The sequence below is a fragment of the Phyllostomus discolor genome, chromosome 15 (genome assembly GCF_004126475.2).
Source record: "Phyllostomus discolor isolate MPI-MPIP mPhyDis1 chromosome 15, mPhyDis1.pri.v3, whole genome shotgun sequence".
NCBI lineage: Eukaryota > Metazoa > Chordata > Mammalia > Chiroptera > Phyllostomidae > Phyllostomus > Phyllostomus discolor.
Window position 1 is genome coordinate 2,073,240 of NC_040917.2, and position 62,979 is coordinate 2,136,218.

Consider the following 62,979-nt stretch of genomic DNA (forward strand, 5'->3'; position numbering starts at 1 on the left):
ATTAAAAATAAAATGATACTAAAAGATGGATAAAGACACATGTGTGGATCCTCCACACAGACTGACGAGCCTGCTGTGATCCCCCTGGGTAAGCTGTTTGTGTAGTCCACTGCATCTAGCTCCACTGTCGCCCGAACTTGACCACTTGTCCAGTCCGTGGCCTCCACAGAGATTCTCTGTTGCAAGCCAATTTCAGATGCTGTCCTCACATGGCCCTGGGCAAGCTGTCAGGGTGGGGTTTCTAGTAGGCCAGTGGATGGGGCCTCTCCAGCCCAAAGCTTAGGTCTGCCTCAGTCTCGCCTTTTGAGTGCCCCACCCTGAGCACCTCTCTCTTTCTCCTCAGAACTGTGGTCAGTGGTGTTATACGGTATGGACAGAGGTGGTTCAAACAGTCTTGGGGGTGGTTCTCTAGTGCAGCAGCACTTTCTCTCTATCCAGTGGCTGCAGGAGGCTGAACTTGCTGGAGACCCAGGCTCTACTTCTCCAGAATACAGCTACAGAGCTCAGAAAGTGATCAACTGACTCCAGGACAGAAGCCTGTCTGGGATACGTGGTCTGAAAATCCTAGCTCTCTGTTGCCTGCTAAAGGGGATCAAAAAAAAATTCAGGCCCACTTGGCACTACATTCTCCCCAGATGCCCCAGGGCTCCAAAGGTCAAGCACTGCCTCCCTGCCATCTAACAGGCATTGCTTGTCTAAATAACAGCCCAAGACTTTACCAATTCACCTTGAAAGACCACAAGACTGGGATGGACCTAGCAGTCCAACATCTGGGGACAGGGCACCTCTCAGGAGGAGGTGCGCAGCACATGTCCTCTTCCTCAAACCATACAGTCTAGACTACCTGAGGTTCTCTGCCACAATCCTTCCAGAAAATAGAGGAACCCTCAAAGCCATTACTGGGTGTGCCAAGCTGATGCCTTCTCTGATCTAGAACTGCCTCATGGCCATTCTAGCAGTCACAGATCCTGGTTTGGTAACAATGGGTTTGATCCCTCCCTGCGATGCTGTGCTCTGAGTCTCCTAGGTGGACCAAATCCCCACAGGTTCCAAAGCCAGATGTCAAGTGGACACCTTTCTTTATCTCTGTTGCTGTGGGTTTGGGACCCCTGCATGTCTGAGACCCCTGACTCTCAGGCAAGCAAGTTCCTTTCCACAGTATCTCTTGGGGTATTCAGCCAGTGCATCTGCATGGGAGGGGTATCACCCTCTCCTTTTTCCCTCCCATCTTCTTCCATTCTCCTACTTTTAAATTTCAGAGCAGATGCACTTCAACTGGTTGTTCATGCTGATTGCTCTGCAGTTCAGCTGCAAGTTCTGCCTGGGCTGGGGGGAAGTGGACAGAGCTTCACACTACTCTGCAACCATCTTGGAATCTCTTCTAGCTTTTTTATCAGATAACACCTTTATAACATGAAATCCAATCTTTTAACAAAGTTGTGCTTTTCCTCCCTTCCAGCTTCCCTAATATTGGGACAGTGAGGATAGGATTGTGATGGTGTGAGAGGGTCAGTGCACAAATCATCTCTGCTCACTGTGTGAGCAAGTGTGTGTTTCCAGCAGTGTTGGCCCTGCATGTCAGCCCCACTTTAATTTCCCAGGGACATGGGCCTTGCATGATGCTCAGTAATCCAAGGAGAGACAGTGACCTCCTGTTAACAGGGCAGTGTCCAGGCAGCTGGTGGGACATACTCAGGGCACAGATGACAGCATTGTTGACACTTCCCTTTTCTCTTGTCCCTGAGAGTCCTCGGTCCACATGGTCCCACTACAACATGAAATAATGAGCAGAAACTGGGCATTTAAAGATCATTACAGTGTTGTGTTTGTACCTCTAATGTGGCCATCATGAACTCCATTATTTGTAGGAATTAGTTTTTTCTTTGTACTTTTTGCATTAAATATGACGATTCCTTATCTTGCTGCCTTGTGCTGAAACCACAGTTGTGCTTTGATTGCATTTATGGTTTATATGGGGCCTCTCATGGTGAGTTTTGTGGAAAACATGACTGAGTGGCAGTATGATTACACTACTGAACATTCTGGTGCCTTCGGGGTCAGAGGGGAGACTGAGGGAGGCCCAAAAATGGGCTGAGAATGATCCTCAACCATGGACACACCTCACTGCCCTCTCAGAGAACAGCCCAATGGAAAACACCTATATCCTGGGCTCACCTCATGTTTCAGAATCTTGGAAAGAGTAAGATGGTCCTACATTTGCTTGTGCAATGAATTTATATGAAGAGGAAATTGCATAGCTCTGCAATTTCATTGCAAAGAGTTAATCAAAGGTAACATCATGTTTCACAAATGCATCTTTTGATATTACACAAAATTGGAGTGATGATAGACATAAGGCACAATGCTTCACCCTGCAGTTTGCACCCCCCAGATGTGCGCGCGCGCACACACACACACACACACACACACACACACACAGACTCATGCCCAGTTCATTCACATGTGCACTTTAGCTCCTGCTGTGTCCAAGGAATGCAGGAGGATCATATGACACAGTGCAAAGGAAATCCACACACATAATAAACACTTCTCCAAAAGAAAACCTTCATGCAATTATTGAAATGAAATGGAATCCCACTATAAGTTCATGACATGTGGGAACAGTAATCATTTTACTTCTTCTTTTCTGATTTGAGTACATTTTATTCAATTTTCTGCCAAAGTGCCCCTCCTAGGAATTCTGTGCTGTGCTGAATGCCAGTGGTGACAGTGGGCATGTTTGACTTGCTCCTGATCTTAGAGAAAAAATTTCCATTATTTTCACCATGGACAATCATGTTACCTATTGGCTTTTATACATGGCCTTTATTATATGGAGCAGTTTCCTTCTGTCTTTAGTGTGTTTGTTTTTCTACCCAGTGATGCATGTTACATTTTGTCAAATTCTCCTGCATTTATTAACCACATGATGTGGAAAGGGCAGTATCACCAACAAATGGTAATGGGTTCATTGTATAATGACATGCAAGGAATAAAACAAAACCCTATCATATACCATATATAAAAAATTAACTCAGAATGGATTAAAGACCTGAATATACAACTAAAATTATAAAACCCCTAAAGAAAAACACAGAAGAATAGTTGAAGGCTTTGGATTTATCAACAATTTACTAAATGCGATAAACAAAAAAAATAGGGACAACTTGACATCCCTTAAACTCAACATCATATGTGCATGGAAATAATATCATCAACCAGAGAAAAGGCAACCTGTGTAATGGGGGAAATGTTTTCAAGTTGTATATCTAATCATGCACTCACATCCAGAATATAAAATGCAACTCTACAACTTAACATAAAAATCCATATGAAATAGCCAAAAAATGAGCATAAACAAGAGATTAGAAGGGATGGCTTGGACATACTGTCAACAGAACCATGTACAGTATGCATGGGAATGTGAACTGGTGCAGTTAAAGGAAAGTGATATGGAATTTCCTTAAAAGATAAAAACAGGCGTGCTTTATGACACATAAATCCCACTTCTGGGTGTGCATCAAATGAAACAAAATCACTATATCAACAAGTTATCTGTAGGTGCATATTTGTTTTAATAGCACATACAAAAGCCATGGGTAAAGAAAGTATGTATGATGGACTATCATTCATTACAAACAGAAGAAAATCCTGCCATTAGTGACAACACAAATAGACCTTGTGTGAATCATGGTCCACAGAGAAGTGAGACACAGAAAGACAAATACTGGGTGATGTCTCTTGCATGAAGATTCTAAGAGAAATCATCACAAAGATCATATTAGTGTAATGAGAGGTGGGGTTTGGACAGTGGGAGAGTGGGGTGGTGATGATCTGAAGATGCAAACGTCCAGTCACAGGATAAGTGAGTCCTGGGGATGGAATGGGCAGCAGGATGACTAGATTTTACACTGCTGTGAGGTATGTGTGAATTTTGCTAAATAGAATAGATCCTAAAAGTTTTCAGCAAAAAGAAACCCCCATTTTCTTTCTTTTTCTTCAGTTTTCTTCTCTTCCCTTCCTTTGTATTATCCTGTATCCATATAAAATAATAGTTATTAGCTCTATTTTTGTGGTAATCATTTCAAAATTTATGTAAATCCAGTTATGTTGTACACCTTAAAAATATACAGAGCGGACTGATCCTGTTTCCACACAACCAAAAGGAAAGTGGGGTGAAAAATGAAAGAGACATTTCTCAAAGCTGACATACAAATGGGCAACGCACATCTGAAAAGATGGCGAACATTGGTGATACTTAGAGAAATGCAAGTGGAAACCACAATGGGATGTCACCTCCCATCCATTAGGTAGTTTATAATGAAAAGAAACCAAACAACATAACAGGTGTTGGCAAGAATATGGAAAACAGGAATTCTTCTGTACCCACTAGGAAAAGCAGTATGGAGACTGTTCAAAAATTGCAAATAGAGGTGTCATATGGTGCAACAGTTGGACTCCTGGGTGAACATCTAGAGTAATGTCACAGAGATGGTGAGACAGCCATGATAATAGCAGCAGATTCAGAACAGACAATAGGTGGAAGCAACCTAAATGCTCCTTAAAGGATGAAGGGGTTATCAGAATGTAGTTCATACACACACTGGAATATTATGCAGCATTGAGAATGGGAAACCGTCTCAGATGCTTCAGCATGGATGGACCTTGAGGACTTTATGATGAGAAAGATGAGATAGTCACAAGAAGATACTCCTGGATGATTCCACTTATACAAGTTCTCTATCTAGAGCAGGCAGGTGTGCTGAAATGGAAAACAGGATGGTGAGTGCCAGACATGGGGGGCTGTAGGTGGATTTACGTGTAAAAAATGTCAGATTTGCAATATGAAAGCATTCTTTACCCTGTTCTTTGTCAATGAGAATATACTTAACATTACAGAAGTGTATACTTCACATAATAATATGGTTCTTTTTGTATTTTCTATCATGTCTAAGAAATTTAAAATATATAAAACTAGATTTCAAAATTGTCATGTTGTCTACATTACATCTAGTTTGTAAGACCTGGTCACACTCTGTAACAAGTTAATCCCATCCCGGACACCACCAGCATGCTGCATTTACACTACACTGTGGTGAGGTTTCTGTTTCTGTCGTCATTTACTTTTGCCCCTTTGCTAAGAGAAGCAGAGACTGAAGAAGAGGAGGGACATGTGGGGCCACCAGGGAGAGCACAGGGTTCTCCCACATTTTACCCCCCAGTAAACTCTCCTGGACATTTCCTCACAAAATGTCTCCCCATTCATGAGACCAGTAATTAATTGTGCACTTTACTGACTTTATAAAGATTATTAGGAAACACAGTTACAGATCAAAATGCAAGTTCACCATGCTGGACTGTGGTTATGGAAATAAAGAAGCTATACTATTCTATTGTGACATAGGAGTTGGTGGTGATGTTTGCTCTACTATCACCTCGTGTCTAAAGGTGAGTTGGGATGACTTTTCTGAATAAGCTCCTGGAATCATTGGGGAAAAATTACAAAGTTACTCATAATTACACTTTTCATTTATAGATCTACTCATGTATTCCCAGTACTGCATCACTTCCCAACATGTAATTTTGTTTATAATAATTGCTGCTGTAGGAGGTAAACATAAAATAAATGCTAGTCAAGGCCATCCATTAAGTATAAATTGTAGTAATTGCAGCAGGTGAACCATCAGACCTAGGCATTATGTGAAATGGGCATTAGTGAGTGGAGAAAAAAAACACCTGACACATTTTAGAGGAAAGGGTGTGCAACAACACGAACTGTTTTGTATCACAGCTTGTGCGTGAATATATGTCACTTTCAAAAATGAGTATATGACTGTGTGTTATTGTTTGTAACTGTGTGTGGCTGACTGGGTTGTGATTGTGTGTGTCACTGTGTGTGACAGTGTGTGACTGTGTGTTTACAGGTCAAGTACTAAGGGAACAGGAAGGATGCTGGTCACTCTGCTAGCAGATATGTTCACTCTGTGCACATTTGGTTATGTGCTGAAATGTTCAATATGAAAGTTATTTGCAAGTGAAACAAAGTCATATGTTTCTATTAAATCTTTTGATTAATCATGTGCCCTGTCTGACCATCATGATCATAGATAGGACTTGTTGAATATCAGGGCCAGGGACTCAAGGCCCCCTGGACTGTTCCTAGGACCCAACACAATACCAATGCAAATTCCACTCTCAGTCAAGCTTGAAACCTTGGATCCATGAGGAAATCTTCAAAGAGTTCAGTGAGGCACATCCTAGTCGACAGAGTCACATGTCCCCACTGTGTTGTTAGCACTGCTTCCTGCAGGGAGAGGGGCTCCTCCTAGGGATAAATGGGGGGATCCTGTGTCTGGACCATTGAACTGACAGCCCTTTCAGGGATCCAGATGGATCCCAAGATGATAGGTCAGGCCCACTATTTCTGAGCCTGATCAGGCCTGACAGCTGATGGAGGATCCATGAGAACTGCAGCCAGAACAGGGAGGGACACATGGGGAGTCAGACACCTTGTGCAGTCATGTCCACCTGAGAGATAGGTGCAGCACTTCACACACACACACACACACACACACACACACACACACACACACACACATCACCAGTAGGAGGCCTGCAGAGCTCAGACTCAGGGGTGAAGAGGTAAAATAACACCAAAAAACAGCATGCACACTAGAATGTGTCATGACATATTACTCAGCAGATGAGCAGTTAGTTGAAATTTAGGAAATGTTATAAAGAAACATTAAGCATTTACTTTTCTGTAAAAGTCGCATCAGTACTAAAAGTATAAAAACACTTAGAAACACACATAATATTATGCATACATGAAGGTGCACAGCACACACACTTAAGAACACATAGAATTGCATGTGCAGGTAAAGCACACAGTAACACTTACTGACACACAGATGCACACATTAACTGACGCACGGACACACAGAATAACAAACAGATGCACGTGTAAATACCAGGACAGGAGGGAAGGTCTATGTGAAGAGGAATCGCAGGCTAATTCAAGAATCCTTTTCCCAGCCTCTCTCGTCATCTGCTCACCACATGGGCCCCAGGCATCCATGTGCCCTGAGAAGCCCCTGGAGCCCAGCCCCATGGCTGCTCACTGAAGATGGACTGTGGTGTCTGGGCTGGCACTGTCTCGCTCTGTTTGAATGGTACACTAACCTATGGAAATGTCCTCGGTGGTCATGGAGATCAGCTCAGGGAGAGCAGGATCCAGTATGTGTGCCTGGATTCTGCTGTGAGTAAAATTGGGGTGTGCAGCACCCCTTGTCCCATGAACCCCATTCTGGCAGCTGTGCTCTGGGCTTCGGTAGCCCTGAGCCTGACTTGTGCAGCTGAGTCCTGACTGGACACCCGGGGAAAAGAGGACACTTGAGTAAGTAACAGTTCACCTTTCAGGCTTTTTACATGCATTATCTCAGACCCTCAGAAGTTAGTATGTCTCAGTGAGAAGGTCCCCGATCACGTTGTGTCTAAGAGACACTCTTGTCCTTGGGGTCACACGCAGATGACTTAGAGCAAAAGTTAGGCTTTCTAGAGGCATGCACTCACCCAGGGTCTGGTTCTCACTGACGTGTGGGGAGGTCCTTCTGTGAGCTGCGGGAGACTCAGAGATTAAATCACACATGAGCACACGTACTATACAACATGAAGTCACACCACATGTGCCAACATGTTAACATGTGTGTGCACACATGGACACCCCCCACACAACTTCAAGCAGCTGAGGAAGGAAGCCTGTCCCCTGATTCCTGAGGTGCTGCTGAGACCCAGGTCCTCTTGAAACCATGATGGTTGAACCTGAGTGCTTAGGAACACCCAGGTTCCAGCTGCTGGGACCAAAGGGTGTTCTCTTATATGATAGGACTCTGCAGAGTGATTAAATTAGTGATGTCTGAGTTAGAGGTGTTGACATGGGGCAATTATTCTGAATTCTCCAGTTGGGACACAAATGGAATCGTGTGTCCTTTCGGGAAGGAAGCTAAAAAAAAAAAAAAAAAAAACATCAGAGTAATGATACAGTTATTGTTGAAACAGAGTTTGGGGTGTGTTTCCACATCCACTCAGTAAATGAGGGGAAGAGGATAACATGTGGCAGGGAGGACAGAGACCTGAGGGGCAAAGGTTCTGGGGGAAGATTGTGACCCCTGTATGGGTGTGGTGTGCCTGTGAGAATGAAGGAGACATGTGATGAAATTGTGTGCATGTTGGGGGAAAGAGAGACTGAGCTCAGCATACTGGGGCCTGTACAAAGATAGGAATGGCTATGTGGGAAACGGTTTCATCCACAGGGAAGACAAGAGCACTCTGGGTAGTTGATTATCAAGGAAGGAAAATGACACACAGGAGCATGGTGAAGGAAAGGTCCCAGGCACACGGTGGAATCTCATGTGCAGACAGACAGCATCACTTTCTCCTTTGCTGCCTGCAGTGAGAATGCTGAAAGTAGGAGCCACAAAGAAGGAAGATGTGTCCCTGGATGCAGCTGAGAGTTTTGAGAGGAAATCCCTGCTCTCAAGAAAAAGCCCTTTTTTTCCCACCCAGACATAGACCTGCCCCACAGCCCAGCCATCCTGTCTCCCCAAAGAGGTTGTTTGTGCTCATGCTGACTTCCCCTCACTGTGTCTCTCACACAGTAATACACAGATGTGCACTCAGTATTCAGGCTGCTCAGCTCCACGTAGGTTGTGTCTGTGGAATTGTCTGCCATCATGGTGACTCTGCCCTGGAACTTCTGTTCCTAGTTTTTGTCACTATCTCCAGGGTAAATTTTGTCCTATCCACTCAAGTCCTTTTGGGGGAGCCTGTCAAAACCAGTTCATATAGTAGTCTGTGAAGGTGCACCCAGAGCCTTGCAGGAGACCTTCACTGAGCCCTCAGGTTTCCTCACCTCACCCCCAGACTGCGCCAGCTGCACCTCAGAGAACACACCTGTGGAGAAGAGACAAGAGTGGGTGGAAATCCCCATTGACTGCCCCTGGTCCATCCTCAACCCAGATACTGGGGAGCCTCTTATCTGTAGCCAATGCCACCAGCAAGAGGGCTCTCTATGTCCAGCCCATGGTGAGGGGCTGTGCAATCAGGACTTATGTAAGGGAGGGTGTGGCTGTTTGTGATGCTGTGAGGGCACAGGCAGATGGACATTTAACACAATAAATAAACAAACAGAAAAGAAACAGACACACAGACCCTGAGAACAGACTAGGGGTTTCTAGGGGAGGGAGGAAATTTGGGAGACTGGGTGAAAAAGGCAAAGGGTTTAAGAAATAAAAGTGATCAGTACAGATTATTCACAGGGATGTAAAGTACTTCACAGCCAAATATATCGTGGATATGGTGTGTGGTGCCAGGTGGGTATGAGATCTGTAGGACCATCACATCACAAATTGTACAAATGTCTGACCGCTTTGTCGTAGACTAGAAGTGTTACAGAACAGACCTGTGGGTAGAGTGATATACTATTATAAATGAACCCCTCCTCTGCTCCTGGGATGCCCCCACACCCTGTAGTAGGTTTTCCTTTCTGGCCACCAGGGAATGAAGTCTCTAAATGCCAGAAATTGGTGGGAAGGAAAGGGATTATTTATTCAAAAATTATACAGACTTAGAGTAATGACTGAATGTCTTCATTAAAATACTAACATCATTTAGAATACACACAGTTGCACACAGTCCTTCCTTCTCCCTATTCCCAGTCTGGGGTACCATGTCACAGGAAAAGAAGTAGAAGTCCCTGGCTCAGGTAGCCCCTCCATTCCCAGCACCATCAGCTGTGTTGCCGCTGTGATCCCCAGTCAATCCAAAAGCATGTAGCATCTTCTCATGGCCCACCAACAAGAGTCCTCTCACCCCTTCTCTTCCAAGCAAGGTCTTTCCTTTTTCCTAAGCCATGTGACAAATGGATGCATGCCAAAGCCTCATGGTCCCCACTATGGATGGCTGCCATGCCTAGGTTTAAATCCCAGCACCAATATCCCTCTACAGCCCCATTTCTGACTCCTCTAACAATCAGTTGCATCTTCCAGCACCCCCATATCTGTCCAGTTTTTCTGGGCTGCCATAGTAAGTCTGGCTAGGCATGACCCCATGGCATGGAGCCATTCAGTTCCAAGCTCTCACCCAGGTACTATAACCAGAGAGAGTTGCCTCATGGGTTGAAGTGCCTCCCAACTCCCTGGCTCTAAGCATGACCACAGGTATTTAATATATCCATGAAACCAGTTAAAATTTATAGATATAGTAAATGACCATACCAGCAGTTAATTGCCAAACTGTTGTTATGAAGAACAACTCTCAATGGCCCTGTTCCATATGTCCCATGCCCCAGTTCAGATTTGTGAGGGCGAGGACATGTACATTTGTTCAATTTTCCTGGATACCCTGAGTTCTGGAACCCTTTACCAATCCATCTTTAGGGGGCCTCTGGCTTTACCCTGTTACAGAAGCTCATATAGAATGATATAGAATGTCAACAGGAATTGAAAGAGGAACAAGGAAATTATCTGAAATTTCAGGGAGGCTAAGAAAACAGTTTAGATCACAGTGTGACAGGCATAAAACGTAGCTGAATTCACAATGCTGCTAACACGTGTCATCTTTATTGGGGAAATGCAGAAAGCCCTCTCAGTTTACTAGAAACCCCCACTGAGAACCACAGCCTAGTATTTGCTGGTGGATCATCCCTCAGTAAACACACTGTGAACTGCTAACCAGGACTTAGTGTAATAATCTGACTTGATGAAGGGCCTTCCCTGTTCCTCCTAGACGTTTCAACTCTGTGCATGATAAACACCCCATGTCCCCTTTGGGTGTGTGTTAGGTCAGAGCCACTCAAGAAACCAGACAGATGCAGCAAGCTAAGGAACAGGGTTTGTTAGCAAGAATAAGAGGAAAAGGGGAGCCACCTTAGGGAAGTTCAGACTTGCAGGGGAAAGTGGAGAAAGTGGGGTCGACCAAGGAAGGTCACAGCTCATGGGGAAAAGTGGGGCCAGGCAAGGGAGGTTGGGGAGCCAACCAAGGGAGGTTAAGACTCACTCGGCTGTTGTTAAGGCAGGGTTTTTAAGCTCAAAAATCCATGAAGGGTAACTGGTTAAGATGTCAGAGTCCGGTTGGCTAGAGGTGGTTGCTGGGTGCCATTTCTGCTGACCATTGTTCTTGATACATCTTGTCAGATTCAAGTTAGAGCTGCACCCTGTTATGCTGGATAGGCTCACCACAGACCCTAATCTTTGCCGGGCATCTGTTTGTCCTGGGTAGAGACAGCAGGCAGTTTCCCAGGCAGACATTTCCCCAGGCTAGTTTCCCACCATATAAAAAACTGTACCGTTTTCACACCATACAAGTTTTCATTCCTCCAAAGCCTACTTACATCTGGCTGTGTGTGTGTGTGTGTGTGTGTGTGTGTGTGTGTGCATGCATGGTCAGTTCAGACAACCACACCAAGCTGCCATGAGTTCCTCTAACTCTGTGTGGTGCCACCTACACTTAGTGCTGTGAGCATGATTCCAAGTCAATGACCATGGTCACTTAATGTCTCTGTTCTCTGAAACTGGGTTCATACACCTCTGGTTCCTGCTGTTGAACAGGTGGCATCCTCCTGCTGGCTGGCATAGACACTGAGCTGTGTGGGAATGGACTGACTGTCAGGTCCAGCAGAGCCTCTGGTTAGACTCAGACAACGTGGCTCAGAAGGTCTGATGATTCTTTCGAACTGGGCATGAGAGTGCCTGAAGGAGACTCTGCCTTGTCCACATAAGAATAGTTTCTTCCTTTAAAACAGAGTTTTCTCACTCAGAGATTTCAGAGATGAGAACATAATTAGGAATCCAGAGAATCCCCTAAAGGAAGAGGAAACCAGACAGAAAAACAGCACAAATATCCAAATGAACCTGCTGTTTGAATGATCCTTGTGTTCAGGGATGCTGAGTGGCCCCCGTGGTCACAGCCTTGGCCATTTACAAGAGGCCCTATCTGGTAACAGTGAGTATCCAGACCTCTATACTTTCCACTGGCCAGCCCTAGTCCCCTGACCCTAATCCAGAGGAGAGTGGGGCATGCTCAGTGATGTTGTCACACCCCTTTGCTCAAATGAGCACATGAATGAGTGTTTATATCTAGCATTACCTACTCTCCTGAGCTAAATACACCTGTGGACTCAGTCAACAATTTAATGAAGAAGGTTGTGTATCATTGTGCATCATCTGTGATGTGATCCTGGATCATCTGGGGTGAATCAGGTTCACCTGCAACTGTCACAGACACCTGGCATTAAAGTCTGTTGGGCCCAGGATCACTATCCTGAACTCACACAGTCCCTGTTCTGCCCCCTCTGTTGCCAGCAGCACTTCCTCTCTTCCCCACAGCTGCAGAAGCTAAACTCTCTGGAGACCTCAGGTCTGCTTCTTTGTAATGCAGCTACACAGCCCAGAACATGCCCACCTAACTCAAGGATGGAAGTCCACCTGGGAGACACAATTCAAAAACCCAAATCTGTGTGTATTGCTGGCACATTCACAACACCTAATGAAACCAAAAGAGATCACAGAAGAATCAGGGCCACTTGGCACTCCAATATCCCCAACCTCTCTCAGGCTCCAAAGGAAAAAATGTTCCCCTCACTCCAGTGAGGTCTATCCAGGACAGTGGGATCAAATATCCAACCCATGCCATACTGGTTTGCCTTGAAAGTATAGGACTAGGACAAGGCAATCCTAGGAATTCCGTAGGCGGGGGTGGAGTGTTGTCAATGAACCCGAGGTGGGCAACACTTGTATTCTTTCTCAAGCAACACACTCAAGATTCCCTGTGGTTCTCTGCCCACAGTCTTTCAATAGAGTAAAGAGCCCCAGAAAGTCACTGCTGGTTGAATCTGGCATACCACTCCTCCAGCCTTGAGCTGCTTTGAGGTCTCTCCAGGAGTCACAGATCCTGGTGTTGTAACAATGGGGGTTCTCCATCCCTGGGACACTGCATTCTGAGTTTCCCAGGTGAACAGAATAAACACAAATTCCCATCACCAGGTGCTACATGGACTCCCATTTCCATCTCTGTTGCTGTGGATTGGGGACCCCTACATGGGCTGAAAGTCCACAATGCCAGGCAGAGGGAGCCCTGTGCCTCAGTGGTCCTAGGTCTTCTCAGTTCCTGTAGTTGTGCGAGGGAGTTCACCATTCCTTGTCTCCTCTCACCTCCTCTACTCCTGTTTTTGTATTTTCAGACCAGCTACATTTCAACTGTTTTTACAAGCTTCTTGCTCTGGTCAGAGCATGTGGATGGAGAGTCAAGTTTTCTTATCAGCTAATGTTTCTCTAACATGTAATTTCATCTTTCAACAAAGGTGGACTCGGTGTTTATTTGTATTCTGTGTCTTGGAGGAAGAGAGGCCCATGGAACAATGAATCCTGTGGGTCATGCTTCTGTCCTATGTAACTGACCTTGCCACATTGGATGTTTAGGAGATAGAATTCATCATCTGCCTGTCTGCACCACCAACAGAGGTGGGGTCTTCTAAGGAGAGAAATGAAAGCAAGATCAGGCTTGGAGCTTGTGGGAGACGAGAGGAACCCTCAGAGCCTGGCAGGAAACACCATCCCCTCGTGTTTTCCTGTCCTGCAGATGTGGGGCCCTGATGACACCAATCCAGGTTCTTGTTAAAGAGCCCCTGGGATGTGTCTCTGTGTCATCCATGCACAGTAGCCTGTGGCTATGTCTGCAGAGCCCATGCTGGTCATTATGAGAACCACGTAATTTTTTCAGCTGTCCTTGGAGACTGTGACCCTGCACTTCAGAGATGGGTTACAGTACTTATCATCATCCCATCTAGCATCTCTGAGCAACCCCAGTGTGTTCCCAGAGGGCTGACACATCCACCTGACATCTGTACCAGTAGTTCTCAGTGAGAAGCCAGAGAAGGAGCAGGTCAGCGTGAGGATCTGGGAGATTCTAATCAGCCCAGGCCCAGGCTTATGCATGGTGACCTGAGACAGAAACTCTGCAGAGAAAGGACAAGAGGAAGTGAAGCCACTTGAAGATGAAGGTAGGAATATTTTCATCCCTGAGAGTGTCCCTTACAGGAACACAAAGGAAAGGATGGTCCGAAGCATGAGAGTGGGCCACAGTGTGTCCATGGGGTGCACAAGTGTCAAAACCCTGGTCCTGTGCCAAGATTTTCAACCCAGCAAGGGTGGTGTTAGGTGAGATTTGCATTCACTCCCATGGTCTTGATCCCTATGGGTACTCAGGACTCTGAAGTGGGGGCGGGGGGGTGGCAAGTCTGTGCTGGAAGATCAGCGAGGCCTGAACTGTGGGTCCCATATTTACTCTTCCTGGGGACAGCACCAATCAGAACCAGGACCCACAGGGCACAAAGCCCTCAGAAGTGCCCTAGCTGTGGATGAGGCAAAGTGGTGAGACCCCATCCAGCAGAGAGCATCATGTTCTGTGTGCTCATGCATGGCTTCTTTCTGTGTGGTTCCTGTCCTAGAGGGGTGGGCTTGGATGACTGTAGAGACACAGAGTTGTGGTCCTGGGTAAGAGCAGCAGCCCATTTCTCTTCTGTCTTAACATTTCTGATACTGAGACAGTGAAGGCTGGGCTGTAAAGGTGAGCAAAGTCAATGGACACGTCATCTGTGCTCACTGTATGAACAAGTGTGAGTTCACAACAGTGTCAGCCCTGAATGTGAATCCCACTGGAACATGCCAGGAACACAGGGTCTTTTCTTGCTTATCAGTCATCCCAGGAGACAAAACAGCCTCCTGTGACCCAGGACAGACTCTGGGTAGCTGCAGGGGACACACAGATGACAGCACTGTGATGGTCCCCTTTCCTGTACTCCCTGTCACTTCCTGATCCACATGGATCCCGATACTATGTGATATAATGTGCAGAAACCTGGCATTTTGAGATTAGTACAGTGCCATGTATGCACCTCCAAGTGGCCATCCCGCACTCCATGATTTGTGATAGTTAGTCCTTCTGTACTTTTTGCATTAAATATGATGATTCCCTTTCTGGCAATCAGAAAGGGAATCATCATATTCCCTTTGATGGTTTTGGTGTTGTGAAACCAAAGTTGTGCTATGTTTGCAATTCTGGTTCACATGGCGTTTCTTGTGGTGAGTTTGAGTGGGAAATGGGATGGACTGGCAGTATGATCACACTACTGCACATCCCATTGCTCTCAGGGTCAGAGGGGAGACTGCAGGTGACCTGCAAATGGGCTGAGAATGGCCCTTCAACCATGTGTGCACCTCGCTGCCTTTTCTCAGAGAAGCCCCAGTGACAAAACCGCTATGTCCTGGGCTCAACTCATGTTTCTGAATCTTGGAAAGGATAAGATGAACCTACATTTGTCTACAAACTCAATTTATATAAGGAAGGAAGTTTGCTTTGCAACACCCACATATCAACACATATATATCCATGGACTCATGCACACTTCATTCAGATGTGCATTTTAGTTCAATTTTCCAAGGAATTCAGTAGAGTTGTGTGCAAAAGTGCAAACAAAATCTACACCCATCGGGTACCACTCTGTGTGGTTTTGGGGATTGTAGCACCATGAGAGCAAGCTCTGAAAGAGGTTAGTAAGTTTCCCTGGAAAACCAGGTCATAAGGCAGGTGGCAGGCATGACTCAATTCTAACACTGAGGGTACATTGGGAATCAGGCCTAAAATGTACATTTTTTTTTCTTTGAAGCTGGTTCTGCTCAGTGATAAACCCTCTTAGTATACCCTAGATATTTGAGTTCAAGGCATAAGGGGTGAAGCTCCCTACCTCATGATATATGTCTTTACACCATCTGGCATCTGCATGTCACACAGACCCCAACCTGAAAAGAATTCTGTTATTTTAATTGTTATCTATGGATGGTGTTAGTTTTTATGTCTACAGCCTGTTGGACATCAATTGATAAGCTATGCATGTGTGCTTTGTCCCCCTGCACTTCCCAATCCTAATAAAAGCTGTGTAGGAGAAGGGCTTGGGACATTCTCCACTAGAGGGAATAACCACCCCCTTTCCCTTTGGAGCAACAAGATTGAGGCTGGGATGACTCTTTATTTCCATCTACAGAGACCTCCTGGGGACCTAGCTTGCCAAGGTTCCCCTCATCCACACAGCATTAAATCTTTCTGCAAAAGAAAAGCTTCATCTAACTATTGAAATTAAATGAAATTCCAATGTAAGTTCATGCGATGTCTGGTCATTTTAACCCGCCACTAAGATTTAAATGAATTGCATTTAATTTTCTGCCAAAGTGCTCCTGCTAGGATGTCCTGTATCATATCAAATGCAAGCAGTGAGAATGAATATCATGGTCTTACTCCTGATCTTAGAGAAAAAGCTTCCATTTTTCACCACTGAAAATTATGTTATCTGTGGGATTTTATACATGGTGTTTATATATATATATATATATATATATATATATATATATATATATATATGGGAGTTTCCTTCTCTGTGTGTGTGTGTGTGTGTGTGTGTGCGTGCGTGTTGAGTGTGTTGAGTGTTTTCCTTGTCAGGAAAGTGTGTTAGATTTTGTTAATTTTTGATCCACTTATTGAACACTTGATGTGGAAAGGGAAGTATCACCAAAAATGGTGCCGGGTTCACTGGATATACACGTGCAGAGAATGAAACAAACCCCTGTTCCATGTTCCATACAAAAAATAAATAAGTCAAAAATGGATTAAACATCTGACTATAAGACTTAAAAGTACAGAATCCTGTGAACAACATATTGAAGAAATGATTGAACTACATTCATCAATAATTTATTCAATATGAGATAAAAACACAGTAAATAAGAAGAAACAGAGGCAAATTTGGTTCTACTAAACTGAACCTCACCTGTATGTGAAAAGAGTATCATCAACAAAGTGAAAGACAAGCTACGTGTGGGGAAATATTTGCAAGTTATATATCTGATCATGCATTAACATCAAGAGTATAAAAATAACTACAGCTCAACATCAAATATCCAAATTAATGAAGAAAAATGTTTGAACATAAACAAGGGATTAGATGGATGGTAAGAACATGCAGCTGGTGGAAACCTCTTCACTATTAGTGGAAATGTAAGTCGGTGCAAGCACGAAGGAAGAAAAATATGGATGTTCCTCAAGAAATTAAAAACAGAACAGCCTCATGACCCAGAAATTCCAGCCCCAAGTAGGTATCCAAAGGGAACAATGTAACTATAAAAGATGCATCTGTTGTTCCATGCTGATTTTCACATTATATACAGTAGCCAAGACATGGATAAAGGAAGTATACATAATGGAATATTATTTGCCACAAAAATAAGAAAATCTACCCCAGCATGTGTGAATCAGTGGATTGAGTGGCAGCCTGTGAACTCGAGGGTTTCCAGTTTGATTCCAGGTCAGGGCACATGCCTGGGTTGCTGGCCAGGTCCCCAGTAATGGACACACAAGAGGCAACCACACATTGGTGTTTCTATCCATCTCTTTCTCCCTTCATTACCCTTTTTCTAAAAATAAATAAACAGACAAACAAACAAATAAATAAATAAATAAAGTCTTAAAAAAAAAAAAACCCTGGCTGGAGTAGCTCAGTGGATTAAGCGTGGGCTGGGAACCAAAGTGTCCCAGGTTCGATTCCCAGCCAGGGTACATTCCTGGGTTGCAGGCCATAACCCCCAGCAACCGCATATTGATCTCTCCCTCTCTCTGTCTCTCTCTCCCCCCTCCCTCCCTTCCCTCTCTAAAAATAAATAAACAAAATCTTAAAATAAATAAATAAATAAAATCATTTAAAAATGATAACCCTAAATTACTGACAATAGTAAATGAACCTTGAGGGCATGATGGTAGTCAAAGTAAATGAGATGTGGAAGGAAAAACACTGTGTGATTTCACTTGCATGTGGATTTAAAAAACATTAAGAAGATCATATTTGTGGTGAGCAAAAATGGGTTGGGCATGGCGAGGTGTGGGTGTTGATGATCTGATGGTATAAACTTCCAGCTGCAGGATAAGGAAGTCCTTGGGATTTAGTTGATGGCATGATGAGTAGGTTTAAAACTGCTCTATGGTATGTGTGGAAGTTGCTAATGAGAGTAGATCCTAACAGTTCTCAGTACAAGGAAACCCACATTTACCTTCGTCTTCCTCTATATTCTTGTATTCTATTCTCTTCCTTTTTACTTATTTGTCTCTACATGAAATGATGGGAATTAATCATCAGATATGTAAGTGCAGTCATTACATTGTCCACCTTATCTTTATGCAGTGTGGAGTGAACATATTTGACCACACCATCTCTCACAGACGTCGAGGCACGCAGCTGTTGAGATTCTGAGAGGGATGTGCTTTTCTGGGCTTTGTGTCTCCAAGTCTCAAGCATGTTTTTGCATCTGTACACATTCTCTTCTTTTTAGGGGGGATGACATTTTGTGGAGTGGATGGAAAAGATGTTGCTTATTGAGTATTCTATTTCATCTTTCATTTTCACAATAATTCAGTTGCTGTAAACAGGTGTTTTTGATGTTTTTTTCTGATCAGAAAGGGCACAAGAAGGGAAGACATCAAACTTCCATGAATGAGGTTAACACATGATCACAGGGAATGGTCAGGAAGCACCTGTGGCCAGAGGCTGTGCTGTTAGGACAAATGATAATGATTTCCATAGTGTACTTGTGGTCCCCTGTCACGGTCTCAGGTCTATCTTGGAAGGAGCAGGACGAGGTGAATTGGGAGGTGGAGACACAGCCTGTGTGAGGAGTGCTGGGCTGATGTAGTTCCTGGGTCTGACCAGGAACAGGTCCACCTCCAGGTCACACCTGCCTCAGCCTGGACTTCCTGGAATGGGGACACACACCCTGCCTCTGTACTGTGACTCTGAGGAAATAAAAGATCCTGAGAGAATGAAGTTCAGGGGAATTCAAGGAGCAAGGACAATGTGAGGGTCACAGAGGAGTCTCAAGGTCAGTTTCAGTCTAAGGACAGCTGGACTGAGACACAGAAGGAGCCCATGTACTATGGGAGCTGGAATCAGAACAAAGCTCTTGTGGACACTACAGTTCCAAGGCCATCAGACAGGAGGGTCACATTGGTCCCCTGAAAGTCCTTGACAATTGGGCAGGTCCCCCATATTAGGGAGGGCAATCTACCCACTCAGCCCACTAGTTTCAAACGCAATCATGGAAACCCCCAGATAATGTTGAACCAAATAAGGCAACACTCACTTGTTGGGGACTTCCCTGCCTGGCGTCAGAAAGCTATAACCCCCCGTGACTTAGGCTGAGTGAAAGACCTCCAGACCAGGAGTCACTAAGGAGACAAAACTTATTTCCCTAGTATGAACGCTGCCTGTTCTAATGCCTGACTCCCTTTGCATGATTGGCAGTCAATAATGAGTAACAATTCTCTAAGAAAGAGAATGAATCTAAGACAGATGTGATCACATGGGAATGACTTAAGGGGAGAGACTCGGGGCTGTGGAAATGAAGGGGTGATGGACATCAACCCCTCCCCCCTTGGCTTTGTCAAAGCCCGAGTTCTTGTTTTTAGAAGTGAGTGATCTAAGTCTCCTGGCTGCCTTTGTCTCTGTTGACTCAGGCCTGTGGGAATAGCATGGGTGGTGCAAGCCCAGACCAGAAATGGCGGACCACCGGGGTAATCAGGCCTGGGACATAGAATATGCAAGATCCTGTGAGATCCTGTTTGCTGGAGGATGTTATTAGATTAGAATTTGAAAGCACAGACAGGAAACCAAAACTGCTCTTTGTGTTCTGTTACTCCTTTCAAATGTTAAAGCTCCAGTCTGTGCCTAGAATCACAGTAGGGGTTCTGTCTGCACCTTTGTAAGTCACCTACTTCTTTTGATCATTTCTGCCAGACTGTGAATCCACAAACTAAGTCTGTATTCTCAATAAAAATCTGCTTGGAAATAAAGATAGGACACTCCCCACTAGAGAGAGTGGCCATTACATCCCTATTTCCCCACAGGACCTGGTTGTCTCTGTGTATGTTTTTCTTGTGTTTTGATGAGCATCTGGAACAGAGATGGATACTGCTGGCTGGTATCTTCCACACTCACTCCCAGTAAAACCTCTAAAATGACTGTTAAATGACCCAGGTATCCCACAATCTCAATAGATTCAGACAACCTTCGCCACACATCATCCTCACTAGTGTCTTGATCATCTTCCACTAGGAGATTCATCTGCTGAATGAGGACTCGGGGGAAATGGTGTGTGAAGATCATGGGGAGACCTTATTGTGTCAGTTAATGACAAGGGCCACAGCAAAACCCCAGAATAGTCCCTGGGATCACACTTTACATCTCACGGAGCAAATGTGAACTGCACTCCTATGAGAATGGATCCAGGGCAGGACGTCTAACTCAGGACTCTGGGACCCTCCAGAAGCTGCATGCATGGAAGGAGGTGGCTCCCTTGGTGATGTAAAAAAAAAAAAAATCGCAGACAGTGGAAAATGACACTCAAGATGTCTTATCCAGACCCCTGTCTAATCCCTGGTCTGTTCTTACCTGGTTGCTCATAGTCCCGGATGCTGCACACCTCAGTGCCTGACAACCTCCCTTTAACCTTATCATTGCTGTTGTTTGAGGACTCAGGAGTCTGACCTCAGGTTTTGAGGCTGGATGTCTGGGAGCTTTCAAGCCTCAAATTCCCCACCAACATCTGCCCTCATATAGACAAGGATACTTAGAAGAGTCTGAGTGATCACACCTTTGTTCCTGGTAGGAGAGTCAATCCACTCAAGTCCCTACCCAACATGAGATTCCCTCACCCTCTGACCACAAAAGCACTGAGGCAAGCTCTTTGTCTGCCTCCTTGAAGCCACTTCACCCCTGCTGGAGAAACCTGCCTGGCCTTCCTGAGAGCTCAGTCAAGTCAGAACAGAACTTCATTGGATCCTTCAGTGTGTGGGCATCATCAGACTCTACATCTGAAGCTAATTTGGGAGGAACCACCCTCGGTTTACACAGGAACTACAGCCAGCCATGCTGTGTGCATGGTGCTGGGACAATGAGCACCCCCATCACCAGGCCTTTCTTCTCTGTCAGTACTGACCACTGCTCTGCTAGCTGGTGGCAGGTGAGCCCTGGGAGCTGACATTTTCTGCTGAGTTGTCTGGTCTGTTGGTGTCCTGATCCTGATTCTGGAGAAGATGCAAAAGCAGATGTCATATGAAGGGGAAAGCCAGACTATAGAGTAACCCAGGGCTTAGCCTCTGCCTTCACCTCCTCCTGTCTTGCATGCTTTGATATCTGGGTCCTGAGCTCCCCCTTGTGTCCTGAGTGCCCCCTACAGTACAGCCCTCCTGTCTCCCACAAGGAGGTTTGTGTCTGAGATCACACTGACTTCCCCTCACTGTGTCTCTTGCACAGTAATACATAGCTGTGTCCTTGGTTGTCACGGAGTTCAACTGAAGGGAGAACTGGTCCCTGGACATGTCAGAAGTGATGGAGATGTAGCCCTGGAAAGCTGGATTATAGCTTGTGCTCCCTGTCCAATACCCCATCCATCCCAGCCCCATCCCTCGTGATTGGAGTATCCAGTGCCAGTAATCACTGCTGGTGACTGAGCCACCAGACACGGTGCAGGTGAGAGAGAGGGTGTGTGAGGGATTAACCAGTCCTGGGCCTGACTCCTGCAGCTATGATTGGCATAGGACACCTGGGGACAAAGAGCATCAGTCCCTGCAGTCATGTATAGTCACCACAATCCCAGAGACTCATATTTGATATCAGAGACACTCACCCTGGGGGGCTTAGGCCAGGCACAGGAGGAGACCCAGGAGTCTCATCTTCTCTAAAGCACAACTCTGCCTACACCCCAGCCCCATGTGAGGAGAGACCTGTGAGTCCCCACAGCACAAGGGAGGTTTTACCCTGGAGCTGGGGAGAGGTTTGCATGTAGGGAACTCTGTTCTCATAAGTAGGGAGGCACTGAATCAGGTTCCCTCTGGACATCTCATCTGCTGACCACATGCCCTGTGTGACCTGGGACAAGACGACATTTGGGTTGTGAGTTTCACTGCAAACAGGTGAAAGGCCGGCCTCACCCTCCTGTGTGCAAAAGCAGATTTGGATCTCATCTATCTTCATAGATCTCATCTATTTTCTTGTAGGTATTATAAGGGCTTAGCTTTTCATCCAAGGTCTTAAACAGAAAACATGAAAACATCCACAATTGGGAAGAGTTTATAATCATAATTTGATGTTTAGGAATATGTTGTCTTCTAGTTAGTTATAGATAAGATCCCAACATAAAGGACAGTTTCTTCAGATACCCCATTTTCTGTAACTCAAACACCTGTGACTACTTTTATATGAGTAACTATAGAAGCTTGGTGGGCCCCCTTGTTCCTTGCTGTGTGAGTCTTGTATTTTTGTCCAAGGATTTCTGTGCTAAGTCTTCCATAAGGCACTGAGGCCCACAGCAGAGACCCCTCACAAATGACATCAGGCAGAAGCACACTTTTTGTGCAGCAGAGGAAGAACAAAGTTGCAGTACACCTCTCCATGATGCAGTATCGTCCAATTTCTGAACACATGATGTAAGAAAATCAAGGCTAATCCACATTTTCAGATTCTGGCACTAAGGGTCCATCATGTTCAGAGGCAGCAGAGTGGGGAGGACCCCGTCTATAGTTTTGCTCAGAGGGAAGGTTGCTGTGTCTTTCACAGGAACCCTCTCCATCTCCAGCCATGATGGGAGGGATAGTCCCTGTGGCCTGAGGGTCATGAGCTCCTTCTCCACATGGAAGTTTCTGTGTATTCAGGACACAATATTCTCAGGCATAGCATTTGAAAATATGCTGTGCACTTGAGTTGTGGTGGTCTTTTCAATCCCTTAACAGTACCAATATAGACAAAATTACATCAATTTTAGCTACATTTAAAAATATATGTATTTATTTTTAGACAGAGTAAAAGGGAGGAAGAGGCAAAGAGAAACATTAATGTGTGGTAGCCTCTTGTATGACCCCTACTGGGTACCTGGCCCATAACCCAGGAATGTGCCCTGACTGGGAATCAAACTGGCAACACTTTGGTTTGCAGGCTACCACTCAATCCACTGAGCCACACTAGCCAGAGCATTATTAGTTCTCATTTTCACTGACTGATCACCTTACTCCTATGTTATAGGAAACTGAATCACCTGGCAATTACAAAAGTAGCCCAGCCCTATCAGAAAATCAACAGGCATAAGTCGGCACACAGGAAGCCAAACCCATCTCCTCCTGTATCTGGGATTCCTGTGCCACCCTCATGGACTTCTTCACACTGATCAAGGTGTCAGGGGTAGAAATCAGACACCACTGGTCATTACTTAGACTCCTTTACAAAGGTGATTTTCTCCAGGGCTGGTCATGGAGGAGCTATAGCGATGTTCCGATGTGGGTTCCACAAACTCCAAATCCAGCATCCCAGCAGGCACTGAGATCTCACTTACATCCAGGGACAGACAAAAACATCCGTTTCAGTTTTTGCTGTCTGGGGAATGTTACAGGTGGCTCCTATGGAGAACACTGAGAAAGTTCCCATTTTCTTAGGACCATGGATCAGTGGTGGATTAACAAGCATGTGTCAGTTATGTGTGCCACCACCTTATATAAGTCACTGCATAATTGCGCTCTAAGTCAATCTTATTATCATAATGTATTTTTGATTAGAATGTGCATCAAGCAAGCATCCTTTTTAAGCACATGTTCACAGTAGTCTTACAGATTGAATAAATCTTTATCATTTCAGTAAATGTTCATCATGACCTTTTCCACATGAAGGGGAAGATCAAGATAGAGAAAAGTCACTTGCAAAATCAATCACTGAGAACCCACATGCTATGCCTTGTTGTCAGCTTTGACTGCTGATGCTGTCTCAGTGAGCTCTCATGGCATGCAGTTCTGCTCTATCCATCCTCAGTGATCTTTCCTGAGTCTTCATAAGGCTCCAGTGAATTAAATGGGCCTCACAGGTCCAGGGCACAGGGAATGTTAGGTGATAGCTTTGCAAATTAACGTGACATGAATTAATGTGATCTTCCTGTTTGTTCATTGAGTGCATCTTGAAATTTACCTTTATAGGGAATTGATGCTTATAATACAGTCAGTGAGATATTCAAAAGCCTAGGAGATGTGGTTTGGGTTGGCAGAGTCAGGAGATGTGCTGCTGTAATCCATCTTCACTTGAAGGCTGAAGACCAGGGTGCCCAGGGCAGAAGACCTGTGGCTCAGCTACAGAATCCAGCACACAGGAGGCAAGGGGTTAAGTTTCCCTCTTCAGTTTGTGTCAGTCAGTATCTTAATGGAATGGATGGTGCCCATCCTCCCTGGGGGGGGGGGGGGCTGCTTCTCTGAGCCACCATTTCAAAGGTAAGTTTACCTGTAAACACAGCTGGACAAACCCATGAATAACTATCATTCAAAAGTTTGGGCACCTTGTGATCTAGTCAAACTTACACAAAACCAACAGTCACAACAGAGCTATTCAGGGGAAGAGTCCCAAGTTAGAGATAATATACATCTGCCCATTGCATGCCAATAGAGGCAAACCAACCACTTTAGACTCATTGTGGTGAATGCTTTCTTAGGGACCTACATGTTGAATGTCAGTTGAAGAGGAAGCTCCCTGTCAGAGATAAAACAAAACCTTAATTGACCTCCATGGGTCCTGTGCCTGCAGAACATGTGGGCCCTGAGTCCCACCTCCTTGCCCAATGTTTACAGCCCCACCTGCAGGAAGGGTTTTATCTGAGCACACACTGACTTCCCTTCTCTGCACCTCTTGTGCAGTAATGTGTGGTGGAGTCCGGGGCTCTCAGGCTGTTCATTTGCAGATGGGCAGTGCTTGAGATGGTGAATTGGCCTTTCACAGATGCAGCATATTCTGTTCTGTGACTGTTAGCTTTGTTTCTCATGACCCCTACCCACTCCAGCTCCTTTCCTGGAGCCTGTTGTGTCCAGTTTATATAGGAGTCACTGAAAAGTGAATCCAGAACCTTTGCAGGAGAGTTTCACAGAACCTCTAGGCCGCATCATGTCTGTACCAGACTCCACCAACTGCATCTCACATCGGACACCTACAGACAAGAGATTTTCATTAGCAGAGCATGCACACGAGCGCACACACATGTGCGTGTACACACACACACACACACACACACACACACACACAGAATGTCCCAGGTTCTCTGTTACCATGCAAAAGCATCAGGGCAAGACCCAGCTCAGCTCAAACTTCATGGTGCATCCTCTGGGTTAATGGCTTCAGGGAGTGCTAACTGCAGAGACCTGTGAGTTGGAACAGATCTCCTTGAGGTTCAGGGACAGCCACAAGTCTAGGTTTATCTGCATATGGTGATGCCCATTTGCATGTGATGCTCTCCTTAGTGACAGAGAAGCCAAGTCCCCGAGTGACAGTCCCCAATTGACTAGAGGGAAAAGTACCCTCATTCTAACGGTGGAGGGTTTTATAAAGGACTGATTAGTCTGTGTGTTATAGAGTTATTATTGTTGTTGCTAAATTCTTCCATCTGTCATTTTAACATAATTTAATTCACAGCAATATTCCATGTGCACAGTGTTTCATGCCATTCAGCTTAGAATAAATCCTTTGTATGACATTGTCCATGTGTTGACATACAGAGCGAGGTTCAGCTCCATTGTCAGCCTCCCTGACTGAGGGCAGTGGGCACTGCAAGGGCTGGTCTCTTGTTCTTTCAAGACAGAATTCCTGACCTTTGTGCATCTGAGCACCGAGATTCCATCATTGTGGAGATAGTGGGAAGAAGGAAGAAACACATGTACAGCCTTTTTTACCTGCCCTGGACACCCTCTGGGCTCAGCCTCTTCATTCTTCTCCCCACATGGCTTAACAACTGTCACATCAAGTGACTCATATGTACACAGCCCATTAATAGTTATTCAGGTAGGTGTTACTATAATCTAAATACCATGCTGTCATTATTACATACAAACTCTGGGAAGTTTGAAAAATGGCATGCTTAGTTAAAATTAAAAAAAAAAAAAACTACATAAATCTGCAGTCCCACTTGGTTAATACTACACCCAAGTGGCATTCATGCCTACACCTTCAAGTGCATAGCAGTCACGTCCCTGTGACCTGGTGACTGGAAGAAACATGCAGTTATGGATTTTACCTCCAGTGAAATGTGGACCTCCATCCAAGCTGATGTTTTAAATACTGAAAGGGCTCATAGATTACACCCACTTCTAATGTTGACTTCTCACTACATCTGTTTAACAGTCTCCCATGATGTTCAACCAGGGAAAATTGCCTATACAAAACACCAGAGAAAAACTACCTTTGAACATCACTGATGATGTACTTTTAACAACATGTGTGGCATCAAATATCCAGGAAGGCAGACCTTCTGGTCATGTTACTCTACAACCCAACTATATTCTTGATGCTGTAACAGTCTACTGTGACCTGGATCATTGGCCAATAAATCTATTTATCAATAATCTGGAGGTAAGAAATGCAATAACAACTTCCGGAAGAGTGATGCCAGTTACAGAACAAATTCCTATATGACTATTTGCTCACTGTAATCTCAGAGTGTGGATGGGGCAAGGGAGCTTCCTCTGTCTTCTCTTACAAAGGACATGTTCACATTCGTGAGAGCTCCACCCTAGGACCATCACTTGACCCAAGGCCCCATGTCCTAACACCACCACGTGAGCTTCAGGTTTTAATAACCTCAGAGTTTTGCAGTGACACCAACACAAGCTCATAGCAACAACAAACAAATCAAATCATGATTCCACCCAACTAGAAGGCTAATTCAGGAGTAATTCCCAGTATAAGGATCCCCATAAATGTGTGGACACTTCTCATCTTTGGAAGCAGAAAGTGGACCCAAGCCATTCAGACCAAGCTGATATCCCTGTAGAGTGGACAGGTTCCACCCTACACTCTGAACAGAGATGTTCATATAACTTATTATTCCCCCTTATTGCATACATATAACTTATTCTTGTTTTCTATGGACTAAATTTGTTTTTCTATCCATAATTATAAGTGACTGTGTGTCCTCACTCATGTTTCCTAGGTGCTCAGTGAAATAAGGAGCCAGGCTCCAGTGTTTGATGTCTGATGCTGACATGTTAAGATTCACCCCTCTCTCTCCTCCTGTGCATATGTGGCAAATATTACATGTAAGTGGGCATTCTCCCTAGTTTGATGCAGGTGGGACAGGGAAACCATACAATACCATTTCATGAGCAGGATCCAGTTCAGAGAAGAACAATAAAATCTGGACCAGACTCTTATTTGAAATGACACAGCCACTCCTGACCTGCTGATAAGTCTGCCTTGCTCTCAACATGCCCCTTGATGAAGGGACAGACACTCCCACAGTCCCTCTGTGTTTGTGATATCGTCACCCTGGGCATCCACACCAAGGTTTGGCAGGAGTGCCACTACATCCACATGATGTCAACTTCTACTGATGGCACAGAGGTGGAATTAAGGCAATGACCATCACCCTTGTGTTTTTCTTTTTTCTTCTGAAACTGGGTTCCTACAAGCCTGCTGCCCACTGTCCAGCATTCATGTATCCTGTTGTTTGGCTTGGACTCTCAGCTGTGTGGGGATGGAGTCTTTGTTGGACCCAGAAGAGCCTCTGGTTGGATTCAGCTGATTTGGGTGAGTTGGTTTGGTGATTCATTAATATAGGGGTAAGCCGATGTTCGTGACATTCTGACTTACTATCGTGTGAGAATGTTTTCCTCTGGTGACAAGCCTCTGTAAGTCAGTTACTGAAGAGGGCATCAAAGAACCATGAAAGGAGGGAGGCTCCCAGAGGGAAATTGCTGTGTGGAGAGTTAACTCCACACCTGCCAGGAATCCAGCCCTTAAAATGCTTCTGCAGCTGCTCCCAAGCTGATTCTTGGGCTCAGTGTGACCCAAACACCCCCTGGTGTCCTGAGTGTCCCCCACAGTCCAGCTCTATAGTGTCCCACAGGAGGTCTGTGCCTGGGGTTACACTGACTTTCTATCACTGTGTCACTCACACAGCAATATATGGCCATGTCCTCAGCTCTCATGTTGTTCATTTGCAGATAGAATGTGTTCTTGTGTTTTCTCTGGGAAATGGTGAATTGGCCCTTCACAGAGTTGGTGTAGTATGTGCTACCACCATTACCAATTGCTGAGTCCCACTCCAGCCACTTCCAAGGAGCCTGGAGGAGCCAGTGCATTCATTCTGTAGTTACTGAAGGTGAATCCAGAAGCCATGGAGGAGAGTCTCAGAGACCCCACAAGCTGCACCAAGCCTCCCCCAGACTCCACCACCTGCACATCACACTGGGCACCTGTAAACACAAAGACATCAGGTCAGGAAACTGTCACCCTCCACTGTTCCTTTCAGTCATATGAATTCACATACCCAGTGTCTCCTTCTCCATAAATCACCTCTTAAAATAGCAACAAGGAAAACACAAACACCATGGTGAGTGGCCTGTGTTCAGTGCTGAGCATGGACTGGGAACACTTCTGAATCTGGAGTTGCGCTCCTGTCCCAGAGCTGCTGGGTCAAGGCTGGGCTGCTTTTCATAAGCAGAGAGGCCCTATTTGCAAGTCCTCCTCCTCCATATTGAGCTTTGGGTTTGTGCAGTGACATAAGGGACAAAGCCCTAGTATGTGACATGTCTAAGTGTGCATGTCTGTTAAGAATTACTGTGCACATTTGAGCCTCTGCCATTTTCAATGACCCAGATGTTCCACGAGATGGGTACATGACCTTGGAGAGTAAATGTTCATAAAAGATCAGTATTTAAAATGAGAGATGCCTTTGAAAATCACCAGTATTGAACACACCAGGAGAATCCAATGCTCATGACCAAAGGGATCATTAGAACTGCAGGAGGTTCCTGTTCAGGTGACAAGTAGTTCCATTGGACCCTATTCCTTTTACAAAGCAATCAGAGTATGAACTGAGAACAGAGGGAGACCCTAGATCATGTGGACCCAGTGTTGGGGGAGGTCTGTGTGGAACATGGGAGACAGAAGCATGAAATATACAGAGATGTACACAGTGCTTCTGGGACACATTGACTTCATGGAGTTTGGTGCTGTATGTTCAGCATCTTCACTGCTCATATTTGTTTTTACTTCCTAGACTCTGGTAAAACCAGGAGCTAACATTGGGGACACAGAAGAATCTCAGTCATGACTAGATGTGCTTAGGTGTAGACATAGGTGGAAATTGGGTAGTAAGTATTTTTAAATATATTTTATTGATTATGCTATCACAGTTGCCCCATTTCCCCCTTCACTCCCCTCTACCGAGTAAACACTCTCCCACCCATATCCCCCCTTTAGTCATGTCCATGTGTCATACTTATAATTTCTTTAGCTTCTACATTTCCAATACTATTCTTACCCTCCCCCTATCTATTTTCAACCTACATTCTATGCTACTTATTCTCTGTACCTTTTCCCTCTCTCTCCTCCTCCCACTCCCCTGTTGCTAACCCTCCACGTGATCTCCATTTCTGTGGTTCTGTTCCTGTTCTAGTTGTTTTCTTAGTTTCTTTTGGTTTTTCTTTAGGTGTGGTTGTTAATAATTGTGAGTTTGCTGTCCTTTTACTATACATGATTTTTTTTCTTTACCTTCTTCTCTTAGATAAGTCCCTTTAACATTTCATAAAATAAGGGCTTGGTGATGATGAACTCCTTTAACTTGGCCTTATCTGAGAAGCACTTTGTCTGCCCTTCCATTCTAAATGAGAGCTTTGCTGGATAGAGCAATCTGAGATGTAGGTCCTTGTCTTTCATGACTTGGAATATTTCTTTCCAGCCCCTTCTTGCCTGTAAGGTCTCTTTTGAGAAATCAGCTGACAGTCTGATAGGAACTCCTTTGTAGGTTACTGTCCCCTTATCTCTTGCTGCTTCTAGGATTCTCTCCTTCATTTTTACCTTGGGTAATGTAATTACGATGTGCCTTGGTGTGTTTCTTCTTGGGTCCAACCTCTTTGGGGCTGTCTGAGCTTCCTGAATTTCTTGGAAGTCTATTTCCTTTGCCAGATTGGGGAAGTTCTCCTTTATTATTTGTTCAAATACATGCTCAATCAGTTGCTTTTCCTCTTCCCTTTCTGGCACCCCTATAATTCGGATGTTGGAATGTTTAAAGATGTCCTGGAGGTTCCTAAGCTTCTCCTTGTTTTTTTTTATTTATTATTATTATTATTATTATTTATTCTTATTTATTTATGATTTCCTGCTTGGTTGTTTGTTTGTTTTTTCTTCTTCTTTCTGGTCCACTCTATTGTTTTGAGTCCCAGTTTCCCTCTCTTCACTATTGGTTCTCCGTGCATCTTCCTTCATCTCTTTTATGATAACCTGCATTTTTTCCATGTTATTTGTGCCCCAAATCAACTGATTCCATGAGCTTCCTGATCACCAGTGTTTTGAACTGTGCATCTGATAGATTGGGTGTTTCTTGGTCACTCAAAAGAATGAGTCCTGGGGGACTGATCTGTTCTTCTGTTGGAGACATCTCTCTCTCTCTCTCTCTCTCTCCCTCTCTCTGTCTCTCTCCTTTTTTTTTTTTTTCCCAGTCCGGTTGATCTTGTTACCATGAGGGGCGGTGCCTTAGGTGTTCACCTGGGCTGGGCACCCCAGTCGCTAGACTGTGACCTTGTATGTGGGGGAGGGGGCAGGGGTGGGGGCGGGAGGGAAAAATGGTGGTAGCTCTGATCTCCTGGGATCTCAGTCCCTTCTCTGGGATCCTGGGTTGCGCGCTCTGCCCTGGTCCACAATGCCACCCCACTGGGTCCACCAGCCGCTGCTTGTGTACTCAGGGTCCACCGCTGTGTCCCGGAAGGCTTACGCGCTCCCAGTTGCCTTATGTGCCCAGTTCTCCCCATCTCTGCGCCCTGCAACCTGCGCCCTCTCCTCGTCTCAGCCCCTCCTACCGGTCTGGATGAACAGGTCTACTTCAACTTTTTGGCTGTCTGACTTCCATTCAGATAAATTCTCTGTCAGTTCTGGGTGTTATTCTGGCTCTAAGTTGTTGTCATTCTAATCTTGGTTGTGCATGGAGGTACGGTGCATCCACCTATGCCTCCATCTTGCCGAAAGTCGGGAGTAAGTATTTTTAAATTATAACAATTTCATTATGAGAAACCTCCATACCAATCACTAACATGGGATAACAGAAAATAAATGAAATCATCATTGATATGAATAACATCATTTTGTTTGCTCATTGATTGCTAAGTAAACAAATCCTTTAAATTGCATCTCCATCCTGGGATTGGTGGATCTAATTTTATATAAATCTGGTCAGGTGTTATAGTTCTGTGCTATTTTCACCATCAGCATCTGTGGTTCTGTTGACATGTGGTGTAGTTGTAGTCAGCAATTTAAGAAACAGAACTGTCCCTGGCTCATCGGAAGTAAATTTCAGAAGCTTCAACTCCTCCACTTTCATCCATTTTCATATCCGCACATGACCCTTGAGAATGCGCTCACTTTTTCCACATGAGGCAGGTGTCATCTCTGCATGAAGTCACATGCTCAGTGCATTAGTGTGGAGAAGAGGAAAGGGATCCTCCCAGGTACATGGATGGTGATATGATGCAAGTCTGGAGCTAGTTCTTGCAGGGTTCTTGTTTCTGATGTTGTGATTTGTCCTCCTCATCTAGCAAGTTCCAGCTGTGTTATATCACTTTTCTCAGAAATAGTCTTACACAGTCATTGTGTCGGTAATATAAAAAAAAATAATAATTCATTTGAAAAGTAACCCATCATTTTTACTCAGCCATAAAACATGATATCCTCAGTGATAAGAGATTTGAATTTTACTATCTGGGACTTGGACAGATCTAGAGAGAATCATGGTGAATAAAAGATCCTAGATGAAGTAACACCAATGCCATGTGATCTCATTTATATGTGGAATTCAATGAAAAAGATAAAAAAGCAGAATAGAAACAGACTCATAGCCCCAGATTTGGGTGCCTGGATTAAAGGGGGAAAGATAAAAAGAAGTACACCTTGACAATTACAGTTTAAACATAAGGAGGTAAATCACAGCATTCTTAATAAAGTCAATAATACTGTGATAACTGTGTGTGGTGCAGTGTGGATACTGGAAATACTGTCCCATCACATCACAAACTGTTAAGTTTCTGACCACTCTGCTGTAGGCTAGAAGCTCATGTAATATACTGTGGAATGACAATTGGAATTGCAAAAAAAAAAAAAAATAGATTTAACACAAATTCCTCAACAGGGTACAACAAGCAAGAGACATGGCTGAATCGCAGGGCTGTACTCACAGGTTTCACATTTACTGTGAAAATTCTGAACATCTTTAGGTTTATTAGAGATGCCCATTGAGAACCTTGGCCTAGTATTGTTTGTTGGTGGCCCCTACCTCAGTAACACCCTGGGGAATGCTAACCAGGATGTAGTATTTTAATCTGACTTGTGCAAGGGTCTTTTGTGATCCTCCCAGAGATTCCAACTTTGTGGATAATTAACATTGCATGACCCCTTGTGATGTGTGTTTTCCATCAGCCTTGACATCCACACAAAGCTGTTGTGTATCCCTCTGCCTCTGTGTGGAGTCACCTACCCTTCATTCTGTGATCATGATTCCAAGTGCTGGATGATCCTCTCAGGGTACAGATGGACCCTCATTTAACCTAAACCACTTCTTATCATTTTCATATTAATGAGGAAGAGTTTTTCATAGTGGAAGACATTACCAACATGGTAGAAGACAGAGGACAAAGGGACCATGTTCATTGGGAGACAAAGGATGAAAGTCCTAAACTATATTGTAGGACATGTGTCACCAACCAGGTCCCTAAGCTCTATTCAGATACAGTTCCTCCCACTGAGGAACAAGCCCCCATAGGACATGCTTCTTATTATGAAGCTGCCTTTGAGTGTCACACAAACCACTTTTGGGCTTTAATGCCTGAAGGTCTCATTCCTGGATCAGAGTGGCTGAAAATTGCTGCACCTAGTGAGTTAAGAAAACCATCCTTGTATCCAGTTCCTCAGATTCAGATATAGAGCACTCACAGAAATATGCTCACTGACTGTGGTTCTCATGTATTATTGAGTTTGGTAAATGTTCTGATAGAATAGGATGTTTACAGCCACCTCATGTTCAATCTTATTTTAGATGTTTTCATGAAAAGAGGAAGTCACAGGCCCTCAAAGGAAATTCTTCCCAGCTCCCTCTGCACCTACCTCTGGCAAGCATCCTTGAGCTTGTACGTGCCATGCACTTCAAGCATGTGCCTGCTTCCTCAGCATGTGCCCTACAGGGGAGGGTCTTCTCTGCACTGACAGGATGTGGACTTCTCAGCATCTCTAGTCCAAAATTAGAGGCTGTGCCCTGACTTCACAACTCTCCCTAAGTGACTTATTGTTCACTTTGAGAGACCTCAGGATACAGAGAATTTGCCTTGCTAAACTCTAGTGACTCAGCAGGGAGCCCCTAGTCCAGACTCTGTTAAGCAACTGCGGGGGGTCCCATCCCTGGAGCTGCAAGATTCACTGACTTATCCAACACCCATGAACCCTGAAGCCCTCAGGAGCTTTGAGGCCTCAGATGTCCTCAGGTTCTTCTGCCTTCAGGTTCCATGTGATTAATCCAGCATGCGGTCTTAATGACTTTGCACTTCTAGTACTCAATAAGTCATGCACATACAGTGATGATGTTCATGGTAATGATCTACAGGTCTCCCTTGTCCCCTGTTCTTAGCACATGGGTTGGTCCCCCACACTGACCCTAACCTAGCTAGTCTGATTTGACAACAGAACAAAAGCAAACATGTCAGACATACAGAACACCAAGGGTCTATTTTTTTTTTTTTACTCATTATCCAAGAGCCTGAAACATGAAGACTCTGTGGTGAGAGGGGTCCTGGCTTGTCTTGAGGAGGGTCAGAAGCAGAGGACAGTTTTCTAGTCACTGTGAACACTGACTTGATATGTGGGAATATCACACTCTTTAGAGCCCACAAGTCTCCCTTCTCAGAGCTCACAGCCAGGAGTCCTGAGAGCAGAATCAGGAGGCCAGGTGTCTCCACAGGAGCAGAATCAGCTGCTAAGGCAGGGACAAAGAACCAAGAATATTGGGCCTGGATACTTGGAGTCCTTTTTTCTATAGTGATAGGATTTTTTACACTATGTGCCTCGTGTCTTGAGTGCCCCTAATGTCTTGAGCACCCCCTGCACTTCAACATTTTTGTCTTTCTAGAGAAATGCTTGTGTGTGGAATAACACTAATTTTATTTCTCTGAGTCTCTCACACAGTAATGCTAGGAGGTTGTTGGGAACTACCCTGCCTAGTTTCAGAAGCTGTAACCCCCTGCCAAGGCTAAGGCTGGATGAGTGACCTTGGGACCATAAGCCACTGAGGAGACAAAAGCTTATCTCCCTGGCAGGAACATTACTTCTGCTTCTTCAACTTCATCCATAACTGGCCCTCAATGCTTGGTCGATTAGCCAATGACGGGTAAGATTCCCCAAAGGGAGAATGATCTAAGACATGCACGTTCATGTGGGAGGCTCCCAAGGACAGACTTTGAGGGCTACAGCAAAAGGGGGTGATGGACCCTCGCCACTCAGCTTTGGCAAAGCCCGTCCTCATTGTCTGATAGAAATCTCCTAATCTCTTGGCTGCCTTACTTCCCTTGCTCCACCTAAGCCTGAAACAATGACAGAGGGTGGTGCATCCCTGTGCTGGAAAGGGCCTAAGAAAGAATATGTAAAATCCTGTGAAACCTGATTTGTTTAGAATGCTCTCAATTAACTGATAAGGTTCCAAGCAAGAAGCAAGTTTGTTCCTTAAAGTTTTACAGCTCTTTAGCTATGTGACCCTGACTCAAAATAGATCCTCAGGCTTCTTTGTTTTCTATTGTTTGATCCTTACTTCCTGGCAATGATTAATGAGCTTTACCTGAATTCTTGTGTAAACAGACCCAATAAAAACCCATTGAGGAAAAGGCGCTTGGCCCTTCTCCTTTGAGAGATCAGCCACCTTTCCTCCCCAAACAGATCATGTGTTGGTAGACTTGTTCTCATCCATGGCAGCTGGGGGGCTCTGTGGGTGGAGCACACCCCCTCCCCCGAAAGTATCTGTCTGCAGATGGACATCCACATCCATCCATATTGGAAAGAGGTGTGAAGACATGGAATAGACCAGTCCTATATTCACTTTGGTGGAAATTTTTTGCAATGGATATTTGGGGACAAGGATTCACACCTCAAGACAAGATCCTGCAGCCCAGGGTCCCAGTGTGACAAAGATAAGCCCCCATAACTTCTGGCTGCAAAGTTGAGTGGGGATGAGTTTAGTGGAATAAACTAGGATCCCAGGCAGTTTTTCTTAAAGAAAACACACACGGATGCACTCATAACCTGATCGACAGCACCAGGGTACCAGCTTGAAAGGTACCAGTGGCATACAAGCAAAAAATGAAGTGTCTGAGATCAAGGCAGTGATGGAGGACAGCTTTCTCCCAGACAGAAAGTCAAACAAAGTCTATTGTCGCTCTTCTTATCCCTCCCTGCATGGATCCACTGAGCTGGCATGCGAGTGCCATATCAGAGACTCCATGAACCATGGTACAGCTGTTGGCCCTGCCCTGGAGTTCCCTGAAGGCAACATATCCTCCAATGTATAGGTTCACCCAAGGGGTTAGCAGTGATATGTTCATGTAATGGCTGGTGTTGGCTCATGCTTCACAGCTTTCTAAAACCCTATCATTTGCTCAGTGCCAAGAGGTCTGGTAGTAGCAGCTGCCAGTGTAGGTTCAGAGTTTGGATTTTCCCAGGACACTCAAAGTCCAGCACAATAGCAGCCATCTGCAAACTGTTTTATAGCTAATTCAGGGTGCCCCCAGGTAGAACACAGGGGGGTCCTGATCTTGGCCTGCACTACCTAAAAAACACTAGAGACTGTGCACCCAGTGGAGAGCCTCAGACTATCTAGGGGCTCAAATACCTTTTTCCTGCACACATGATTCTCCTAAGAGGGAAAAAGTAGTTGCTCACTGGTCACAGACAGTCCTTGCAGCATACTGGTGTATGTACATATCTCCCATTGACCTACCAACAACAATCAAGGCTCAACTATAAGAGAAGGATATTCTCATTCCCTCAATGTGTGCATCTCCAGTACCCATCATGGTTGATAGGGGAGGATGTGCACCTGGCCCCTACAAAATACCTACTAACATGAGGCCACACTATCGATACAGAGAGTCAAAGCATCTCTACCTATTACATAGAAACAAACACGGAGAGGCTGCCAAAATTAGAAAAAAAAGTGCAAATCAAATCTCTATAAAAATAATAAACCAAATGGAGATAAAGCAATCTATCAGACACAGAGTTCAAAACACTGGTTATAAGAATGTTCGAGGAATGTGGTGAGGACCTCAACAGCATGGAAAAAAAAAAGGATCCATTCAGAAATGAAAGATATACTAGTGTAATTTTTTTAAACAACAATTTACAGGAAAACAATAATAGAGAGCATGACCCAGAATCCAATCAATGATTTAGAATGTAAGGAAACAAAAGAGAAAAAGTGGAAGCAGAAACAGAAGCAGGAGGAGAAGAAGGAGGAGGAAGGCACTGCCAATGAGAATTACACAAAGGAAAAATAATCCAATAAAATGATGATAGTGTGAGCAGCCTATGGGGCAACCACAAACATTCCAACATTTGCATTGCAGGGATTCCACAGGTGAAGATAAAGAGCAAGGAACTGGAAAACTATTTGAAAAACAAAATGAAAGAAAACTTTTCTAATATGGTGAAGGAAATAGACATGTAAGTCCAGGAAACACAGACAGTCACAAACAAGATGGATGCAAAGAGGCCCACTCCAAGACACATCATATTTAAAATGCTAAAGGTTAATGATAAAGAGAATATAAAAAACAGAAAGAAGAAAAGCAGTAATTTACCTTTAGGGGGATTCCCATGAAATGGTCACCTTCTCAAAAGAAACTTGAATGATCAGAATGGATTAGAAAGTAATATTCAAAGTCATGAAAAGCAGGGGACACAATTGCTCTACCCAGTTAAACTATCATTTAGCATCAAAGGACAGATAAAGTGCTTCTCAATCATGTACCATGCTCATGGATTGAAATAACTAACACCATCAAAATGTCCAAAACAAGAAGCAATTTATAGATTCAACACAATCCTTATTCAAGTACCAATGATGTTGCACATATACAGAAAAACATTTCAAAAAATTTATATAGGACCATAAATGACCACGATAGCTGCAGTGATTTTCAGAAAGAACAAAGTAGGAGGAATCACAATACCTGATATCAAACTGTATTACAAGGCCACTGTAATCGCAACAGCCTGGCACTTTCACAAGAACAGACACACAGATCAGCGGAACAGAACAGAGAACCAGATATAAACCCAAGGCTCAATGGTCAATTCATATTTGACAAAGAAAGCAGAAGCATAAAATGGGGTAAAAATAGCTTCTTCAACAAATGGTTTTGGGAGATCTGGACTGCTATATGCAAAAAAAAAAAAAAAAGATGAAACTCGATAACCAATTTACACCATAGACAAAAATAAATTCAAGGTGGATAAAAGACTTAAATATAAGTTGTGAAACAATAAATGTGCTAGAGGAAACACTGGCAGGAAAATCTCAGATATTCCACACAGCAATATTTCCACAGATATGTCCCCTAAAACAAGGGACATAAAGGAAATAATAAACAAATGGGACCTCATCAGATTAAAAAGTGTCTGCATGGCTAAAGAAAACAGCATTAAAATGAGGAGAGAACACACCATATGGGCAAACATATTTTCCAATGTTTCCTCAGACAAGGGTCTGATTTCCAAAACATATAAAGAACTCACAGGACTCCACTCCAGGAAGGCAAAAAAAGAAAAAAAAATCCAATAAAAAATGGGCAAAATACTTGAACAGTTCTCTAAGAGGCCATACAGAGGGCTCAGGTACATATGAAAAGATGCTCAGTATCACTTGCCATAAGAAAGATGCAAAGAAAAACCACAATGAGATATCACTTCACACTGGTGAGAATGGTCATCTTAAAGAAAATAACAAACACGTGTTGGAGAGGATGTAGAGAAAAGTGGACACTAGTGCACTGTTGGTGGGAATGCAGACTGGTGCACCCACTGTGAAAACAGTATGGGGTTTCTTCAGAAAACTAAAAATGACATTGCCTTTTGAACCACTGATTCCAGCACTGGGATCATATCCTAAGGACCCTGAAACAGCAATCCAAAAGAACCAATGCACCCCAGTGTTCAATTTACAAAAAGACAGGTGCTGGAAGGAAACTAAGTTTCCATCAGTAAATGAATGGATCAAAAAACTATGGGATATTCACATGAAGCAATATTACACAGCAGAAAGAAAGAAGGAGCTCCTACCTTTTGTGATAGCATGGATGGAACTGGAGAGCATTGTGCTAAGTGAAATAAGCAAGGCAGTGAAGGACAGCTATCATATGATCTCACCTGTAAGTGGAACCTAATCAACAAAACAAATAACCAAGCAAAGTATAAGGCGAGACATTGAAATTAAGAACACACTGACGGTAATAAGACAGGAGGTGGGAGGAGGTAATGGGGGATGGGGAAAGGGTTTTCAGGAACAACTATAAAGGAAACATTAAGTAAATCAAGGGCGGTGGAAGCAGGGGAAGGAGGTGGGATGCCTGGGTTGGGGGCAAGTAGTGGGCAGTAAATGCAGACAACTGCACTTGAACAACAATAAAATAGAAATGGAAGAAAAAAAAGAATTGAATGTTACTAATTGAATTGAGTGTTACTAATTGAAAATAATTGAATGTTACTAATGTTCAGTATGCTGCCACAAGAAAACACTTAAAAAACCCCTTCTCCCCAACATTAAAGAAGTTCATCCTCACCAAGCCATTATTATATGAAATGTTAAAGGACTTATTTAAGAAAAAAGTTTTCCAGATAGCAGGGTGTGTGGAAGAAGGTTGAAAAGGTTAGGGGTTTAACTACAATTAAGTAGTTACAGACTACCCACGTGTGTGTAAGTAAGGTTCAGGAAATGGATTACCCAAATAACTTATAAACATCAACCATGCATATGAGTGATGGTTCATGGACACTTGAGGGAGTGGGAGTACTGTGTACAGGGGGCAAAGGGGGGAATTGGGAAAAAAGACTGTAATATCATACTAAACGCAATATAATTTACAAAAAGCAGTGGTCTTCATGGCAACCAAAGCCTCCAGAAGAGGCCCTGAGCAATTCACTGAGACCTGCACAATGATGGTGTAACAAGAGCAAGAGAGAGCTCCTGTACCAGCTGAGCTAATTAATTATGAAGACAACGTAATAGCACTTAACACAGCAGAGGAAGACCCCTGTAGCTACTGTCCTTTCTGGCAGGTCGAGTGTACCAGAAACTATGGGAATGACAAAGAGCCAGACCAGAGTCCTAATGGGCACACATTCAAATGCCATTCCGGTGGGACTCAGGTGTCAGGATTGCCAAGCAGTGAATTTAAAACGACTCTGATTACTTGATAGAAGCTATTAGGAAAAGGTAAGCAGGCATCAGGATCTTAAAGGTAACTTCAGAGGAGTGATGGAAACTAGAAGAAATGATGGAATTGAGAAAATGACAACACTACCTCAGAAATGAACACAACAGTTAACAGGCTCACAAGCAAACCCCTGGGTGTCAGGAACTCAGGATAAATGTCCCCGTAAAAAATCACCTCACCCTGGTGGGATGTCTTTTGCAAAATGACACAGAACAAAATAAATAAATTAAGAGCTGGTGATAGTGTGGAGAAACCCACTCTCTGGATGAGAAGGAAATAAGAACGAAATTATAATTTCCATTTTATATTCATGATTTGTTTCCATCGTGTGGTGCATTCCTCATGTATTATATTATATTGACATTTTATTTTACAATTAAAATAAACTTTTTAATTTTCCATATTTAAAGCAAATAGACATACAGTAACAACACTGCTTTCTTTTTTTAATTTTTTAAAGATTTTATTTATTTCTTTTTAGAGAGGGAAGGGAGGGAGAAAGAGAGAGAGAGAGAAACATCAATGTGCAGTTGCTGGGGGTCATGGCCTGCAACCCAGGTGTGTACCCTGACTGGGAATCGAACCTGCAACACTCGGGTTCATAGCCAGCATTCAATCCACTGACCTATGCCAGCCAGGGCATGCTTTCTATTGTCAGTGACACCGTTAGTAAGAACTTGAGTTATGCTTTTCCTGTGATTAATTAATTGTAATCAGATTCCTTTATTTTCAAGTAAAGACATGGAGTGCTAGAGCACCTAATAAAGGATCAAATCAGTACGTACTACAGAATGCCTCATTCTGGCCCAAAAACGTATTGTTATATCCTTACAGAGACCCTAAAGATACTAACTCAGGTGGTGTTGACAAGGATTGCCTCCTTGTCAAACCTCAGTCAGGCTCCCCTAAGCCCTCTTCTCAACCACACTTTGACCTTGGGCTACAGTGTCCATTTTTGTTAAACCTGCATTGCCCACTTTTAGGAAGAATCCTGTCTAGAGGGAATTGTCCTCCCATGTTAGCTGATGAACTTGGCCTTTCATTAGCAGGAATCCTGTCAAAATGTTTCAGCAAGAATCACTTTACCTTGAAGTCTCCTTTTAGTAATTTCCTTGCTCTTACCCCCGCAACCTTCCCCTTGCTGGCAAACACCCATTTTCATTGTCGTGTTCAAAACTGAGCCGAGTTCTATGTTAAGGTCTCTTTTCCTAGATTGCAATGGTTCATGATTAAAATCTGTCATATAGTAAATAGTATGTTTGTTTTTCCATTTTTTCAAAATCCTTCAGGATGAAGCCATGCAGCTTCTAGGTGTTCATTAAATAATAAAAAACAGGGCTTGGGAGAGGTATTTGCACTTCCTTGTTCCTTGCAGAGTTATTCACTTCAGTCAATAAATTTAAAAAATAAAACAGCTCAGTGTCCATCCTTGTATAAATGGATAAATATATGCTGTTTAATCATGGCTGAGGGTTACTCAGCCTTCAAACGGGAAACCGTTCAATAAGCCACAGTGTGGTTGAAACTAGGTGGCATCGTGCTCTATGAAATAAAGTTGTAATAGAAAGGCAAGTATTGTATGAGTCCACTGATTCTATGAATTTAATTCCCAGAAGCATCTGAAGGCACTCAATACCTAGGTGTTCTGAAAAGTAATTGCAGGAAATGGAGTATCACTGGATTGTCTATTGACCTGGAGTCCCATGCCAGGGGGAGAACCAAAGATGGAGCCTCCTAGAGGAGACAGTTGCTGTCAGGACAATGTCAGAACTGATGATGGATGCTGTGCACTCACAGGAGCCTGGAGTTGTTTGGTTCTGTGTGTGGAGCTGTCTGTCCCTCAGGGCCCTCATGAGAGTGAGGGAACCATCAGTCTGCACAGAGTACAGCTTCCTACTTGGGAACAGAGATGAAGGGACAGAAAGCCCAGCCAGCCACTTTCATCAATTGATTACAGAGTCAAAAATGTATTCAAAGAACTTTCCCTCCCTGGGGTGTTGGATCAAGCTTTATATAAAACTGGTCAGTCAGAATGGTTCAGCTTTATTTTCACCACAAGCATCTATGACTCTGGACAAATGATATAGTTGTAACCAGGAATGCAAGAGACTGGTTCATCAGAGGTAAACTTCAGAATTCACCTTTCCACTGTGTTTCATCCATTTTCATGGCTGCCCTTGACCTGAGAGAATGCTGTCACCACATCCACATGAGATGGGTGTCACTTGGGCATGAAGTCACATGTTGTGGGGATCAGTGGGCAGAACTGGAAGGAGATACTCTCAAGTACAGGGATGGTGAGCTTCTAGCCACTATTCTGCAGACTAGAAGCTCATATAGAGCCTGGCTGGTGTAACTCAGTGGATTGAATGTGGGCTGTGAACCAAAGTGTCATAGGTTCGATTCCCAGTTGGGGCACATGCCTGGGTTGCAGACCACAGCCCCCAGCAACCGTGCATTGATGTTTCTCTCTCTCTCTTTCTTCCTCCCTTCCCTCTCTAAAAATAAATAAATAAAATATTTTTTAAACAAGCTCATATAGAGTGAAATATAGAATATCAACAGGAATTCAAAGGCAGGAAAGGAAAATCATCCCAAATTCCAGGGGGGGCTAAGGCAAGTGTGTGGTGCTGACTGCAACAGACAGGAGTCATGGCTGAGTTCCAGGACTGTGCTCACACGTTTCATCTTTACTTGGGAAATTCAGAATGTCTTGTAGGTGTCTTAGTGACTACCATTGATAACCTCGACCTAGTATCATTCATCTCTGATTCCTACCTCAGTAACCAACTGTATACTGCTATCAGTACTTACTATAACAATCTGACTTGCTGAAGGGTCTTTCCTGTCTTTCCAAGAGTGTTTAACTCTGTGCATGATACACATTCATTTTCCCCTTGGCATGTGTATGGTCAGCCTGGACATCCACACAAAGCTGTTGTGGGTCCCTCTACCATTTGTGTTGTTATAGGCACTTGGTGCTGTGACCATTATTCCTAGCCAATAACCATCACCACCAGGGTTCATTGCTCTCGGGGGGGGGGGGTAGTTCATCTGTCTCTGGTGCTCGATGTCCCATATTCACATGTCCTGCTCCTGGCCATCTTGGATACTGATCTGTGTGGGGTTTGTGTGCACGATAGAGCTGAGCAGATCCTTCGGGTAGATTCAGCTGATGAAGGTCAGAGATATTGATGATTCATTGGTGTTGGAACAAGAGTGTCTGCAAGAAGCTCTCCTTTTTGTCCATGTGAGAATGATGTCTTCCTTTAATACAGAATTTTCTAACTCAGAGAGGTCAGAAGTGAGTGCAGAATCAGGAATTGAGAAAATATGCCTGAGAGAAACTGTTACAAGAAGAAGAATATGCTCAGGAAACCAGCCCCAAACTCAAATTGCCCCTGTCCCTGGGAAGGTCCTTGTGTTCAGTGTCCCTAAACAGCCCCTTAGGGTCTCAGCCTCCTGCAGGGAACTTTGTCTCTGGGCACATGCTGATTTCTCCTTATGGTGTCTCTGGCAGAGCAAGAGCAGTGTCTTCAGCTCTCAGGCTGTTCAGGGTTAAATAAACTTGGCTCTTGGAGGCATCCCTGGTACATTTACCTGTCATTTCATTGTTGGTTATATACTATACTTCCATTGCTCCATGTAACACCAACTCACCCAGCCAGTTTCCTGGAGTCTGGTGGGTCCAGTGCATAAAAGTTCATTAAAAAGAGTCCAGTGACATCACAGGTAAAGGAGAGGGTCTGCAAGTGCTTCACTCATGCAGCTACACCTTGGATAAGACCCCTGGGGACAAGGTGCATCTTTCCCTGTCAGTCACACATAGTCAACACCATCCCATATACCCATGTCTGACATCTGAGACATTGACCCTAAGGGGCTGTCACTGGGCACAGGCGTAGACACGATAGCCCCATCTTTTCTAGAGCACAGCTGTGCTATCTCCAGACCCCTTGGACCCATGTAAGGAGAGAGCTATGAGTCCCTATAGCCCAGGGGAGGTTGTGCCCTGGAGCTAGAAGAGAAATTAAACTGTGGTCAGGCCTTTCTCCTATAAGTGGAGAGAGACAGCAGACAGTCACCCTGGTCACTCTGGGGCTTCTGTTGGGCTGTCTCTGCTCTTGAATTTACTCACCATGCTTGTCAAGGTTATGGGATAACCTGGTTTATTAGACACAATGGAATGAGATAAAAGGACTGCCTGACCTTTGTGAGCAAATAATAAATCATTGACTAGATGAGTAGGAAACATTTAGATTATCAAGCATCTTACAAATTAAAAAAGAAACTCCCCTTGTTCAGACAGTTTCTAAAGCCCAAAACTCTAGAATACATTTAATTCTCAGAAATGCACTTGTTTTCATACAGATACTATCTATTTTTGTAGAAACAGTAAAGGGAAGTCATAGTAAATACCCAATGTCTTCATTTCTGAACTTTTATAAGATGCTGATGAGTTTGCTTGCTGTAGAGTTATTCCTGTTGCTAATTTATAACATTGGTCCATTTAGCACAGTTTAATTCACAGAGATGTTCCACATGCACAGTGCTTCATGCTCTTCAGCTCAGAATAAATGTCCTCTACAACCTTGTCCCTGTGTCAACTCACAGAGTGAGGTTGATCCCCATCATCAGTCTCCCAGGGCTCAGGAGGGTTGGACCTGCAAGGGTTATTCTTTGTGCTTTCAAGTCAGTATCCCTGCCCAGTGCTCATCTGTGCACTGAGAGTACATCACCAATGAGAGAGTGTTGCAAAAGTTATGAACACATGTGGAGAATTTTAATTCCCTAGACAACCTCTGTGCTCAATCTCTTCCCCTCATCCTTCAATGGCTTGTCCACTGTGACATCAAATGACTGAGGTGAATGCAGCGCAGTGGTAACTATTCAGTAAGGGGTTACTCTGATCCAAATGCCACACTGTCATTATATATAATCTTTCAGAAGTTTGAAAGCATGACAAGCTTAGTTAAAATGATCAAACCTAAGTGGAGTCTCAAACCTCTGGTCAATGCTGCTCCTGAATGCTGTTCCTGCCCATGCCTTCAAGCACACATCAGCCAGTTCCTTGTGATGTGGTGACAGGTAGGACCATGCATTTGTGGATCCTACCTCCAGTGAATCCTGGACCTGGCTCTATGCTGTGTGCTAAATACTGAAATGGTTCATGGATTATATCTACTTCTAATACTGCCTCCCTGATAAATGTGTTTAGGAGCCTCCTGTGACCTTCACCCAGGAAATTTGTCTGTGGAAGAGAAATACTGGAGAAAAACTGCCCTAGAATATCCTGGAAGGAAACCCATTCAGTGCCTTTTACAACAAATATGGCAGCAAATCTCCAGGGAGTCAGCTCTTGTTGTCATGCTGCACTACAATCCTAATCCACCCTGGATGTGGTAACAGATTACTGTGGGCTGGGTCACTGCCAACAACAGACACATATTTCTCACAGATCTGTTATTGGGAATCAAACAACAGATGCTGGCAGAATTGATGTCTGGGAAGAAGCTGCTTACTAGTTAGTTGGCCATTTGTTCGCTGTGATCTCAGAGAGTGGACGGGGCAAAGGAGCTTCCTGACTCCTCTGTTATAAAGGCCCTAATGCTGTTCATGAGAGCCCCGCTGTAAGACCATCATTGTCCCAAGGCCTCACATCCTAATGCTGACCATATGCCTCTGGTTTTAACACATGAGTTTTTTTTAATATATTTTATTGATTATGCTATTACCGTTGTCCCATTCCCCCCCTTCTCTCCCCTCCACCCTGTGCCCCCCTCCCACCCACATTTCCCCCTTTAGTTCATGCCCATGTGTCATATTTATGAGTTCTTTAGTTTCTACATTTCCCGTACTATTCTTGCCCTCCCCCTATCTATTTTCAACCTACATTCTATGCTACTTGTTCTCTATACCTTTTCCCCCTCTCTCCTCCTCCCACCCCCCTGCTGCTAACCCTCCATGTGCCCTCCATTTCTGTGGTTCTGTTCCTGTTCTAATTGTTTACTTAGTTTCTTTTGGTTTTGTTTTAGGTGTGGTTGTTAATAATTGTGAGTTTGCTGTCCTTTTACTATACATGTCTTTTCTTTATCTTCTTTTCTTAGATAAGTCCCTTTAGCATTTCATAAAATAAGGGCTTAGTGATGATGAACTCCTTTAACTTGACCTTATCTGAGAAGCACTTTTTCTGCCCTTCCATTCTAAATGAGAGCTTTGCTGGATAGAGCAATCTGGGATGTAGGTCCTTGTCTTTCATGACTTGGAATATTTCTTTCCAGCCCCTTCTTGCCTGTAAGGTCTCTTTGGAGAAATCAGCTGACGGTCTGATGGGAACTCCTTTGTAGGTGACTGTCCCCTTACCTCTTACTGCTTCTAGGATTCTCTCCTTCGTTTTTACCTTGGCTAATGTAATTATGATGTGCCTTGGTGTGTTTCTACTTGGATCCAACTTCTTTGGGGCTCTCTGAGCTTCTTGGATTTCTTGGAAGACTGTTCCCTTTGCCAGATTGGGGAAGTTCTCCTTTATTATTTGTTCAAATGCGTGCTCAATCTGTTGCTTTTCCCCTTCCGATTCTGGTACCCCTATAATTCGGATATTGGAACGTTTAAAGATGTCTTGGATGCTCTTAATCTTTTCCTCAATTTTTTGAATTCTTATTCCATCATGCTTTCCTACTTGGTTGATTCTATCTTCCTTCTGGTCCACTGTATTGTTTTGAGACTCATATTCCTTCCTTTCACTATTGGCTCTCCTCCGCGTGTCTTCCTGCATCTGTTTTATGGTAATCTGCATTCTTTCATCTAAATTTCGTCCAAAATCAACCAGTTCCGTGAGCTTTCTGATCACCAGTGTTTTGAACTGCACATCTGATAGATTGGCTAATTCTTGGTCGCTCAAAAGGATGAGTCCTGTGGGACTGAACTGCTCTGTTGAAAACATATATATTTTTTTTTCCCCCTGTCTCTCCTTTTTTTTTTTTTCCAGTCTGGTTACTCCTGTTAAGGTGGGGGGCGGAGCCTTAGGTGCTCACCTGGGCTGGGCAACCCAGTCGCTAGATTGTGACGTTATATGTGGGGGTGGGGTGGGAGCGGGAGCAGGACAGGAGAAAACAATGGCGGTAGTTCCGTTCCCCTGGACTCAGACCCTTGTCTGGGCTTCTGGGCCGTGAGTTCTGCCCTGGTCCACAATCGCTACCCCTCTGGGTCTGCCAGCCGCAGCTTGCGTACTCAGGGATCACCACTGCCTTCTTGTGCCCCCGGAGGCTTTTGCGCCGATTTCACGCCAAACCTTCCCCCGACCTCCGCACCCCGCCGACCCGAGCCAGCCCCGCGCCCGCCCGGCTCATCTTCTCCTACCAGTCCGGATGAATGTTACAGAACACACAACGGGGGCGCCTGAGACGATATACTATTATTAAAAGAAGGCCCTGGTCCGTTATGTCCACCGCCCTAGGAAAGACGTCTCTCAATGCCAGAGATACGTGAAAAGGAAATAAAATGTTTATTTAATGCTATACTAACTTAAAGTAGTGACCTAATGTCTTTATCAAAAAAATCCTAAAGTCCCTAAAAACACCCACAAACAGACACAGTCCTTCCTTCCTTCCCCCTTTGCCCAGTCCAGAGTACCGTATCTCAGGAAAGGAAATAGAAGTCCATGGCTTAGGTAGTCTTCTGGTTCTTCCCAGTTAGAACTCCATCTCGACTGGGAGACCTCCCTGGATTCCCGGCACCCTCAGCTGAGTCACCAGGATCTCTGCTAAAACCAGGTGGTGGTTCCCCCTTCTAAAGCTGTGGGGGTCCCCACTCTGCCAGGCATGTGGTCCTCTCTCTCTCAGGGCTGCAGGAAGGGAGAGTCCCCACTCTGCCAAAACTGCATGGTTCTCTCCTCCAAGGCTGTCGCGTGGTTCTCCCTCTCTCAGGGCTGCAGGAGTCTCCACTCCGTCAGGGCCGCGTGGTTTCTCTCCCAATGGCTGCCATGTCTGGGTTTAAATCCCCCGCGCCAATCTTCTTCTGCAGCCCCCATTTCCGACTCCTCCTACACTTGGGCACACTTGCCCTCAATTTGCTGTCTTCTCCAGCTTTTCTGGTCACCATCGTGGGTCTGGGCAGGTGTCACCCCATGTCATGGAGCCAATCTTCTCCCAGCTCCCACGCAGGTGCTGTAACTCAGGGGACCTGCCTCCCAGGTCCCATCTTGGGGGGAAGGTCCCTTTCCATCCCCCTGGTCTTGAGCATGGCCATAGCTATTTAGCATATCTAAGTGACCAGCCAAAGGCTATAGGTATGCTAAATGACCATGCCATAGATTAGCTGCAAAGCTGCCCCGCATGTTCTTGCTCTGTGTGCCCCTTCCCCCAGCTCACACCTGTTGGGGAAGGGGTGAAGACACCTTAAAATCTCCTGGACACCTTGAGTTCTGGACGCCATTTCAAATGCCTATTTGGGGTCCCCCCTCTTGGCTACACCCTGTAACATGAACGCGTCTACTTCAACTTCTTGGCTGCCCGACTTCCATTCAGATAAATCCTCTGCCAGATCTGGGTGTTATTCTGATAGTAAATTATTGTTGTAAATTATTGGTTTTCTAATCTTGGTTGTACGAGGAGGTATGGTGCGTCCACCTATTCCTCCATCTTGCCGGAATAACACATGAGTTTTTGAGTGACAAAAACACAAGCTCATAGAAACAACTAATGAATTAGATAATGACCCCACCCAGATGGAAAGCTACACCAGTACAGCTCCCCAAACTCAGAATGCCCATATTTCTGTGAAAGGATCTCACCTTTAGGAGCAGAAAGGGGTCCCGAGACTTTAAGAATGAGCTGACAACCTTGTAGGGTGGACAGGTTCCATGCTATAATGGGAACTAAAATGTCATGTAACATATTATTATTTTCATTATGCTTACATATAACCATCACCCTCATTCACCCTAATTTTCTAGGGACTGAAATCATTTCCTACCCATACTGGTTGGTAGTTTTGTGTTCTCACTCATATTTTCTGGTGTTCTGTGAATTAAGGAGCCAGGCTATAGTATTTGATGTCTGATGCTGACATGTTGAGGTTCACCCCCCCTCTCTCCTCCTGTGCACATGGGGGGAATCTGATATGGAAGTGGGGATTCTCCCTAGTTTGATTTAGGTGGGAGATGGAAACCACACAAACCCCTCCTGTGAGCAGGACCCTGCTCAGGGGTGAACAAAAAACCTGGACCAGAATCCATATCTGACATGATGCAGCCACTCCTGACCTGCTGAAAAGTCCTCCCTGCTCTCAACAGATTCCTCAATGAAGGGGAAAACTTTTCCATAGTCCCTTTGTGTGTGTGACATCATCACCCTGGGCATCCACAGCATGGTATGGTTGGGGTCCCTCTACGTCCACATGATGTCAGCTGGTACTGATGTCATGAATGTAGAATGACCATCAGTACCAACGACCATCAACCCTGGATTGTTTTCTCCCCATGGATCTGGATTCCTACAACTCTTGTGCCCACTGCCCAGCATGCATGTGTCCTGCCACTAGTCAGCTTGGGCTCTGAGCTGTGTGGGCATGGGCTTCTTGCAGTTTCCAGCAGAGCCTCTGATTGTATTCAGCTTATTTGTGTCAGGAGGTTTGATGATTCATTGATGTTTCATTAGAATAAGACAAAACAAATGTATGTGACTACCTCACTTTGGAGCATGTGTGAATGTTTTCCTCCTGTGACAACAAGCCTCTGTAACTCAGATACTGAAGAGGCCAGCACAGAAACATGAAGGGAGGGAGGCTCCCAGAGGGAAACTAGTTTGTGGAGAGTCAACACCACACCTGGCAGGAAAGGAGCCCTTAAACTGCATCTGCAGCTGCTCCCAAACTGATAGTGTGCTCAGTGCGACCTGAGTGTCCCCTGGTGTCCTGAGGGCCCCAAGCAGCCCAGATCTCTTGTCTCTTTGAGGGCGGTTTATGTCTGGGTTCAAAATGAATTCTCCTCACTGTGTCTCCTGCACAGTGATACATGGTCGTGTCCTCGGCTTTCACGTTGTTCATTTGCAGGTAGAGCGTGTTCTTGCCATTGTCTCTGGAGATGGTGAATCGGCCTTTCACAGAGTTGGCATAGTTTGTGCTACCACCATCATATCGAATGCATGAGACCCACTCTAGCCCCTTCCCTGGAGCCTGGTAGACCCAGCTCATCCAGTAGCTACTGAAGGTGAATCCAGAGGCTGCACAGGAGAGTTTCAGGGACCCTCCAGGCTTCACCAAGCCTCCCCCAGACTGCACCAGCTGCACATCACACTGGACACCTGCAAACACAAGGATGCTGGTTAAGAAACTGACACCCCCTAGTTTTTCTCTCAGTCATGTCCACTAGCATGCTCAGTGTCTCTCATTCTCCATAAATTACCTCTTAAAATAGCAACAAGGAAAATCCAGCTGAGCCAAAACTCCATAGTGAGTTGTCTGTATTCTGTCCTGAACACAGGCTGTGAACCCCTGGGAATCCTAGGCTGGGCTCCTGTCCCAGAGCTGCAGGTTCAGGATTGGGCTGCTTTTTATGTGCAGAGTGGACTCATTTGCATGCCTCCCTGCTATATATGGAGCCCTGGTGTTGGACACTGACACGGTCCCAGAGTGTGACATGTCTAAGGGTCGAGATGGTGCATGACCTAGGAGAGTAAATTTTCATAAAGAAGAGGGATTTAAATTGAGTGATACCTTTGAAAGTCACCACTAATGAACCCACTAAGAGGATTCAATGCTCACAAGCAGAGGGAGAATTAAAAGAGCAGGATGTTGTTGTTCAGGTCACAGGAAGTTCCAATTGACCTCATTTCCCCTACAAAGCAATCAGAGTATGAACTAATAGCAGAGTGTGACCCTAAAGCACATGAACACAGTGTTTGAGGAGGTGGAGGGTCAATGTGGATCATTGGGAGACAGAAGTGTGAACTCTACATAGAAGCAGACCGTGCTTCTGGGTCATGTTCATACAATGGAATTGGGTGCTAAATGTGCAGCAACCTCACTGCCTCATTTTGTTTTTATTCTCTATTCTCTGCAGTAAAACCAGATTCAAATATTTGGACATAGAGGAAACTCAGTCATGACCAAATCTGCTCTTCTGAAGATGTAGGTAGAAATTGGATAGTAAGTATGTTGACATTTTAGAAGTTCAATTATGGAAACCTTGATGCAAACCACTATTGGAAAATAACTGATGTACATAAAATAATAATGGATACCAGGACTATTATTTTTATTTATCCCTTGATTACAAGAAGACTAAATCATTGAAGACAGTTCCCATTACTGGAGTTGGTGGGTGTAACTTTATATAAAAACTGTTCTTCATTGCTGGTTCAGCCTGATGCCCACTCTCAGGATCTGTGTTTACATGCACATGTGAAGTACCTGTAATCAGAGAGCAGGAAAGGGAGTAGATTAGGCCCCTTGGTTCTTATGCAGTTAGTTTCAGAAGAACCATCTTCTCTTTCTCTCTCTTTCCCTATTCATGTCTGCATAGGACCCATGGGAAACTGTCACTATGGTCAAGCCTGATGGGTGTCCACTGAACTTGAACCTGATGCCCTGAATGTATCAATGTGAAATATAGGAAAAGGGTCTCCATGCATGGGGCTGAATGATTAGGGATGATAAATGAACCTCATTTCAGCTGACACACTCACTCTGACCTCCAGACTCTGCAAGAATAAATGTGTACAGATTGCTGTGCTAGGTGTGTGTTTGGTTCAGTTGCCATAGGAACATAGAGCAGGTTGGATATGGAACTTCCATTGTCAAGGGTGCCCGCACACTGCTCCCTGCTGTGTGATGACATTACTAATGGACAAGGGACAGGGACACTCGCACGGCTGTGGTCTCAGGTGAGGAGACTTCATAGTATCTCACCCTGAGGGAGGACTGAAGGAACACTGAGATGTCACAGACTGAGCTGGAGCCTGGAACACCTGCCAGCCTTTGACTTTGCTGCCACAGTCTAATCTGTGTGATGTTTGGTCAGAGGCAAGAACAGAAATTTCAGTCCGGCCTTCATACCTCAATGTTTTATTACTAGGCCATTGTGTCTTCAAAATTTTCCACATAGTGATTAAGTTTAATAGCCCCTATGTTTATCTCCTTAGAATTCAGATATAAAATACTTTCATTTTCCCAAACACATTCCATTCTTCAGACATACAATAGTGTCCTAGAACTTTCTAGGAGACACTATAGTCCAATCCCAAAGCTGAACACACCAAGGATTTCCAGATGACACCTCCATGAGCACTCCTCATTCTGAGGACAAGGAGGCTCTCAATGTGTCCCCTGCACAATCACAGTAAATAACAGGAGTCCTCTCAGAAGCATCTCCCCAGACATGTCCTTGCAGTGCACCTGGCTCCTCAAGTGTCTGATGTGCATGTGGAAGCATCAGTCCTGGTCTCATATACTGACTGTGCGGGAGGAAGTCAGGAGGCTCATTGTCCTGCCATCTCCTCAGTCCACACCAGCTGCCCCATCCCTCAGGTTTTTTGACCCATTCAGGATGTGGGCCATCAAACTCTGTCTCATGCACAGGAATAAACAGCCATCATGCCATTGCTCAGGCTACTCAGCTCTGTGTATTCTGTGCTCAGGGACTTGTCTGCAACTGTGGTGACTCTTCTGTGGACCTTCTGCATGTACTTTATTTCATTATCTTCAGTATCAGTTTGTCACTTCTACTCCAGCCCGTGCTCTGGGGCCTCTCATACCCAGTGCATCCAGTACTTGGAGAAGGTGTATCCAGAAGCCTTACAGGAGACCTTCACTGAGTTTCTAGGCTTCCTCAGCTCAGCCCCCAACTATACCATCTGCATGGTAGATGCCTGTGGAAAGGAAGCAAGAGTGGGTGGAAATAACCCTTGACCTTCCCAGGTTCACTCCTGAAACCAGGTACTGAGGAGTCCTTACCTGTAGCCACTTCCTCCAGGAGGAGGGCCCTCCAGCTCAAGTTCATGGTGAGGGTCTGTGCCATCAGGGTGTCTGTAGTCTGTAGGGGAGGGTGTGGCTGTGGGTGATGCTCTCAGGGCACAGACAGACCCACATTCAACCTAGTCTACCTCTTCTCACTTGCATATGCATGTGGCAGAGTGTTTCATAGCTGGAGTGCTGACCCCACATGAGAGAAGGCACAGGGCACAGAGACAGGGCTCAGTGGGAGTCTGATGGACCAAGTCCTAAACCTCATGTGAGGACATGTGCCCCTTGGCTGGTCCCTGAGCTCTGTGCAGTTTCTCCCAATGAGGAACCAGCCCCCACAGGACATGATTATCATTCTTAATCCATCTTTCAGTGACACAGAAACCACCTGGAACAGTCTTGCCTTGATACCTATATGTTTTATTACTATGCCAGTGAGTCTTCAAAATTTCAACATAGTGATTTAGTTAAATAATCCCTATGTTTATCTCCTTAGAATCCAGACATAAAGAAGTCATAAAAATACCCTTATTGACTGTGGTCCTCATGTCTTATTGGGTTTGATAAATGCTCTGATGGAATTGGGTATTTCCAGTCACCTCATGTGCAGCTCTTAATGTAGACTTTATTATGACAAGAGGGATGTGCAGGCCCTCAGAGAAAATCTCTCACCAGCTTCCACTGCACCTGATCCTGAAGCAGCCACCCTGAGCTCATGGGTCTGGTGTGCACACTGCTGCCCAGACTGAACACTGCAGGAGGCAGTGCTGTCTGGACTCACAGGCCATGGATGTCTCAGTGGCCCTAGTGCAGAATTAAAGACTAAGCCCTGATTGGAGGTAAGCTTGGTTTATTTAACTTAATTGATTCTGTCCAAAGAACTGATTAATTATCTGTACTATTGAAGCTTCCTTCCCCCTTCATTTTAGTTTGAGTCTTTGAGGTTACATATGGGAGTAGGAATAGCTGGCCAATGTTCATTTCAGTGGCAATAATATGATGGCCAGAAGCTTTCAGCATTCATTTTTTTAAGATTTTATTTATTTATTTTGAGAGAGGGAGAGGGAGAGAGAGATTGAGAGACATCAATGTGCGGTTGCTGGGGGTTCTGGCCTGCAACCCAGGAATGTACCCTGGCTGGGAATCGAACCTGGGACACTTTGGTTCCCAGCCCGTGCTCAATCCACTGAGCTATGCCAGCCAGGGAGCATTCTTTTAATTTCCCCTGATAGTCTGAGTCAATGGTCCCTGGCAGAACAAGAATGCCTTTGGTAGGAATACTGGACCTCCCTAAGATCACAATGAGTCTTCCTGTGGGTAGAGGTCCCCAGACACCAGTGGGAGTTACAGTTACTTGATCCTGTTCCTTCAAGATGAGCTTGTTGCTGGTGACCAAGTCCAGCCATGCTTTTCTGTGGTTGGCTGCACAAAGGTCGGAAACTGTGCATTTCCTTGAATTCTCTGATATTGGTTGCTGTTCCTTAAGCTCTGATTGGGGTTGGGATCCCTGGGGCCGGTGCCCCCTTGGAAGTTCCTCTGAATAGGTTGCCCATTTTTGTCAAATTTACAGTAGAATTAATTTGCTCAATATCTGCTGTAGCCACAGTGTGGCGATCCTTAGGGGGAGGCTTCCCATTACCTATGCCCCCTCTTAGTGTGGATGGACATTCCTTGTGAGGATGACCAGGCTTTCTATAGTTATAACATTTTGAATCTCCCTTGATTGCAGCAGCCAAGAGAGAGTCCTTATCCTGCTCTGTGCCAACATCGTGGAAAGGCTTGATAAACTCACTGATGTCTCTGGTGGTAATTCACAGGGGTCCTATACTGGCCCTGCAGTCTTTGTTAGCATTTTAATAAGCTACTTGACTTGAAAGAGTTTTGGTTCCTTTATGATTATCAACTTCCTATTCAATGACTTCCTGTAGGAAATCAATATAGCCAATATACACCTCTTAGCACCCTGATGGATATTGATGAAGGAAGAAGTCTCATTGGCCTGAGAATCAGGCACAGCCTTCATTGCTCTGAGAGAAATTTGAGCACTTTGAGTAAAAGCTTGAGGATTAAGCCTGGCTTAATATGCAGTGGTAGCAAAATCACCAGACCCAGGAAGCATAGGGGGTGTGACAGGATATTCATTTCTGCATATTTTGCTGCCTGGTTACTGTCTCTCAGAGAATATGCTGAATGCCAGACTCTAAACTGAGCAGGGGTTAAGGCTGTCCTGACCAGGGAAATCAAATCACAAAGGACCATTATATAGTTGTCAGTGATGACTTGAAATAGCTTCCTAGTATAAGGAGACTGAAGCCCATTTTATTTAATGCTCTTTTTAAGTCCTTGTAAAGAGAAAAGGGAAGGGGCTCATGGACATTCCTCTGATCCTTGGCTATACTGGGGATGGCTGAATGAACATCTGTATCCCGAGTCTCCTGTGTCTTCCGTAGGCACTGTCACATGGCCCTGACAGGATATCGTTCTGAATTTTCTGTCTTTCTTGCTGGTGACACAACCTGCCAGGAAGGACACTTCCAGAGGTAAAGTAAGGAGCGATGGTTATGAGGCAGGTCCTCCTCTGGGGCTGCAGGTGGAACTTCCATGGCTGGTTCTTCTACTACATCATATATGGCTTCCTCTTCTGAACTAGACTCTTCATCCTCCTCTGTAACTAGCTCTGGTTTCTTAGCCCATATAGGCATGACAGCAGTCCTGACTAGTTCCAAATTAGTAAATTCTGAACTCCAAAAGAAACACCACTGTCATGTAAAGATTTTAGCTTGTCACCTGCCTTTTCCCAAACCTCAATATCTAAGGTTCCCTTGTCAGGAAAAGAAGAGTAGTATTCCTTTAGAGTTTGTAAAAGCTGAATGAGATGCTGTTCCTTTACCTCATATCCTGCTCCCCAGAGGAGCTGCTGTGGCACACTCAGGTACTCTTCCTGATCTTTAGATAAACCAGTGCTCATTATTGCTGTTAAAAGGCTCCTTATTATTTTTGATTGTTGTCTTTTCAGACTCTACCTCCTGTGCTGAAACCCAGCTAATTAACTACTGGGGGATATAGCGTGGTGGGTCGAAATGTGCTATTGGTGAAGACAGTCAGGAAGGGGTACCCGACATTCCAGGTACCCTAACCCTGATTAAGGATCTCGGGTCCTCCTCCAAGCATGTAAGACTGAGAGTGATGGCTCGACACGTTAGGTGACCAGCCTTTATATCGTGTTTTCCTGGACGCACCAGAAGTTATGTTAAGTCATTTAGGTGGTCCCTATAAGGCCCCTGCACAATCTCGGGAATTGATCCCACACACCGTCCCAAGCTTCAGACTCATGTGGGAACATGCAATTTTTCGAGCTGAGGGAGGAAGTACCTTTTATCTTCAGAGCTTGGCAAACTCCAAAAGCTCTCATACAAAACCTGTGATTAGCAATAAATTCTTCTGCAAAGTGATCTTCAGAGTCCTGTCAAAACTGAAACATTCATTCACTACCTTCATTCCCTTATTCAAGAGGATGGAGAAAAAAGGCAAAAGTTAAAGGACCACAACAGATAGCCTGAAAGTGTGACGGATGCTGGGCCAGCGGCATCTATCACAGCAGCAGATGCTCCTTGAAAAACAAGAAATACATGCATGGGGCAACCGAGTCCTGTGGGGAAATAGGTATGAAACAACCACTCCTCTCTAGTGGAGAGCGTCTTGGCCACCCTCTCTAGGGGAGAGTGCCTTGTTCTCCTGCCTAAGCAGGCTTTTATTGGGTTCGTTTACACAGGAATCCATGTAAAGCTCATTAATCATTGCCAGGAAGTAAGGATAAAACAATAGATAACAAAAAAGTCTGAGGGCCTATTTTGAGTCTGGGTCACATAGCTAAAGGGCTGTAAAACTTTGAGGAACTAACTTACTTCTTGCTTGGACCCTTATAATTTCATCGAGAGCATTCTAAACAAAGTATGTTTCACAGGATTTTACATATTCTTTCTTAGGCCTGATCTTCTGGGGAACCCGCCCTTTCCAGCACAGGGCTGTACCACCCTCTGTCATTGTTTCAGGCTTAGGTGGGGCAAGGGAAGTAAGGCAGCCAAGAGATCAGGAGACTTTTCTTGCAGACAATGAGGATTCAGGCTATGTCAAAGCCGAGGGGTGAAGGTCCATCACCTCTTTTGCTGTAGCCCCCAAAGTCCTTTCTTAGGGACTTCCCACGTGGTCGTGCCTCTCTAGGTTGCCCCCCCCACCCTTGGAGAACCTTACCCATCATTGGCTAACCAACCAAGCATTGGAGGCCAGGCAGGGTGAAGTAAAAGTAACAGATTCAACACTCGTGCCAGGGAGATAAGCTTTTGTCTCCTTGATGACTTATGGTCCAAGGTCATTCCCTCAGCCTTAGCCTTGGTGGGGGTTACAGCTTCTGATACCAGGCAGGGTGGTTCCAAACATGAAAGAAAGAATCTTCTGAGATGCTTGTAAATAGCACTGTAACTAGGTGCTGTTTTTAAAGCTGATTAAAGGGAAAGTTTTTGTTCTTTCTTTCAAACCTAACACAGTTGTGGGTTGTGTTGTGGGGATGGGCTTGTGAGTCTTTTTACAGTGTGCCTCTCGTTGCTTGGACTTTTGGGAAACCTAGTGTTCTGTCCAGGTCCATGTTCTAGCTTATCCTCTCATGGGTGTCTTATAGCAGCCAGCAAACTTGTGGCTTTAAACTGCTTCACCAATGCCCATGACATGCAGCAAATTCTTTGCAGAGAGCAAGGGTCCTTCTTACAAAAGAGGGTACAGATGCAAAGCAGCCACAAGAGAGGGTTCCCTTGGAAGAAGTCTCTTTTCCTCTAAAATCTAACACAACCTATGACCTTACAGAAAAGCACTGTGTTGTTGGCCCTTACCTGAGCTGATGCACACACTTCAACCAAGTTTGTGTGTTGTCCACAACTGTGGCTCATAGCCCTGAGTCCCTGTCCCTGAGTTCCAGAACATGTGGATTACGACCAGCAGGGTCTATGTCTTGTGGCTGCAATGAACAAATTCACATGGACTGCAGAAGTCCTGTGGAGAAAAGGGATGGCATGGCCACCCTCTGAGTGAGAGAGCTCCCCGACCCTTGCTTGGACAGGCTTTTATTCCTTTTCTGGGCACATTACATGGAGGATGGTCCTCCTTTACCATGCACAGGTACGCTGTGGGTCATTACCTTGTACAGATAACAAAAGGAAAGAATGTTGATGATTACTTCAAAGAAAAGAATGTAGCAAATACAAGGGGAAAGGTGGTTGAACTGGTTACACTCCATCCTTGGGAGGTTTAGCACAGAGTTTAGGAAGTTACTTTAGAGATATGCAGTAAACATGTGCTGCCTCAATTGAGGTTGAGGAAGTTTTAGTGAAAGCAAGCCTCAAAGCAGCCTAGTGCCCCATGGAAAAGCTGATCTGTGGGCCTGGCTCCTGTGTGCCACCTCATGCCTGGTGGTTTTCTGAATCAGGGCTGAACTACATTTGCCACTGCCACATGGGTCAGTTAAGTATATCCCTCATCTCAGGCCTTCTGTCTCTTGCAAAGAGTTGTGTGTCTGTTTTTACCACTGACTTCCCAGCACTGTGTATCTCACAAAGTAATACAAACCTGTGCCCTCAGCTCTCAGGTTGTTCAGCTCCATGTAGGCTGTGCTTTCAGACTTGTCAGTGGTCATGGTCACCCTTTTCTGCAACTTTGTGTTCCCACTGTTATAGTAAACACACCCCATCTATTCAAGGCCTTGTTTATGGGTTTGTAACACCTAGTGCATCTCATAGCTGGTGAAGGGGTATCCAGAACCCTTTCAGAAGAGTTCTGGGTGATACTCTTAGGGCACAGACAGACCGATATTAACCTACTCTACTTCTAATTTGTATATTCATGAGACAAGGGATTCCCAGGTGATTTTTGACCCCACCTGTGAGACGGTAGAGGACACAGAGACCATGCTTGGTGGGAGACTCAGAGTCCAAGTCCGAATTGGTATTATTGGATATACACCCCCTGTCAGGTCCCTGAGCTGTGTGCAGACATAGCTCCTCCCAGTGAGGGACAAGCCCTGACAGGACATGCTGCTCATTGTGAGCTCACCTTTGGTGACATAGGGACCAAAAGGACCAGTCTGACCTTGATACCTGCATGTTTTATTGCTGGATCAGTGTGTCTCCAAAACTGTGTCCCTAGTGAGTTAATAGAATCTCCTCTGTCCCCAGCTTCTCACATTTCAGATAATAGAAGCAATACTCATATCCCCATTGACTGTGGTTCACATGTCTTATCCAGTTTGGTAAATACTCAGACAGAATAGGGTGTTTACAGTCACCTCAAGTCCAATTTTATTTTAGACGTTTTCTGACAAGTGGGAGATTCAGTCTCTCAGAGGAAACCCTTCCCTAGCTCCCTGTGCCCCTGCACATGGGGCAGGAGACCTGCACTTCAGAGTCCCACATGTCCCTCAATGCCCAGCTTGTGTCCTGCAGGAGAGAGTCCTTTCTGGACTCACAGGGAATGGACCTCTCATGGCTGTGTGTGGACTTCAGGGTGCTCCCTTGGGAACACTATGTGCTTCGACATCTCTGGGCACAGAGACTGCTTGCACTGAACCACAGTGACACTGTAGTGAGCCCCATTCCCAGTGCTCTATGAATCATTAGGGAGGCTCTCCCTTGGAACTGCCTGATGCACTGACACAGCCAACACCTCTGAGTCCAGAAGGTCTCAGGGGTTTTGAGGGCCTCTGATGTCCTCCAGTTCATCTGGTTGAAGGTCCTTTCTGACTATCCTTGCATGTGGTCCTAATCCCACTGAACATTTGCTGTTCTATAAATCTCTCTCTGTATCTCTCTCTGTATCTCTCTGTCTCTCTCTCTGCATCTCTCTGTCTCTCTCTCTGTCTCTCTCTGTCTCTCTCTCTCTCTCTCTCTCTCTCTCTCTCTCGCTCACACACACACACACACACACACACACACACACACACCTGATTTTCATGGCAATGAACTCCAGGTCATTTTATTTTCTGTTTCTTCCCCATGAGCAGGGTCCCTACATGGATTCTAGTCCTGGGTGTGACTTCCTGAGTGAGTGAATGACGGGTTGCTCAATGAGGGACACAGTGGTCTTTTGTCCTTTCTGGATGCTTCATCCTGATGAATGTCTTCCCTTCTACCACCTGCCCAATGGACCCCAGCCCTCATATCACACAGGGAGACAGATGCACTGCTCAGTGACTCACAGGTGCACCTTTCAGTTGCTACAGGAACCTCTATCCCCTCCTTCATTTATTTTTCAGGTTCAACCCTCATGGGCATTCCCACACTGACCAAGGTGTCACAGGTGAGAACTCAGACAGTGCATGACATTACTTAGACTCCCATTTAAAGGTTGTCTTCTTTAGGACTGCTCATGGTAGAGCTTTGCTGATGTCCCCCATGTGGACTTCCTTTCCTCAATCCAGCAGTCCAGTAAATACTGAGATCTCAGTTAGTTCCAGGGACAGAGGAGAGCATCTGATTGGTTTTCTCTGTCTGGGGAATGTTACAGGTGGTTCCTACCTGGGAGAGCACTGAGAAAGTTCTCATTTTCACAGGACCTTGGACCTGTGCTTGATTTCCCAAGCATGTGTCAGGTATGTGTGCCACCAAGTCAGTTCAGGCACTGCATGCTTATCCTCTGTGTAGATGTTGCCATCATGTGCTATCACACTGGGGAACTGCATCACGTAAACACCCTTTCACAGGAAGTATTCACTGAAATATGATAAATCAAATAAATCTCTATCATTTAAGTGAATGTACATCACTAACACGTGCACTAAGCCATCAGGAAGGACCAGCACTCTGTGACCCCATGGAGGTGAGGTCTGTGAGTCAGCAGAGCTCATGGTCACAGGCAGCAGGGTGGTGCTTGCAGCACTGGAGCAGGAACTTGGGAAGCAGGTGTTCCCTGGCTGGAAGTTTCCATCATGAGTTGGAGTCACATCTGTGGGTCTGCTGTAGAGATCAAGCCTGGAATGAGTCACACTGAGTTGTCCACTCAGGAATGTGTGGTGGGCACATCATAGGTGATGGACTTTCACTGTGAGAAGGTGACAGGAGAGAGGGCATGTTAAAATAGAGTGGGAGCACACATTCCAGTCAAACCACCTGGCATGACTTCCTTGTCCAACCTGTTCAGGGTGTGGACTCCACACAGTCACCCTTGCACTGGACCCCAGCACAGCATTTTATGCAACTGTTTGCACAGCTGACAGGGAAGAGATAGCCTGATTATGACAAAATTGAAGACAGTCTTGAAATTTGTAGCCTCACATTCAGTAAAGACTAATGTACCTTGTCTACAATGATAGAATTTCCTCCCCTTTGGTCCTGAACCTGCCTCCCTCCCTGTCTCACAAACACCCCTTGCCTTCACCCCTGCTCAGGGCAGGATTTAGGCTCATGCCTGAATCTCTGTTTCCTAAGTAACTTTTCTTTTTAATCTCAGGTGAACACTGGATTTCACTCATGTTGTTCTTTTATTTTACCAGTATAATTAAAAGGCAATCCTGCTCTAAGCAACTACATGGATGAACCCTGAGGACACCGTGCTGAGTGAAGGGACACAGGCACAGCTGAATGAACACTACACAGTCCCTTTTACATCAGGACTCTCGGAATCCATGCACACCTGCTGATGGCAGTGTTGTAGTTTCTCAGAGCTGGTTGAAGGCACATGGTGAGCTGCCTTTCCAAAGAAGCATCCTGTCATGCAGAGTGGTTGTATCCCAGAGGTTGGCTGCACATTGCTGCACCTGGGTTATCAAGGAGCGAGACTTGTGTCAAGCATAGATCTCAAGTGGAGTTCTTGCCACAACAAAAGGAGGCAGACAGGACTTCAACTCCAGTTTCAGGTCATGAAGAGCTGTAATGGAATCAGTCCTAGTCAGAATGCAGAAATTGTTTTAAAAGTCCTACTTGGACTGGGAGTGATCCAATTGGATCACTGATGATGAAGACCAATTCACTCCAGAACAGATTCCAACAGTGATAAGACCAAGACAACATACACTAAGGGGTACATCCTCCCTTGCCAATTCTAGTTGCAGCAAATGCATTCAAGACAGGCCCATTCAGGAGCACAGACTCTGTGCTGCCACATCCTTGTCACAGGTTCCTTTTCCAGAAGAGAAGGTGTCAGTGTCCTGCATTCATCCACAAGGTGCTGGCCACTAAGGGTGAGCACAATGCAGCTGGCACCAAACTACAGGACCCACTCTGTCCAACTGACCTGATTCCAGGATTGGAGGCCTTCTGCTGGACACAGCATCCTAGGACATCCTGGGTCCCTGACATTCCTACATTCACTTGCCTCACAGGGTTCACCAACCTGGACATTAGGGTCGTGGAGACAACAGCTGCCACGTAATCACATCTGAACACTCACCTCCTTACTGAGTGTGGAGTGCAGCCATCTTTGTCCCCAGCAGAAGGTGAATAACCTGTGTCAGAGTTTTCTTAGGAAAATGCCTAGAAATCAGCCACCTGGTGAAGTCCAGTTCTAGTCTCATGGTGATGAAGTAATTTCCAGCAGCATATGAAGGTGCTGGAGGCCTTGGTGTGGAGTAAAGCCATTGAAAGAAATGGGGATCATTGGAGTCTCAGCTGCCATGGGGCCCTGTGCTTGTGGGAGAACCAAAGTCAGAGGCACCTGGAGAAGGCAGCTGCTGTCAGTACAACAGCAGACCTGGTGGTGGACACTGTGCACTCACAGCAGCCTGGAGGTGTTTGTTTCCATATGTGGAGCCGTCCACTCATCAGGACCTGCTGAGAGTGAGAGTGGGGTCATTCTACACAGAGTGCAGCTTCCTGCCTGGTAACAGTGAGGAAGGTACAGAAGGCCCCACCACCCCCTGTCCTCCTGGGGTGAACCTGTGAACAACAGGTCACACCCCTGAGTTTGGCACACTCCACGCTGAGTGATACCGGAGACTCACGGGCATTGATTCCTGTGTTACCTGATCATTATTTTCATTAGTTAGTAGATTTCATTCCTGCATGTTCCCTAGTTTGCTTACTTCAAAGTTAGAAAAACTTTTGGAATGTTTTTGGCTTCTTCAAACACAAATAAAGGAGCTGTAACAATGAGCTTATGATTTACTACAAACATAGAATTTGTTCTTCTGGATCAAATACTCGTCAGTCAGGTTTTAAGTGTAATTTAATAATAAACTGTGATGTGCTTTGTTAAGAAAGGGGAAAAAAAGGAAACTTGCTGAAGAAGAGGTTGGTAGTTCCTGGTGATCTTTCATCTGCAAACATGTTTACATTCTTGTTTATTTTCTGCAGTGAAAACCTCAGAAACCAGATTCACAGAGAAAAGGCAGGGTCCCTGGATGCAGTTGTGACT

General features: G+C 44.9%; 2 gene segments (V, D, J or C); both read right to left on the reverse strand.

The window, feature by feature from the left end:
- Window positions 1–24,150: 24,150 nt before the first annotated feature.
- LOC114489637 lies at window positions 24,151–50,140 on the reverse strand. The segment is given in 3 exon segments: window positions 24,151–24,258; window positions 49,618–49,928; window positions 50,030–50,140. Coding segments are annotated over 3 exon segments (465 nt in total).
- Window positions 50,141–59,599: 9,459 nt separating this feature from the next.
- LOC114489635 overlaps window positions 59,600–62,979 on the reverse strand; it is a 32,638-nt gene continuing 29,258 nt past the window's right edge. Inside the window, 1 exon segment of the V gene segment in view lies at window positions 59,600–59,637. Within this exon segment, the coding sequence occupies window positions 59,600–59,637 (38 nt within the window).